This window comes from Aegilops tauschii, chromosome 4 (assembly GCF_002575655.3).
Source record: "Aegilops tauschii subsp. strangulata cultivar AL8/78 chromosome 4, Aet v6.0, whole genome shotgun sequence".
Taxonomy (NCBI): domain Eukaryota; kingdom Viridiplantae; phylum Streptophyta; class Magnoliopsida; order Poales; family Poaceae; genus Aegilops; species Aegilops tauschii.
This window is the reverse complement of record NC_053038.3, coordinates 87,842,548-87,914,636: the sequence shown is the minus strand read 5'-3', so window position 1 is coordinate 87,914,636 and position 72,089 is coordinate 87,842,548. Positions and strand designations below refer to the sequence as shown.

General features: G+C 49.0%; 1 protein-coding gene across 1 annotated transcript; it reads right to left on the bottom strand.

Moving 5' to 3' along the window:
• Positions 1-56,731: 56,731 nt before the first annotated feature.
• LOC141021678 (uncharacterized) lies at positions 56,732-57,405 on the bottom strand. Its single transcript, XM_073497530.1, has 2 exons — positions 57,295-57,405; positions 56,732-57,238 (listed from the first exon to the last, which is right to left on the bottom strand). Exons 1-2 carry the CDS (start codon positions 57,403-57,405, stop codon positions 56,732-56,734), a joined length of 618 nt encoding a protein of 205 aa, XP_073353631.1.
• Between the last annotated feature and the right edge of the window lie 14,684 nt (positions 57,406-72,089).

Sequence of the window (72,089 nt, the reverse complement as noted above, 5' to 3'; positions counted from 1 at the left end):
GAGCGTAGCCCCCGTGCCCAGCCCCCTCGTGCGGCTCTCCCGAGGGGAGGCGTTGTGGTGAGGCTGGGCGCTGAGCTCTGGGCTCCCTGAGGTTGGTACGGCCGTGGGGCCGCCCTTAGTTGTTTATCACCAGCGCGGAGCATAGTGCTTCCGCTTGTGCACGGGCATAGCCGCTCCTCGGCAGTGTCGACAGCCAGCGCGGAGCATGGTGCTTCCACTTGGGCGTGGGATGGGGGCCCCCTCCGGGAGGAGCCCCCGGGGCGTGTACAGCCCCGCCCTGACACGTGGCTTGCACGTCAGGGCTGCGAGGTGTATCTGGGCACTCGTGAGCCAGCGCGGGACTCACGAGGCCCTACCTCAAGGCGGGTTGTGCCTGGTCCTTAGTCTTGGTGACTGTATGTTCCTGCAAGGCGGTTAGATGCAAGAACTCTACGTCCTCATGTCCCGGCCCTCGAGCGAGCTCAGTCGCCGCTGGTATGCTAGGTCGTGATGCCGTGGGCAAGGCCAGGGGTGAGGGCTGGAGAGCCAGTAAGAGCCCCTGAGTCGCGATGCTCAGGAGCCCCCCTTTTAATGCGCAAGCGAATTGCATAGGATGAACAAACCCGTGGTGGGCGGCGATCGAGCGGGCGATAGCCATGGGCAAGCTAAGCATGGAGAGCAATTCAACTTGGATAAATGCGGGAAGATACATGCCACTGGGTCTGGCCCGACCGGCTTGGGGATGATGCAGCCCGAGGGGCGCCCCCAGCAAGGTAAGCTAAAGACATAAGTAAAAGGGATACATGCCACAGGGACGGACCCATGCGGCCTGGGAATAATGCAGCCCGAGGGGCGCTCCCAACTAAACGAGTTTGGATGATGTCACCTAGTTCTGTAGACGAAGTAGAGTTGGTGCAGCTGAAGGCGTGCGTTGAAGAAATGACCCCTCATGAGCCGCCGGAGCCTTGAGCCTCGGGAGGCTCTGGGGGCTCGGGAGGTTCCCTGAAGACCGTCTCCATCTCCTCCAGAACAGCGTGGTACCTGGCCTCCTGAGCCGCCAGGACACGCCGCATGTTGCGCTGATAGGCCGATGCCACGCTCGGTAAGCCAAAGGGCATACGGACGTAGCTGTGCGGCGGGCCCTCGCAGCGGCCCACACGCGAAGGCCAGAAACGCTCCTGAGATGCGGCCCTGTTGATCCCTGGGACATCGACGCAGACACGCAGCCCGACATCCTCGCCTGGATGGGGAGCCGCGCCCTGTGAGCGGCGGTCGCCGCGCATGGCTCTTGCGTCTTGCAGTTCCTGTGTGGTCTTGGTGATGAACTCCTGGGTGGTGGGCGCTCCTTGTCCCGTGCTCTCCTGAGGGACACGTGCCGCGAAGCACGCTTCCAAGTGGTGCCCAAGCGCCTCCCTCGTGAGGTTGGCAAGGTCAGAGGCCCTCCAGAAGAGAGCCCCCGAGCCCTACCCGAGGAGGGCGCCAGGCGCGCTTTCCTATGCGATGGAGGGAGGCGCCCCTGGAGCGGGCGCTGATCCTGACGAGGCTCCTGCCGCGATGCCATCCTCCTGAGGTCCTGCGCGGCGCGGCTGCTTCTTCTTGGGATGGCTTCCGGGGGGCCTTCACTTCTACTGTCGGGGTCGTTGATTGCTGCGGCTTGAAAGGCGTGCTCGAGGGAGCACACCGCATCCCTCTCTTCACACGGGACCGTGATGATTCCTCCGCTTCCTGGCATCTTGAGAACGTTGTAGCCGTGATGAGTGACTGCCATGAACTTGGCCAGGGCTGGATACCCGAGGATGGCATTGTACGGCAGGCGGATGTGCGCGACGTCGAAGTTGATGAGCTCGGTGCGGTAGTTCTTGCGCTCCCCGAAGGTGACAGGCAGGAGGACCTGCCCTATCGGTGTGGTGGAACCGTCGGTCACTCCTGAGAAAGGCTTGGTGGGCTGGAGCTGTTCATATGGCACTTGGAGGTTGTCAAACGTGTCGACGGACAGGACGTTGAGCCCTGCGCCGCCGTCAATGAGGGTCTTGGTAACCTGCACATTGCTGATGACTGGGGAACACAGCATTGGGAGGGCGCCAGCGGTGGCTACGCACTTGAGCTGATCTGCCGAGTTGAAAGTGATGGCGCATTGGGACCACTTGAGCGGGCACGTGACCTCGAGCTTGGGGAGCACCGCATTCACCTTGCGAGCGAACTGTTTGAAGATGCGCTGAGAGGCTGGGGCCTGGGCGCCGCCCAAGATGCAAGCGATCGCACGCGGCTCCTGGAAGCCCCCAGCTCCCTCGTCCTGGTGGTGGTCGTCGTTCCTTCTTGGTGGCGGCAACGGGGGAAGACCGGTGTTGCCCTGGGGGCGATCCTCATGAGGCGGGTCCCTCCAGGCGCCCTTGCGAGGTTGGTCCTGCCAGCGGGCCACGATCGTCCCAGCGTCCGCCTCCACGTCCTCCTCCGCGGCCGTAGCCCCGGTCGCTGCGCTCGGGGCGTCGACCGAAGCGTCCTTCTCGTATGGCTCTAAGCTCTTGACAGTCGCTGGTGTTGTGGGTGTTCTGGTTGTGGAAGGCGCAGAAGGGCCGGCTGTTCTTGGAAGACTCGGGCTGATCTCTGCCCCGCTTGGTGTCGGGCTCTGCTGCGAGCACCACCGCCTCCTTGCGCTTCACGTCCTTGGCCTTGGCCTTCTTCTCCTCCGCTCCTGCAGCTGGCAGCTCGAGGAGAGAAAGGCGCCCCTCCTCAGCTCTTGCGCACTTGGTCGCCAGGTTGAACAACTTCTGAGATGTGCAAAGCTCCTTGTGGATGGCGGGCTCTTCCTTCATCTTGACGTCACGGACGCCGTCGGAAAACGCGGAGATGATGGCTTCGTCTGTGACCTTGGGGATCTTGAGGCGGGTGTTGTTGAAGCGCTGGATGTACTTCTGGAGGGTCTCTCCTGGTTGTTGCTTGATGCGGCGCAGATCACCCGCGGCCGGCGGGCGGTCGCGAGTGCCCTGGAAGTTGGCGACGAAGCGGTCACGCATCTCGTTCCAAGAGGAGATCGAGCCGTGCTGCAGGTTGAAGAGCCAGGAGCGAGCCCCATCCTTGAGAGCCATGGGAAACTAGTTCGCCATGGCCTTTTCGTCGCCATTGGCCGCTTCGATGCTCAGCTCATAGAGCTGCAGGAACTCCGCGGGGTCGGCGGTACCGTCGTAGCGAGGAGGCAGATCTGGCTTGAACTTGCCTAGCCAGGCGACGCAACGCAGCTCGGGGGTGAAGGCGCGGAAGCCAGCCGTGGTTGCCCGGGCCCGCTTTTGAGGTGGAGCTTGGTCTTGACGAGGTCCGCGTTGCGCCGCTGCGGGCGGTGCGCGGTCTTGACGAGGTGGCGCAGGGAGCGCAGGTGCAGCTTCTCGCGGCCGCGGAATTTCTTGGCAGATTCTCTCTTCGCGCGCGGGCACCGGGCATGGTGGATCACACCACGGGGGCGCACGCCTTGATGCCAAGGCACCGTCTTGGGGCAGAGGTGGTGGAGGCACACCATGAGCCTCGTCGCCCATGGCTGGTTGAGGGGGAGGCAGAGAGAGGGACGGTGCCGGAGAGCCCCCTGCGGCGCGGACGAGCTCGGCGACGCGGTCGAGCCACTCCTCATAGAGGTCGTCGACGGGGCGGTAGCGCAGGAGTTCGTTCACCGCGAAGAGCGTGGCCCGCGCCTCCATGGGAGCGCGGCGCGCATGAGACGAAGAACCGGCAGGGGTCAGCAATGGAGTGGCGGTGCGGCCGTCCTACCGTACCGAAGGATGCAGCGAGGACACCTGCTGCTCGTTCCCTGCCGGGCCGGTGGCAGCGTTGGCGGTGGGAGACGGAGAACGACGAGGTGGCCTGCCGACGGGAGCCGTCTGAGCGACGCAGGCGGCGAGGGCTGCCCGACGCTCAGCCCGACCACGGCAAGCGTCCGCCATGGAGACGACGGAGCGACGGAGCGACGAACTGATGGAAGGGAAGCTACGGCGCACCCCTACCTGGCGCGCCAAATGTCGGATGTAGGGTTCTGGCAAACCCTTAAGGTTTGAACACTGGGGTGCGCGCGAAGTCTTTCCCTCCTACCGATCAACGCCCTAGCTCGCTAAGATCTCGCGGACGAACTCGCAACGCAGAAAGACACGAGGTTTATACTGGTTCGGGCCACCGTTGTGGTGTAATACCCTACTCCAGTGTGGTGGTGGTGGATTGCCTCTAGGGCTGATGATGAACAGTACAAGGGAAGAACAACCTCCTGAGGTTGAGGTGTTCTTGTGGGTAGGCTCTCGATCGAGTTGGATCAAGCTAAGATGAGATGCCTCTACTATGGTGGCTAGCTCTACTTATATAGGCCCTGGTCCTCTTCCCAAATATCGAGCGGGAAGGGAGCCAACAACGGCGGGCAAATTTGAAGGGGGGCAGCTAGTACAAGCTATCCTGACCAAAGCGGTCTTCGCCTGCGAAAAGCTCTGGTGGTGACGCCGTCTTGGGCTCCACGATGACCTCCGTCTCGCCGTCCTCCTGGTCTTGGTCTCGTTGCACCAATATAGCAACCTTTGCCTGATGCCTCGATACTCTTCGCCTGCGCTGGCCTCCTTAGCACCAAAGAGGAAATAAGGACGCTGCGCGCGCTGGCGTCCGCCTGGTGTCGTTCGTCATGGCTCACGTCACGAGAGCCTCGTGAGGTTTGTCCTGCCTTGATGTCTCCGCTCCTCGTGAGCCTGCCTGGCTAGGCCATTCCAAAGGAGGTCTTGCGTCGTCCGCCTCGCGAGGCTTGGACCCTCGCGACGGTCTTGGATGCCTTGTTGATGAAGATGGGCCATACGGCCTGCTGGCTTAGCCACGCTGTGGGCCGCAGGAAGGCAAGTCTGGGGACCCCCGTTCCCAGAACACCGACAGGGGCCTGGTCGCTTCCTCCCCTGAATCTCGTCGCGTCCAGTCACTGGTGGAGATGAGAGCGTGGTGGTCAGATCCGGTGTGGGTGGAGCACCACCTACCCAGGGCACAGGACAGGGGCCGGTCTTGGCGAAGCGGGACCGAGGCACGCCGGCCGGATCTCGCCGGGTCCGACGCCGGGCTACATGAGATGAGGGCGGTGGGTGCAGAGGGGCGGTGGTCGCGATGGTATGGGCTAGCGGCGGGGAACGTCAATGATTGGAGGTGGTGGAGGGCCATGGTGGTGGCGACAGGGCGAGGGGCCAGAGGTGGTGTGGCGGCAGGGGCCGAAGGTGGTGCAGTGGCAGAGCGGGAGGTGGTGCCGCGGCAGAGGAAGGTGATGCGGTGGCGCGGGGTAGGATCCGGGGGCGACATGGCGTCGCGCGTCCAATCTGGCAGCGGTGATGTAGGTAGTTGGATAGGGTGGGGTGGTGGGAGCGGTAGGTTGCAGGGGCTGCGGGAGAGGTGGAGGTTGGGGGTGGAGCGGGAGGGATGTGGGAGAAAGGTGGGGGTTGACCGGGAGAAGGTGGGTTAAGTGGGGGAGGTTGCTCGTTTTTGTTTTGCGAGAGGAGTTTGGTCTGTGGGTTTTTGAAGTGCTAAACTGTTAGTAGAATAAGCTAGTGTTAGTAGAATAAGACTCTTAAGGGGTGTTATCATAATATACCCACCCACATATAAGAGAGAAAAGGCATACTCGGATGTAGATATTCATAAACTATTATTGTTGACATTACCCTTGAGGTAAATGGTCGGAAGGCGAAACCATAAGCCCCTATCTTTCTTTATGTCCGATTGAAACTTTGATCTCATTATGATAACACCCTTTAAGAGTCTTATTCTACTAATAGTAACATTATGATAACACGCCTTGTAAAATAAGAGAGAAAAGGCATACTCAGATGTAGATACTCATAAACTATTATTGTTGACATTACCCTTGAGGTAAAAGGTTGGAAGGCGAAACCATAAGCCCCTATCTTTCTTTATGTCCGATTGAAACTTTGATCTCATAAGTATCATGTGAGTGTTAGCAATTATGAAAGACTAAATGATAGTTGAGTATGCGAACTTGCTGAAAAGCTCTTACATTGACTCTTTCCTATGTTATGATAAATTGCAATTGCTCCAATGACTGAGATAATAGTTTGTTAGTTTCCAATAAAGTTCTTGTTCCATACTTTACCTTATGAATGAATTGTTACTTTGGCATAAAAAATGATATGACAAAATATGTTGCTGTTCTAAGGATGATCATGATGCCTTCATGTCCGTATTTTATCTTTATCGGCACCTTTATCTCTAAACATGTGGACATGATTATCGATTTCGGCTTCCGCTTGAGGACAAGCGAGGTCTAAGCTTGGGGGAGTTGATACGTCCATTTTGCATCATGCTTTTATATTGATATTTATTCCATTATGCTCTGTTATTACAAATTATGGTACAATACTTATGCCTTTTCTCTCTTATTTTACAAGGTTTACACAAAGTGGGAGAATGCCAACAGCTATAATTCTGGACCAGAAAGGAGCAAATCTGAGAGACCTATTCTGCGCAACTCCAAAATTCCTGAAAATTTACGGAGAATTATTTTGGAATATATAAAAAATATTGGGCAAAGAAAATACCAGAGGGGACCTACCAGGTGGCCACAAGCCTGGGGGGCATGCCCTACCCCCCTGGGCGTGCCCCTAGGGCTTGTGGGCCCCCTGGCAGGTCTCTGGTGCCCATCTTCTGCTATATGGAGGGTTTTGACCTGGAAAAAAAATCAGAAGAAAGCTTTCGGGACGAAGCGCCACCGTCTCGAGGCGGAACCTGGGCAGAAGCAATCTAGGGCTCCGGCGGAGCTGTTCTGCCAGGGAAACTTCCCTCCGGGAGGGGGAAATCGAAGCCATCTTCGTCACCAACGATCCTCTCACCGAGAGGGGGTCAATATCCATCAAAATCTTCACCAGCACCATCTCCTCTCAAACCCTAGTTCATCTCTTGTATCCGATCTGTGTCTCGAAACCTCAGATTGGTACCTGTGGGTTGCTAGTAGTGTTGATTGCTCCTTGTAGTTGATGCTAGTTGGTTTATTCGGTGGAAGATCGTATGTTCAGATCCTTGATGATATTTATTACCCCTCTGATTATGAACACGAATATGCTTTGTGAGTAGTTACGTTTGTTCCTGAGGACATGGGAGAAGTCTTGTTATAAGTAAGCATGTGAATTTTGTATTCGTTCGATATTTTGATGAGATGTATGTTGTCTTTCCTCTAGTGGTGTTATGTGAAAGTTGACTACATGACACTTCACCATGATTTGGTCCTAGGGGAAGGCATTGGGAAGTAATAAGTAGATGATGGGTTTCTAGAGTGACAGAAGCTTAAACCCTAGTTTATGAGTTGCTTCATAAGGTGCTGATTTGGATCCACATGTTTCATGCTATGGTTAGATTCTTAATTCTTCTTTCGTAGTTGCGGATGCTTGTGAGAGGGGTTCATCATAAGTGAGAGGCTTGTTCAAGTAAGGACATCACCCAAGCATCGGTCCACCCACATATCAAATTATCAAAGTAACGAACGCAAATCATATGAGCATGATGAAAACTAGCTTAACAATAATTCCCATGTGTCCTCGGGAGCGCTTTGCTTTATATAAGAGTTTGTCCAGGCTTGTCCTTTGCTACAAAAAGGATTGGGCCACCTTGCTGCACCTTAGTTACACTTGTTACTGTTGGGAGTCATTGCATGGAAAAGAAAAAAAAATCTACGCACACGCAATGATATATCCATGGAGATGCATAGCAACAAGGGGAAGAGTGTGTCTACGTACCCTCGTAGACCGTAAGAGGAAGCTTTTCTCTACGTGGTAGATGTAGTCGAACCTTTTTCGTGCTTCAACCGATCAAGTACCGAACGCACGACACCTCCGTGTTCTGCACACGTTCAGCTCGGTGACGTCCCTCGCCTTCTTGATCCAGCAAGACATCGAGGTAGTAGATGACTTCCGTCAGCACAACGGTGTGGTGACGGTGATGGTGATGGTGAAGTGATCCTCGCAGGGCTTTGCCTAAGCACTACGAAAATATGACTAGGGGTGTAAACGATGGAGGGGGGCGCCGCACATGGCTAAACAATTGTCTGGTGTGTGCTAGGGCGCCCCCACATATATATAGGTGGGAGGGAGAGGGGAGGCTGCCAGGAGGCGCCCAAGTAGGCCGAATCCTACTTGGGGTCTCCCCTTGGCCGTGCCCCCCTCCTGCCATATTTGCCGGAGGGAGAAGGAAAGAGGAGGGAGGAGGGAAGGAAGGGGGGCCGAATCCCTACCTTTCCTTTCCCTTCCCCTTCCCCTCTTTCCTTCTCCTCCTGGTTCGGCCCATATGGGGGCGCACCAGCCCCTTGTGGCTGGTGAATTTCCCCTCTTGGCCCATAAGGCCCATATCTTTTGTCGGGGGTGCCCGGAACCCCTTTCGGTGACCCAATATGTACCCGGTACCCTCCGGAACACGTCCGGTGTCCGAATACCATCGTCCTATATATCAATCTTTACCTCTCCACCATTTCGAGACTCCTTGTCATGTCCGTGATCTCATCCCGGACTCCGAACAACATTCGGTCACCAAATCACATAACTCATATAATACTATATCATCATCGAACGTTAAGCGTGCGGACCCTACGGGTTCGAGAACTATGTAGACATGACCGACACACCTCTCCAGTAAAAAACCAATAGCGGAACCTGGAGGCCCATATTGGCTCCTACATATTCTACGAAGATCTTTATCGGTCGAAGCGTTATGACAACATACGTAATTCCCTTTGTCCATCGTTATGTTACTTGCCCGAGATTCGATCGTCGGCATCTTCATACCTAGTTCAATCTCGTTACCGGCAAGGCTCTTTACTCGTTCCGTAATACATCACGTTATGACTAACTCCTTAGTCGTTTGCTTGCAAGCTTATGATGTGTATTATCGAGAGGGCCCAGAGATACCTCTCCGATACTCGGAGTGACAAATCCTAATCTCGATCTATGCCAACTCAACAAACTCCTTCGGAGATACCTGTAGAGCATGTTTACGATCACTCAGTTACATTGTGACTTTGATAGCACACGAGGCATTCCTCCGGTATCCGGGAGTTGCATAATCTCATAGTCGAAGGAATGTGTATTTGACATGAATAAAGCAATAGCAATAAAACTTAACGATCATTATGCTAAGCTAATGGATGGGTCTTGTCCATCACATCATTCTCCTAATGATGTGATCCCGTTATCAAATGACAAATCATGTCCATGGTTAGGAAACCTTAACCATCTTTGATCAATGAGCTAGTCTAGTAGAGGCTCACTAGGGACATGTTGTTGGTTTATGTATTCACACATGTATTAAGGTTTCCGATCAATACAATTCTAGCATGAATAATAAACCTCTATCATGAATAAGGAAATATAAAATAACAACTTTATTATTGCCTCTAGGTCATATTTCCTTCAGTTACTTGTTACCCGTTACGAATTATCTTATCACGAAACTATCTGTTACCGATAATTTCAGTGCTTGCAGAGAATACCTTGCTGAAAACTGCTTGTCATTTCCTTCCGCTCCTCGTTGGGTTCGACACTCATATTATCGAAAGGACTACGATAGATCCCCTGTACTTGTGGGTCATCAGTAATTTTTTAAGAAATTCTCTCATTGTCGTGGTGGGCGCATGACAGATGCCAAAGGATGGCTAAAGAGAGGGACATGCTCGAGGGCACTGGTGGGCTCTAGAGGCGAGGTCGGGATGAGCGAGCGAGGGACGCAAGGCATACCCAGGTTCGGGGCTCTCCGGAGAGATAACACCCCTAGTCCTGCTGAGTGTGGTTTATATGTAGATGCTACAAGCTTGCTCCTAGAGCTGTTTTGAGGAGGAAGGAAGACAGGCCAAATCATAGGCTGCTCCTTCTCCTTATGTGTGTGTTCTACTGATGTCTGATCCTCCCCCTTACACGGAGGCTTCCCGGGGGGTTTTATAGGTCAACCCCCAGGGTCACAATGGTAAAGTTACATGGCCATGGGGTCGTGATGTCAGCGTCTGGGAAGCCGGCGCTGGGGCCCGCCGGGTACCTGGGTACGCCAGGTTCTCCGGGCGCGGACCCTATGCACCAGAGGGCACTGTTCTCCATCTTGTCATGCATCACGGAGTGGTTGTGCTGGCTCGGCTACAGTGGCGCATCGCCTGGTCGCTGTCGGCTTGCGTTAGCAGGACGGGGGATGCACTGTAGCCACGCCGGCCCTGGTCAGCGGGGTAGGTGGGCCACTGTTGCCTTTCTCATCTCTTCATGGGAACTTGTTCTGTCGTATGCCCTGGATGGGACGAGAGCTGACCTGCGGCCGGGTTGACGGGCGCACTATGATGGCGCTTACTTGTCGATGAAGTCTTGACTTGCTGGGACCGGTCGGCATGCGCCAACGAGCTTGGCCGGGTTGCGGGACTTTGCTGGGTTGCAGGTCGTGGCCGGGTTGTGAAACCCGGCCAAGGACAAGACGGATTGAGGGGCGTTGCTAGCCCTGATGATTTTGAAAAGGATCCAGGTTCCGTTGCCTTCCCGGGGTTCATCCCCCGACAGTAGTCCACGAAGCTGTGAAGGCTCGCCGGCTTCAAGCAGGGGGGCCTTCCCAGTGTCAACCCCTGAGAAGGCGGCTAATGTTGGTGGCGCTTGCGACCGCCAGGCCCGGCAACACCCACTGTGTGCCAGCTTTCGGAAGCCGGATCGCGGCACCCCGGCCTAGGCGGGAAACCGAGGAGTCCGCCGAATCTTGAAGGGGAAGAGACGCGCATCCCGCAACCCGATGCAGGCGCCACATGGCGGACAGTAGATGAGGAGGCACTGCCAGGCCACATGCGTGGGACATAACAGCGGGCTGGGGCCCTCCACTTCGCGCCCTCGGCCCCCGCTCGGGGATTTAAGTGGCGCCCGCGGACGGTTGCCCTTCTCAATGCAGTTAATTCGCGCGCGTATCGTTCCCACACAATGCGGGGACGCGGAAAAGGTGGGCGCAACCGATCCCACATCCCCACGTTCTTGCCGCGGTTATAAATCGGGGGGAGGGGCGGCGGAAATCATTCACGCACGCGCCCCCTACCTCCTTCTTCCTTCGCCCTCGCTTCCGAGCCCATCACAAGCCGTAGCGTCCTGCCGCTCACGAGCAACGCACTGCCGCCGCTCTGTAGATCCTAGCAGCCACCCAAACTCTCCGCCTAGTCGACGCGCCTCACTTCCCCCGCCACACTCATCGGGAGACCCTAGGGATTGTGGGAGGGGTCGGAGGTCACTGCAGAAGATCTCCAGTATCTGCGTGATACGCGGCAGTTACCACCGGCGACGGAGGTGGCCGTGCGCCTGCCGGGCGGCGAGCTAGCGCCGCGGCCGGAGGGGACCGAGCGCGTGGTCTTCTTCTCCCACTTCAAGCGTGGGTTCAGCCTCCCTTCGAGTGACTTCTTCCGCTCGTTCTTGGATTTCTTTGGGCTCCAGCCGCATCACTTGGGGGCGAACGCGGTGCTGCAACTTTCTGGGTTCGTCACCATGTGTGAGGGCTACCTGGGCGTTGAGCCCAACATCGACCTCTGGGTCCGCTTCTTCTTCTTGAAGTAGCAGGGGGCAGCGGCCGGCGTGATGTCAGCCTATGGGGCTGCCATCGGCTCGACTCGGCCGCACAGGGTGTGCCCCAAGAAGCCGATGGAGGATTCTGCCAAGAAGTGGCAGAATTCTTTCTTCTACGTCCGCAACCTCGGCGCGGAGCGCATAAACCTGCCACCTTTCGTCGACGTGACGCCGCACGCCAAGACCAACTAGACCTACCACCCTAGGAACCCGACACAGGAGGTGCTGAACCTGAGCAGCCGGGTCACAGAGATGATGACGCGCAAGGAGCTCACTAGGACGGACCTCATCGCCGCCTTCATTGCGCGTCGGGTGCTGCCGCTGCAATGCCGGACGCACATCATCGGCCAGATGACTGGCCTCTAGGATCCCAACTGGATGTGATCCCAGCGGCTGACGTAGGAGTAGATCGCAAGTCGGGTGAACGACGTCTCGAAGGCCGGGATGCCGGAGGAGTGGCATTTCGGGAAGGCGCCCTACTGCCAAGGGAACCCGGCACCGGCAGTGAGTCCTTGGTCTCCGTACTTTGATATGTGCCATCTCTTTCTTCGTCCTGATGCGACAAGGGAGGTGCTGCTGAAAGCCATCCGTCATTCGTATGACGGAACGACGACACAGGCGGCGGCTGCCCAGCGAGCTGGCTCGGAGGAGGCGGGATCTTTCACCGAGAACCCGGAGGCGGCTGATGCCGAAGCCTGCGAGGAGCACCGTGCGGGTAAGTTCCCAGTGCTTTTGCGAGACTGGCCGGGTGATGACGAGGAGACTTTGACGCACGTTGGTGGTGCAGTACCGCTGAGGGGAGGGGCGGCGCCACCGACCCCCCAGGCGACCGAAGAAGACGGCCGAGGCCGTGTCGTCCCGCGTGCCGACAGCGGCGAGCCGGCCACATGGGAAGGACGACGCGGTGCCGAAGCCGGCCGCTAAGCGCATGGCGGAGAACCCGGCCGCAGGCACCAAGCCGACCGCCAAGAAGAGGCGCCGCGCCATCCCGGTGGTGCCGCTAAGGCAGGCCATCCCGACGGTGCTCAAGTATGTTTCTTTGCTGACTTCGGCGTGCTGCCTAGTCGTTCTTTTCTTATGCTTTCTTTGGTGTAATCCAAGACGCCGCTGGAGTTGGTGTTGGCGGCGACGGAAGCCGCGTCCGAGGGTGGCTTCTCGTTCCGGAGGACCCGGAGCAGCACCATCGATCTTCCCGAGAGCTCGGCCGAGGAGGACCTTGGCCTGGACCCGGAGGACACAGAGCGCTGCACCTGGCGGGACCGGAACAAGGCCTGGAGGCGGAGGAGGCGGCCGTCAGGGACGCGGAGGAGGCTTCAGCCCGGGCGTAGGCGAGGGCCGCTGGGGCAAGCGGGCAAGGCACTGCGTGATATGTCTCCGTCGTATCTATAATTTTGATTGTTTCATGCCAATATTATACAACTTTTACATACTTTTGGCGACTTTTCATATGATTTATTGGACTAACCTATTGATCCAGTGCCCAGTGCCAGTTCTTGTTTTTTGTATCGCAGAATATCCATATCAAACGAAGTCCAAATGAAATAAAATTTCACGGAGAATTATTTTGGAATATATGTGATTTTTGGGAGTTGGAATCACCGCAAACAAAGGCCCACACAGGGCACAAGACACCAGCGCACCACCCCTGAGCCAGGCGCGTGGTGGTGCGTTGTGCTCACCTGCCACGTCGGTTGGAGCTCTACTTCAGGCACAAGGAAGCTTATATCCGGAAGAAAATCGTGTTAAAATCCCAGCCCAATCGGAGTTACGGATCTCCGGGATATAAGAAATGGTTTTCGGCCAGATTTGGGGAACGTGAAACAGAAGAGAACAGAGAGGGAGATCCAATCTCGGAGGGGCTCCCGCCCCTCCACCGCCATAGGAGACCATGGACCAGAGGGGGAATTCTCCTCCCCATCTAGGGGGAGGCCAAGGAAGAAGAAGAAGTAGGGGGGCTCTCTCCCCCTCGCTTCCGGTGGCGCCGGAGTGCCGCCGGGGCAACGATCGGGACGGCGATCTACATCAACAATCTTGTTACCGTCAACACCAACTTTCTCCCCCTCTATAAAGCAGTGTAACACCCCTTCTCCCCGTTGTAATCTCTACTTAAACATGGTGCTCAACTCCATATATTATTTCCCAATGATCTATGGTTATCCTATGATGTTTGAGTAGATCCGTTTTGTCCTGTGGGTTAATCGTGATCTTGGTTGGTATGATTGTATATTTTATTTATGGTGCTATCCTATGCTGCCCTCCGTTCTCGCGCAAACATGAGGGGGCCCCGCTGTAGGGTGTTGCAATATGTTCATGGTTCGCTTATGGTGGGTTGCTGGAGTGACAGAAGCTTAAACCCGAGTAGGTGGGCTATGGCGTATGGGAGTAAAGAGGACTTGATACTTAATGCTATGGTTGGGTTTCACGACCTTAATGATCTTTAGTAGTTGTGGATGCTTGCTAGGGGTCCAATCATAAGTGCATATGATCCAAGTAGAGAAAGTATGTTAGTTCATGCCTCTCCCTCATATAAAATTGCAAGAATGATTACCGGTACTTATCGATTGCCTAAGGACAAATAACTTTCTTGTTGACACAAACCATTTTACTAAACACCTAACTTTTATTATCTTGCAAAGTACTTCTAGTTTTATTCTTGCAAAGTAGTTCTAGCATCACTCCTACAAACTAGTTTCATACTTGTTTTCGGTAAAGCAAACGTCAAGTGTGCGTAGAGTTGTATCGGTGGTCGATAGAACTTGAGGGAATATTTGTTCTGCCTTTAGCTCCTCGTTGGGTTCGACACTCTTATTTATCGAAGAAGTCTAGAAACAATCCCCTATACTTGTGGGTTATCAAGACCTTTTTTTGGCGCCATTGCCGGGGAGTTATAGGGTGGGGTGAATATTCTCGTATGTGCTTGTTTGCTTTATCACTAAGTAGTTTTTATTTTCTGTTCTAAGTTGTTCTCCATCTTTAGTTATGGATATGGAACACGAAACACCAAAAAAAAGTTGTACTTGCTACTCATTGAGATAGGGAACGTCCTAAAACCCTCGATGCTCGTTATGTAAAAGATATTATGCACTACTTTGATAATCCTGAGAAAAACCCATTCAACTATATAATGGGAGTAATGTTGGATCAACGTGAATACTTTAGGGATTATCGCTTGACACAAAAAGGGAAACTTTTATGGGATCAAATTTATATGTTGCATTGGTATGCTCGGGATTTATGCTTGAGATATGATTTTACTTGTTGCTCTAGGATGAATGCTCCACACCTTCCCTTTTCATGCAAATTTAATGATGATGAAACCTTGGCTTCTTATGCTAGAGGTATATATGATTACTATGATTTGGAAAGAATAGAAGAATTTGTTGCTTTTAAGGGTGCTTACGAAATTGAATATTTGTTTGAAAAGTATGAAGCTTTTGATGATGATGTTTATAGACCTGAAAATTTTGCCATCCTTAAATATTGATATGATAATTATAAATATAATTCCGATATGGATGAATTTATTGAGAAAATCTCCTCTGTCCAAGAAGAGACTAATATTTTGTAGGAGTCTATGGAAGAAGAAATTGATGAATCTGTGAGCTCATTGGATGAAAAAGATGACGAGGAGAGCGAAGAACAAAAGGAGGAAGAGCGGATTAGCTACCCGTGCCCACCTTCTAATGAGAGTAACTCTCCAACTCATACATTGTTTAATCTCCCTTCATGCTTACCGAACGATGAATGCTATGATAATTGCTATGATCCCGTTGATTCATTTGAAATATCCCTTTTTGATGAACTTGATGCTTGCTATGATTGTGGCCAAGATGCCAATATGAATTATGCTTATGGAGATGAACTTGCTATAGTTCCTTATGTTAAGAATGAAATTGTTGCTATTGCACCCACACATGATAGTCCTATTATCTTTTTGAATTCTCCAAACTACACTATATCGGAGAAGTTTGCTCTTATTAAGGATTATGTTGATGGGTTGCATTTTGCTACTACACATGATGATTTTGATGAATATAATATGCATGTGCTTGCTGCTCCTACTTGCAATTATTATGAGAGAGGAACTATGTCTCCACCTCTCTATGTTTCCAACACGATAAAATTGCAAGAAACTGCTTATGCTATGTATTGGCCTTTACTTGATGTGCATGAATTGTTCTTGTATGACATGCCGATGCATAGGAAGAGAGTTAGACTTCATCATTGCATGATATATGTCGCTTTGTGCCCACTACTAAATGCTAAATCATTGTTGATTCAAATTGGTTTTGATATACCTTGGGATCCGGGTGGATCCATTACTTGAGCACTTTATGCCTAGCTTAATGGCTTTAAAGAAAGCGCTGCTAGGGAGACAACCTGGAAGTTTTAGAGAGTCATTTATTTCTGTTGAGTGCTTTTATATAGTTTAAAAACAAAAAAAATATAGGGGGAACCTTAAAACTTCACAAAAAGAAAAGCGAAACTGAGAGAGATGAGCATTGTGAAAGTGGGGGACGTCCTTGAACTTTGTTCATGCTCACGGAAACTTTGTGAATCTTAATTACATAAACTTTTCAACAAAAATAATTATCCCCTTGTACAATTCCATTGTATTATAAAAATAATGTGCCAAGGTTTTCCTTTAGGATGTTTAGATTGCTTGTTGGTTTGTCCGGTGCAAAACAGAAACTTTAGCTGTAGTGCGTGATTTTACATTTTTTACTAGAATGTCAAACGGTTCTGAAACCTTTTGTACTGTCTTTATATACAAAATGTTTGTTTTTCCTAATTTTTTCAGAATTTGGAGAGTTACAGAAGTATGGTGGAAGTTCGAATCTTTACAGACTGTCCTGTTTTCACATATTGCTGTTATAGCTTCATTATTTGCGTATGTTCGAAATCTTGTTGAAGCCTCCTTGACTTGGGGGCATAGAATTGTGATAGCATATAGTGGGTAATGTTTGTTTATAATTATACAATAATTTTACAGCAGTACATGATGGGATTTCATTGCCATATTCACTCACCCCGCCACTAAAAGTTCGGTTAAGTTTTGTGTGGATGAAGTGTTCAAAGATCGAGGAGGTCTCGATGTGAGGAGAAGGAGGAGAGGCAAGAGATCAAGCTTGGGGATTCCCAAGGCACCCCAAGTAAATATTCAAGGTGACTCAAGCGTCTAAGCTTGGGATGCCCCGGAAGGCATCCCATCTTTCTTCAACAAGTATCGGTATGTTTTCATTCTCGTTTCGTTTGCGTGATATGTGCAAACCCTGGAGCGTCTTTTGCTTTTAATTTTCATTTTTCTTTTATGCACCATGCTGGTATGAGATAGTCCATGGTTTATTTGTAGAATGCTCATTGCACTTCACTTATATCTCTTGAGTATGGCCTTGTAGAATGCTTCATGTGCTTCACTTATATCATTTGAAGTTTGGATTGCCTGTTTCTCTTCACATAGAAAACCGTTATAAGAATGCTCTTTCGCTTCACTTATATCTATTTAGAGAGTCAACAGGAATTGGTCATTTGCATGGTTAGTTATAAAATCCTACATAAAACTTATGGATCACTGAATATGATATGTTTGATTCCTTGCAATAGTTTTGCAATATAGAGATGGTAATATGTCGGAGGTACTAGTAAATGGTTGAGTTTAGTAGGAATATTGGTGTTAAGGTTTGTGATTCCCGAAGCATGCACATATAGTCTCTCGCTATGCTATGAAGTTGGAGCATGATTTATTCGTTATGCTATGAAGTGGGAGCATGATTTATTATTGATTGTCCTCCTTATGAGTGGCGGTCGGGGACGAGCGATGGTATTTTCCTACCAATCTATCCCCTAGGGGCATGCGTAGTAGTACTTTGCTTCGAGGGCTAATAAAATTTTGCAATAAGTATATGAGTTCTTTATGACTAATGTGAGTCCACGGATTATACGCACTCTTACCTTTCCGCAATTTGCTAGCCTCTACGGTACCATGCATTGCCCTTTCTCACCTCGAGAGTCGGTGCAAACTTCGCAGGTGCATCCAAACCCCGTGATATGATACGCTCTATCACACATAAGCCTTATTATATCTTCCTCAAAACAGCCACCATAGCTACCTATTATGGCTTTTCCATGGCCATTCCGAGATATATTGCCATGCAACTTCCACCGTTTCCATTTGATCACGTGAGCATTCATTGTCATATATATTGCTTTGCATGATCATATAGTTGACATAGTAGTTGTGGCTCAGCCACCATTCATCATTTTTCATACATGTTACGCTAGATCATTGCACATCCTGGTACATTGCCAGAGGCATTCATATAGTCATATATTGTCATAGGTATCGAGTTGTAATTTTTATTTCTTTCGAGTTATAAGTAAATAGAAGTGTGATGATCATCATTATTCATTTTTAGAGTAATGCCCCAGTGAGGAAAGGATGATGGAGACTATGATTCCACCACAAGTCGAGATGAGACTCCGGACAATGAGAGAAAAAGAAAAAGAAAAAAAGAAGAAGAAAAAGAAAAGAAAGAAAAAAGAAAAAAAGAAGAAAAAAGAAAAAAAGAAAAAAAATAAACAAAGAGAGAAGGGGCATTGTTAGTATCCTTTACCACACTTGTGCTTCAAAGTAGCACCATGTTTTTCATATGGAGAGTTGATGTCGCTTGAAGCTACGTCGGTATTTCCCCAAAGAGGAAGGGATGATGCAACACAACAGCGGTAAGTATTTCCCTCAAAAATGAAACCAAGGTTATCAAACCAGTAGGAGAACCAAGCAACACAACGTAAACAGCCCCTGCACACAAATAACAACACCTCGCAACCCGACGTGTTAAAGGGGTTGTCAATCCCTTTCGGGGTACGGCGCCAGAAATTGCGTGTTGACGGGAGAAAGTTGTAATAGATTGAAATAATAGATCATAAATAAAATAAAGTGCAGCAAAGTATTTTTGTATTTTTGGTTTAATAGAACTGAATAAAAAGAGCAAATAAAATAGATCGCAAAGCAAATATATGAGAAAGAAGACCCAGGGGCTGTAGATTTCTCTAGTGGCTTCTCTCGAGAAAGATAGCAAACGATGGGTAAACAAATTACTGTTGGGCAATTGATAGAACTTCAAATAATTATGACGATATCCAGGCAATGATCATTACATAGGCATCACGTCCAATATTAGTAGACCGACTCCTGCTTGCATCTACTACTATTACTCCACACATCGACCGCTATCTAGCGTGCATCTAGTGTATTAAGTTCATGGAAAAACGGAGTAATGCAATAAGAACGATGACATGATGTAGACAAGATCCGTTTATCTATGGCGGTGGATATAGATCCCGTCTTTTTATCCTTAGTAGCAACAATACATACGTGTCGGTTCCCTTTCTGTCATTGGGATAAATTACCGTAAGATCGAACCCACTACCGGGCACCTCTTCCCATTGCAAGATAAATAGATCAAGTTGGCCAAACAAAACCCAAATATCGGAGAAGAAATACGAGGCTATAAGAGATCAAAGAAACTCAAATAACTTTCATGGATATAAAAAGATATGACTGATCATAAACTCGAAGTTCATCAGATCCCAACAAACACACCGCAAAAGAGTTACATCATATGGATTTCCAAGATACCATTGTATTGAGAATTTAGCGAGAGAGAGAAAGCCATGTAGCTACTAACTATGGACCCAAAGGTCTACAAAGAACTACTCACGCATCGTCGGAGAGGCACCAATGGAGGTGGTGAACCCCATCCGAGGTGTCTAGATTGGATTTGGTGTTTCTGGACTCTGCGGCGGCTGGATGAATATTTCGTTGACGCTTCTCGGGTTATGGTATTTTTGGGGTATTTATAGAGCAAAGAGGCAGTTAGGGGGGCACCCGAGGTAGGCACAACCCACTAGGGCGTGCCTGGGCCTCCTAGCGTGCCCTGGTGGGTTGTGCCCCCTCGAGGCACCCCGTTGGTGCAACCAGGACCCATTGCCTCCCTTCTGGCCCATAAAAAACCATCATGGAGTTTCGTGGCATTTGGACTCCATTTGTTATTGATTTCCTGCGATGTAAAAAACATGGAAAAAACAGCAACTGGCACTTGGCACTATGTCAATAGGAAGTACCAAAAAATGATATAAAATGACTATAAAATGATTATAAAACATCAAAGATTGATAATAAAACAACATGGAACAATCAAAAATTATAGATACGTTGGAGACGTATCAGCATCCCCAAGCTTAACTCCTACTCGTCCTCGAGTAGGTATGTGATAAAAACAGAATTTTTGATGTGGAGTGTTGTTCATCATGTCATATAATATTCTTTTCTTTATAGCATGGACATTTGGACTTTTATGCGATTCAAACCAATAGTCTAGCTTTGACATAATAATTTAGATACTCAAGCATATCAACAAGCAGCCATGTCTTTCAAAATTAATGCTAAAACAAGTTATCCCTAGCCCATCATGCTCAAACTTTGATCCATTCATGAAACACACTCGAATATTAACTACACCTAATACTTAAGCAGGATCATATTGCCTCCTAGTTGGTGCTTTTTGTAAGAGAAGATGGAGACTAAAAATAAAAATAAAAATTGCATAAAGTAAAAGAAAGGCCCTTCGCAGAGGGAAGTAGGGAATTGTAGAGGTGCCAGAGCTCAAAGCGAAAAAATTAGAGATAAAAACATTTTGAGAGGTGTATCCATCCCATCAATGAAAATGACTCAGAGTTCCGAACACTTTCCATGCTAGATATGCCATAGGCGGTTCCAAACAGAAAATAAAGTTTATTTCTTTTTCCACCATACTTTCACTTTCCATGGCTAACCGTATCCATGAGTGCCCTCCATACCAACACTTTCCAACGAATTTATTATTTGACAACATAAAGTAAATTCATTTTTGTATTTTGGGACTGGGCATCCCTAAAACCTTTGCCTTACTCTCGTGCAATGACAAGTGAATAAACACTCATCGTGAGAATAACACATCCAGCATGGAAAATATTAGCCACCCGTTACCGTTCCGCGAGCGAAACAAACACACAAAAGAGAAGTTTATTTTGAAAATTAGAGATGGCACATGCAAATTTGCTTAGAACGGCAAAAGAATAGCGCATATAGGTAGATATAGTGGACTCATGTGGCAAAACTGGTTTAAAGGATTTTGGATGCACAAGTAGAGGTCATACTTAGTGCAAAATGAAGGCTAGCAAAAAGATTGAGAAGCGACCAACCAAGAAACGAATAATCTCATAAGCAAGCATTAAGCATAATTGATAACCCACAAGTATAGGGGATCAATTGTAGCCTCTTTTGATAAGTAAGAGTGTCGAACCCAATGAGGAGCTAAAGGTAGAACAAATATTCCCTCAAGTTCTATCAACCACCGATACAACTCTACGCACACTTAACGTTCGCTTTACCTAGAACACGTATGAAACTAGAAGTACTTTGTAGGTGTTTTTGGATAGGTTTGTAAGATAATAAAGCGCACGTACATAAAAACTAGGGGCTGTTTAGGTAAAGAAGCAATAAAGTTAGTATAGCGAGTGTGGAAAAGTGGTGGTAGGAGTTGCAAAATTGTCCCTAAGCAATTGACTACTTTACAAGACCAATAGCAAGTTTTATGTGGGAGTGGCCACTGCTAGCATGTCATCCCTGATTTGGAATTCTATGAACTTATGATTGGAACTATTAGCAAGCATCCGCAACTACTAACGTTCATTAAGGTAAAACCCAACCATAGCATTAAGATATATTGGTCCCCTTCAATCCCGTATGCATCAATTTCTATGCTAGGTTGAAGCTTCTGTCACTCTTGCCCTCCAATACATAGTCCTATCAACATACAACTAACCCTATGGTGTGATCCACGCACGCGCTCATATGATGGGCACCAAAGGACAGCAACATAACCACAAGCAAATTAAACCAATCATAGCAATTCACCAATCACCGACGGGACAACGAAAATCTACTCAGACATCATAGGATGGCAACACATCATTGGATAATAATATGAAGCATAAAGCACCATGTTCAAGTAGAGGGTACAGCGGGTTGCGGGAGAGTGGACCACTATTGATAGATGGGGGAAGGTGATGAAGATGTTGGTGAAGATGACAGAGGTGTTGGTGTAGATCGCCGTCACACGATGATGGCCCCGGCGGCGTTCCGGCTCCACCGGGAGAGAGGGGGAGAGGGCCCCCTCCTTCTTCTTCTTCTTCTTCTTCCTTGACCTTCTCCCTAGATGGGAGAAGGGTTTCCCCTCTGGTCCTTGGATTCCATGGCATGGGTGGGGCGAGAGCCCCTCCGAGATTGGATCTGTCTCTCTTTGTTTCTGCGTTCCTTGATTCTGGCCTTTAACCGTTTCTTATATTCCCACAGATCCGTAACTCCGATTGGGTTGAAATTTGGACACGATTTTTATCCGAATATTTGCTTTCTTGCGGCGAAAGAAGGGCACCAACCGCCTTACGGAGTGGCCACAAGGGCCCAGGGCGCGCCTGACCCCCGGGGCGCGCCCCTCACCCTCGTGGGCCCCTCGGGCATCGTCTCGCGTTGATTCTTCTTCCCAAAAATCACATATATTCCAAAAAAATCTCTGTCAGTTTTTATCCCGTTTGGACTCCATTTGATATTGGTTTTCTGCGAAACAAAAAACATGCAACAAACAGGAACTGGCACTGGGCACTGGATCAATATGTTAGTCCCAAAAATAGTATAAAAAGTTGCCAAAAGTATGTAAAAGTTGTAGAATATTGGCATGGAACAATCAAAAAGTATAGATACGACGGAGACGTATCAGCATCCCCAAGCTTAATTCATGCTCGTCCTCGAGTAGGTAAATGATAAAAAAGATAATTTTTTATGTGGAATGCTACCTAGCATAATCTTGATCATGTAATCTAATCAAGGCATGAATATTAAGACACGAGTGATTTAAAGAAATAGTCTATCATTTGGCATTAAGACAATAATACTTCAAGCATAATAATAAAGCAATCATGTCTTTTCAAAACAACATGGCCAAAGAAAGTTATCCCTACAAAATCATATGGTCTGGCAATGCTCCATCTTCACCACACAAAATATTCAAATCATGCACAACCCCGATGACAAGCCAATCAATTGTTTCATACTTTTGACGTTCTCAAACCTTTTCAACTTTCACGCAATACATGAGCGTGAGCCATGGATATAGCACTATAGGTGGAATAGAATATGATGGTGGAGGTTGTGTGGAGAAGACAAAAAGGAGAAAGTCTCACATCGATGCGGCTAATCAACGCGCTATGGAGATGCCCATCAATTGATGTCAATGTGAGGAGTAGGGATTGCCATGCAACAGATGCACTAGAGCTATAAGTGTAGGAAAGCTCACACTGAAAACTAAGTGGGTGTGCATCCTACTTGCTTGCTCATGAAGACCTAGGGCATTTTAGGAAGCCCATCGTTGGAATATACAAGCCAAGTTCTATAATGAAAATTCCCACTAGTATATGAAAGTGATAACTCAAGAGGCTCTCTATATGAAGAACATGGTGCTAGTCTGAAGCACCAGTGTGGTAAAAGGATAGTAACATTGTCCCTTCTCTCTTTTCTCTCTTTTTCCCTTTTTTCTATTTTTGGTGGGCTTCTTTGGCCCACTTTTTTTATTTTGGCTTCTTTGGCCTTTCTTTTTTTTAAACCTCACATGGGACAATGTTCTAATAATGATGATCATCACACTTTTATTTACTTACAACTCAATATTAGAACTCGATGTCTAGAACAAAGTATGAGAAAAAGGGTTTCCCCCCGCTTTATATTATAAAGCATACCACCAAGCATCCAAAGTCACAAAGTCAATTACAATAAGTCATAGAATCATGCTGGGGGCACAGCAAGACAAGCCCCAAATAAAGCTAAAAGGAGACTCTAATCCAGCTCGGGAGGAGGAGGTGGTGGCGGTGGAGGAGGAGCAAAAGACGCTGCCGAGGCACGAAGACCCGCCATGATGTTGTCGATGATGCCTCAGTCGCTCCGCTTACTAAGCGGTCTCCAGAGCTGCAAGAAGCCACACATTTTGTAGATCACATCAGTCACGCGAGACGGAATCACTCGTTCGATGACTGATTTATTGCGGGTACACCAAAGGGACCAGGCAAGGGTACCTAGCGCGACCCAAATAGGGGCACGCCTAGACCCGGGGAGCCTAAAGACCTCCCCAAACAAATCTGGGAGGTTGTCATGGCACCACGTGCCCCCAGCCACCTCCCGGAAGCAACTCCATAAGAACTGAGCTGCCGGGCACCGGAAGAAGATGTGGTTGCAATCTTCCGGTACCAGACAAATGGGGCAGAGACCATCCGCCGGTCCATGACGCTTACGGACCTCAGTGCCTAAGGGGAGGCGTCCTCTAACCCATTGCCATAAGAATATACGGATCTTCAGGGGGAGTTTGATTTCCCAAAGCACCGCGAGCTCCACTGGACCAGGAGTGGGAACAATCGCCTGGTAAAGAGATCTAGTCGAAAATCTACCGCTTGGCTCGAGGTGCCAAGAAAGCGCATCCGGCTCCAGGGAGGGGGAGTGTAGGGCAACACACTCAAGTAACTCCTCCCATTGCGCGATTTCAACCACCCCGAAGGTGCGGCGGAAGGCAATCGCGCCTAGATTCACTAGGGTCGCGGCCACGGAGATCTGTGGGCGTACACAGATAGAGAATAGCGCAAAAAACGATCTGCAAAGGGGGGGGAACCCGCCCATCTGTCCAGCCAAAATAGGGTGGCAGCACTAGAGCCTATCTGGATGGAGGTCCCAATGCGCAGGACCGGTAACAGAGGGATCGGCAATTGCCAGAATTGGGAACCTCCAGACCTAGATGCAAACGCAAGCGGTTGCCCGCGAAGGTACTTCCCATGGATAATCTGAAGCCACAGGCCACCCTCCTCAGTCTGGATCCGCCAAAGCCATTTGGACAGGAGGGCGATATTCATTTTCTTAGAGGAAATAACCCCCAAGCCTCACTGGTCCTTCGGTTTACAGATCTCGGACCACTTGACCATGTGGTACTTCTGTTTATTGTTCTCGCCCGCCAAAAAGAATCGGGAGAGTAGTTTGGTAACTTCATGATGGAGGGATTCGTGTAGACTATAGAATCCCATGATATACATCAATAAGCTAATAAGGGAGGAGTTCATTAGAATCACTCGAGCGGCTTTGGAAAGCCATCTCCCTTGCCAAGGCTCCATTCTAGGTTGGAGCTTGGCGATTATTGGACGGAAGTCCTTCTCCTGGAGCCATGCGTCACTGAGGGGCATGCCAAGATAGGTCATCGGGAAGGACCCCAAGCGGCAGTTCAAACGGTTAGCAATCCGCTGGGCCTTCCCTTGAGAATATCCCAAGACCATTACCTCGCTCTTGGCAAAGTTTATCTTGAGGCCCGACATTTCCTGGAAGCAGAGGAGGAGGAATTTGTGATTCTGAATATCTTCGTCGGACCCTTCCACCATCATAATGGTGTCATCCGCATATTGGAGGTGGGTCAAACCCCCATGGGCCACCAAATGGGGGCAAATCCCCCTGATGTGACCCGCGCGCTTGGCCAAGTCCAGAATCGAGGCGAGCGCATCAACCACAAGGTTAAAGAGAAATGAGGAGATCGGGTCTCCCTGTCGGACCCCTTGGCCAGCCAAGAAGTAAGGTCCAACCTCCCCATTAATGTTTATAGCCGTACGGCCACTCGTAACTAACTACATCACCCGGGCCACCCAGTGAGGGTCGAAGCCACGCTTCAGCAACACTTCCCGAAGGAAGGACCAATGAACGGTATCATAGGTTTTATGGAAATCGATCTTGAAGAACACCGCACGGAGGTGTTTGCTCTTAACCTCATGGATAATCTCATGGAGGGCAAGGATCTCATCCAAGATATATCTCCCTTTCGTGAAGGCCGACTGGTTCGGATGATGAATCCGGGGAGCAATAAGGGCCGCCCTAGTGGTGTACCCTTTCGCGAGGATCCCAAATATCACATTGAGCACTGTGATATATCGGAATTGTCTAATGTCCGCCGCACCCGGTACCTTGGGAATCAAGGAAATAATCCCGTAGTTATGTCGGGACATGTCAAGGGTTCCCCTAGAAAATTCGCTGAAAAGATCAAGGATGATATCCTTAACCATCGGCCAGAAAGACTGAAAAAACCGGATCGGCAAGCCATCGGGGCCTAGGGCCGAGGCCGGGTTCATAGCTTTGACAAAAGTCTCAACTCCCGCAGCATCGAAGGGGGCAAGTAGGGTCACATTTTCCTCGGGGGAAATCTGTTGGTCGCGCGACCAGATGTGGTCGGCAAGGGCGACACCATTTCGCGGCCGCCCCTGAAATAGTGACTTCTAAAAGTCGTCAACTAGCAAGCGGATAGCCTGGGGGTCCTGAAACAACTGTCCACCCTCCCAAAGGAGGGGGATGGAACAACGTCGCCTACGGCCATTGGCGATAGCCTGGAAGTAAGCCGTGTTGGCATCCCCAAATAGCACCCAGTTAATGGAGCCGCTTGGTGCCAAAACTCTTCCTCCTTGGAGTAAATCTCCATGAGGGAATACTCCAAATTATATCTATGCATCCATTTCTCAGCGGAGATCCCTGCGATATCTGCACAGTGGTCAAGAGGCCGAATCTCCTCGAGGAGGGAGGCCTTCTGAATCCGAAGATCTCTCCCAATGTTCGCCCCCATCCCTTCATAAACTGTCGGGATCGTTTGGACAAATGATGCCACTCATCGAGGATCGACATCTGCCTATGGGGCTCAGCGCGAGCTGAGACCCAGTGGGTCTGGACGGCTTCCATAAAGCCTGGTTGCCGGAGCCAGAAATTCTCGAAACGGAACCGCGGGGGAGGGCGCGGTCGTTCATCCGTAGAAGCTAAGAGGAGAGGAACGTGGTCCGACCCAATACGGGTAATAGCCTGGAGAGATGCCAAAGGGAACCGGAGTTCCCAATCGGGGGAGACAAACACCCGATCAAGCACACTAAGAGTCGGGGAAACCTGTCTATTAGTCTAGGTAAATCTCGCCCGACCTTGTGTAGCTCAAGGAGACCCAGATCCGCAACCCAGTCATTGAAACGACGCATCTCTGCCAAGTCCATCCGAGAGTTATTCTTCTCCTCGGCGGACCGAAGGAGGTTGAAGTCGCCTCCAACCACGACCGGGAGGGTCGCGGAAGAGATCTTGGCATGAAGTTCCGCCAAGAAAGCGGCGGACCGACTGTGATCGGCCGGGCCATAGACCACGATGATCTCCCATTTGAAGTTCACGTCGCGTTCCTAGACTTCCATACTAACAAAGTGGGCTCCACGGTCCATGGAGACCACCTCAAAGGTGGCATCCTTCACACCTAAAAGGATGCCACCGGAGTGACCTCTCACCCCACTAGATGGCAACCAGTGCCAGGCAAAGAGATGTCTACTGAGACGCTCAAGTTCTACAAGAGAGAACTCAGTGCGCATTGTCTCTTGGATCGCCACTACATCTATGGCTTCGTCACGCATGTATTCTATGAGCTGCCTGCGGTGGCCATCATGGCCGAAGCCCCGCAAGTTCCAAAATAGAGCGTGCATGATCACTCGCCTAACGGGTCCTCCCTGGACCCAACTATGGAGGCAGCACTAAGGGCACGGCGTAACTGAGCAGTACGAGATCGAGTCCGGCCACAAACCTCGCCTGGGTCGGCCTCAGAGAGGACCCGACCTCGGGGACGGCGAGGTGGAGGGGTGGGGGCCTCCGCAACTTCTGCTGCCTCACGAGCCCTAGTGGCTGCGAGGTGGCCCTCCAGCATCTCTTTGGCCCGGAGGGACGCAAGCTGCTCAAGGACCGGTCTCTTCTCGCCACGGAAAACAATAGTTGAATCAGCCGCTACCTTGGCAAGGTGACCAAGAGGAACCCCAGCAAGAGCGGAGAAGGACGCATCACAGATATCATCGGAATCAGAACAAGGGGCCTGGGAATCGGACGGACCTGTGTCAAGGTTGCGGATGGTGGCGCGTCGCGAAGCCTTCTCCACCGTGTTCGGGGAGGCCCCGGACAGTCCCGTCGCCGCCCCAAGCCTGGCACTCTTCCGGGCAGACGACACCGGGGCAGAGGCCGAATGAGGGCTGCCCCGGGACCTGGGAGGCCTGGAGGGAGACGGAGGAAGCGGGACCATGGAGACCTCCGGAGGCGTTGGCGCCGAGAGGTCCTCCCGGCCTGGCGCCGGAGACACCAGCCGCGGGAAGGAAGGAGGGCGAACCTCCATGCTGCTCCGACTGACCTCGCTCCCCTCCTCCTCAGATACGGACAACGGAGGGAGGAAGGGGGAGGGAGGGTGGCGCCAGGAGGGAGGGTGGCGGCCTCGTCGAGCATGGCCGCGATGGCCGCAATGTCCTCAGACTCGTCCCCAAGGTCGGCGTCGAAGGGGCCCTGACCCACGCTGTGAGTGGTCGAGGGTGAGAGGATCCAGCGGGAGGAATGTCATCCCTAGAGTCAGTCGAGTTGTCGTCGGAGGCCTCAAAACAGGGAGAGTCGCGACGAGGCTCACGGGGGGAGCCCTGAGCATCAGCGCCCCCACCTGAACCTGGCGCGGCGCCATCTCCCGCCTCTGGGTTGAGGGGATCAGAGGGAGTCTCACCCTCAACGGAAATGAGCAGGTCGTAGCCAACGTCGTTGAAGAACATCCGGATCATCGTCTTGAGCTTGGAAGGATCAGGGGACTTGATCTGCATCCGCACAGCAGGGCCCTTGGGCAGGGAGGCGCTGTCGACCGCCACGAACTTGCCCAACAGGCGGGACAAGCCGCGGAGGACACCCTCGTCGCGAGCCGGCATGGGAAGCCCGCGAATCTGCACCCACACCGTGGATAGGGTGGCCACCGCCAGAGGGTCCACCGACGGGATCGAGATGCGGACTGAGAGCTGGTTGAGGGCGAGCGTGAGTCTGGCGCTGTGGGTGCCGTAGCGGAGGCTGACCGGGTCCGGAAAGACCATCGTGAACTCCCGGTCCGAGATCGGGGTCACCTCCCAATCCCAGTCGGGTTGAACAGGTGGCAAAGCTCCTCAGAGATGATGGCCAGGGAAGCAGTCCGGCCATCCAGGACCGAGATGAGAGCGGTCATGGGCGGGGTGGCCCAGGACTTAGGAAGGTCCATCTGGAAGAAGCCCAAATCATGGGCGGGGTGGCCCGAACAACCCAAGTGTCCCAGGGGGCTGGTGCACCGGGCAGAGGGCAGCAGGGTGATCTGTCCTCTTGCATAGGTAGCAAGCTGGTGCCTTAGGGCAATCTCCCTGACAGTGCCCGGCCACCACACAGTTGAAGCAAGTGGCCGCGGCCACGGTGGAGGGAAGGGCCGCCACCACCGGAGGGTTGGTAACGGAGGAGGCTGGGCCACCCGGCTGAGGGTGGTTGCCTCGCTTCTTCTTCTTCGCGAACGCCCCCCGACCATTGCGGCTGTTGTTGGGGTTGGGGCCGGTCGGAGGGTATTGGGCTTGGCGGCGCGGCGGGTCATAACGACGCGGTGGGGACACCAGAGCACGATCAGACCGCGGCGGGGGGAGGAGCGGTGGTCACGGTCACGTCCGCGGCCCCGCCACTCCACCGGAGACCGGCCACGACCACGCTCAGTGTACCAGTCACCGCTGCCAGCGGGGGACGGACCTTTGGAGCAGAGGAGATCCTCCCTCAGCTCCACCTCCCGGCGGGAGCCCTCCGGCGAGGCCCTGCGCGGCTCCAGGGGAGGCAGCGGGTCCCGAGCAGCTGCCCGACGCTTGGGGCGGGGCGCGCCATCGCCCGACTCCCTGACCATGGTGAGCAGGGACGCACGTGAGATGGGGGCATTGGAGGGGCCGGCACCGGGAGGGGAAGGAGCACACGCGCGCAGTGTAGGGGGGAGCCCGACGGCGGCGCGGGGAGGAGTAGCAGGGGGGCGGCGGGGGGAGGATGTGGGCGCCGGCTCAGAGGCCAACCCTAAAGAGGGCGAGAGCCCGCATGTCGGCTAGGCCTGGGCCAAGGCCTGCGAGGGGGGAGAGAGTAGCCCACAGGCCCGAGGGAGAGAGGCAGGCCGCGAAGGGCCAGATGGTTCCCCCGCCCCAGCCGGCCCAATAGGCCTGGGACGGCCCATCCCATCTAGCGCGGAGGGAGGGGAAGGAACTAGGGTTCCTCTCGCCCGAGTCACCGCCGCAGCGGGGAGTCTGGCCGGAGCCGCCGTGGAGGACACAGGGGACGGATGGAACGCATGAAACACAAAGGTCTGGGGAACCACACCGTCCGATGCTGGCGAGGAGCGATACGGGGCGCAGATGCCGGGGTTCGACGTCGACGAAGAACGGCGCCATGAGACCGCAGCAAGGCCGACATCCGCCCTTCCGGCCACCCCCCCAAGCTCGGGTCGGGCCCCACTGCCGCGTCGGCCGGCCTCTCGGCGCGCAGCCGGCGACTGTGGGGAAGGTGGTGATCGGCGGGTGCTAGGCCGCACCGGCAAGGGAAGGGGGAGGAGGGGAGGCAAGGACGGCGGGAGCGACAGCCCCAACTCCGGTGCGGCAACCTTCGCGAGCCGGTGACCAAACCGGCGAGCCCGACGAGGCCGGCGAGCCGCCGCAGCTGCGGCCTCGGCCATGTCCTCCTCGGCCGCCCAGTCGGCCCAGCAAGACCGACCCAGAGAGGACGCAGCGGGGGGAGGGCAGGGAGAGGGGGCGCCGGGAGGGGGAGGAGCGGCGAGCGGGGGGAGTGTGGGCGAGGCGGGAGGACGGCGCCGACCAGGGAGAACGGCGAGGACGGGCCCACCTCAGTGGCGGGCGCGGGTGCCGCCGCAGTCGCCCTCAGGGTCGCCATCGGTCGCTCGGGCCTCTTACATCCGCTTCCAGTTTTTATTGATTTTTACCGTCGCATCGCATCAATCAACCTAGAACAAAGTATGACTCTATATGAATGTCTCCGGCGGTGTACCGAGATGTGCAATGATCTAGCGTAGCAATGACATCAAAAAACAGACAAGCCATGAAAACATCATGCTAGCTATCTTACGATCATGCAAAGCAATATGAAAATAAATGCTCAAGTCATGTGTATGATGATTATGGAAGTTGCATGGCAATATATCTCGGAATGGCTATGGAAATGCCATGATAGGTAGGTATGGTGGGTGTTTTGAGGAAGATATAAGGAAGCTTATGTGTGATAGAGCATATCTTATCACGGGGTTTGGATCCACCGGCGAAGTTTGCACCAACTCACGAGGTGAGAAAGGGCAATGCATGGTACCGAAGAGGCTAGCAATGATGGAAAGGTGAGAGTGCGTATAATCCATGGACTCAACATTAGTCATAATGAACTCACATACTTATTGCAAAAATCTATTATTCATTGAAACAAAGTACTACGGGCACGCTCCTAGGGGGATAGATTGGTAGGAAAAGACCATCGCTCGTCCCCGACCGCCACCCATAAGGAAGACAATCAATAAATGCCTCATGCTCCAACTTCGTTACATAACGGTTCACCATATGTGCACGCTACGGGAATCACAAACTTCAACACAACTATTTCTACAATCCACAACTACCCACTAGCATGACTCTAATATCACCATCTTTATATCACAAAACTATTTCAAGGAATCAAACATATCATATTCAGTGATCTACAAGTTTTATGTAGGATTTTATGACTAACCATGTGAATGACCAATTCCTGTCATCTCTCTAAATAGATATAAGTGAAGCAAGAGAGTTTAATTCTTTCTACAAAAGATATGTCCATGCTCTAACAAATATAAGTGAAGCAAAAGAGCATTCTACAAATGGCGGTTTTCTATGTGTAGGGAAACAGGCAATCCATACTTCAAATGATATAAGCGAAGCACATGAAGCATTCTATAAAGCCATACTCAAAAGATATAAGTGAAGTGCAATGAGCATTCTATAAATCAACCAAAGACTATCTCATACCAGCATGGTGCATAAAAGAAAAGTGAAAACTAAATGCAAAAGACGCTCCAAGATTTGCACATATCACATGAACGAAACGAAACGGAAAACATACCGATTCTTGTTGAAGAAAGATGGGATGCCTTCCGAGGCATCCCCAAGCTTAGACGCTTGAGTATCCTTGAATATTTACTTGGGGTGCCTTGGGCATCCCCAAGCTTGAGCTCTTGCCTCTCCTCCTTCTCCTCATATCGAGACCTCCTCGATCTTTGATCACTTCATCCACACAAAACTCAACAGAAAGCTCGGTAAGATCCGTTAGTATAATAAAGCAAATCACTACTCTAAGTACTGTTGCAAACCAATTCATATTTTGTTTTTGCATTGTAGATACTGTAATATAACTTTTCCATGGCTTAATCCACTGATAGAAATCAATAGTTTCATCAAAACAAGCAAACTATGCATGAAAAACAGAATCTGTCTTAAACAGGACAGTCTGTAGTAATATGAACATTCACCATACTTATGTTGCTCCAACAATTCTGAAAAAACTAGGAAAAATAAAAAATTTGTATAGAAAGACAGTGCAAAAAGTTTCAGAACCGGTTGACGTTCCAGTAAGAAATGTAAAATCGCGCACTACAGCCAAAGTTTATGTTTTGCACCGCACAAACCAACAAGCAATCTAATCATCCTAAAGGCAAACCTTGGCACATTATTTTTATAATACAATGGAATTGTACAAGGGGGTAATTATTTTTGTTGAAAAGTTTCTGTAATCAAGATTCACAAAGTTTCCATTGAGCAGGAACAAAGTTCAAGGAGCTCCCTCACTTCAACAATGCTTCTCTCTGTCACTTCACTTTCCTTTTTGAAAAGTTTTGGGTTCCCCTCTATATTTTTTTGTTTTTAAACTTTATAAAAGAACTCAACATAAATAAATGACTCTCTAAAACTTCCGGGTTGTCTTCCTGGCAGCACTTACTTTAAAGCCATTAAGCTAGGCATATAGTGCTCAAGTAATGGATCCACCCGGATCCCAAGGTATATCAAAGCCAATTTTAATTAACAATGATTTGTAATTTAGTAGTGAGCACAAATTAACATATATCATGTAATGACGAAGTCTAACTCTCTTCCTATGCATCGGCATGTCATAAAAGAACAATTCATGCACACAAAGTAAAGGCCAATACATAGCATAAGTAGTTTCTTGCAATTTTATCGTGTGGGAAACATAGAGAGGTGGAGATATAGTTCCTCTCTCATAATAATTGCAAGTAGGAGCAGCAAGCACATGCATATTATATCTATCAAAATCATCATGTGTAGTAGTAAAACGCAACCCATCAATATAATCCTTAATAAGGGCAAACTTCTCCGATATAGTGTAGTCGGGAGAATTCAAAAAGATAATAGGACTATCATGCGTGGGTGCAATAGCAACAATTTCATGTTTAACATAAGGAACTATAGCAAGTTCATCTCCATCAGCATAATTCATATTGGCATATTGGCCACAAGCATAGCAAGCATCATCAAAAAGGGATATTTCAAAAGAATCAACGGGATCATAACTATCATCATAGCATTCATCCTTCGGTAAATTCGAAGGGAAATTAAACAATGTATGGGATACAGAGTTACTCTCATTAGATGGTGGGAACGGGTGATCAATCCGCTCTTCCTCCATTTTTTCTTCGCTCTCCTCCTCATCTTTTTCATCCAATGAGCTCACAATGTCATTAATTTCTTTTTCCATAGACTCCTGCAAAATATTAGTCTCTTCTTGGATAGCGGAGGAGTCGTCAATATATGGTTTAACATAGGCATTAGAAGCATAATTATCATAACAATATTTAAGTATGGCAAAATTTTCAAATTTGTAAAGAGTAGCATCATACGTTTCAATCAAAGAAGCAATTTCATAAGCACCCTTAAAAGCAACAAATTCTTCAATTTGTTGAACATCATAGTAATTATAAACACCCTTAGTATACGAAGATACGATTCCATTATCACTAAACCCACATTGGTAAGGAAGGTGTTTCTTAGGGTCTTTAGAACAACAAGTACAATCATATATTTCACATAAATTCCAAGCATAGCACTGCAAACGATGAATTTGATCCAGTAAAAGTTTCCCTTTTTCAGATATGCGGTGTCGCACATAACAAGCATGCTCATCTAAAGATTTGCCCTCAACTAAGCTAGTTGGGGTTTCAGCACGAGCACATAGGGATCGAAGATGATCCAAGTAAAAAGCTTCAGGAGTATGATAGATTTTGAGTGGTTCTTCAACCCTTGGTGTAGTAGGTACAACTAATTTTTTGGTAGTTTGCGTTTCCTACCCATAACTAAAGATAGAAAACAAGAGCACAAAATAAAAACTACTTAGTGATAAAGCAAATAAGCACACACGAGAATATTCACCCCACGCTATAACTCCCTAGCAATGGCGCCAGAAAAAGGTCTTGATAACCCACAAGTATAGGGGATCAATTGGAGCCTCTTTCGATAAGTAAGAGTGTCGAACCCAATGAGGAGCTAAAGGTAGAACAAATATTCCTTCAAGTTTTATCGACCACCGATACAACTCTATGCACACTTAACGTTCACTTTACCTAGAACAAGTATAAACTAGAAGTACTTTGTAGGTTTTTTTGGATAGGTTTGCAAGATAATAAAGAGCACGTAAATAAAAACTAGGGGATGTTTAGGTAAAGAAGCAATAAAGTTAGTATAGCGAGTGTGGAAAAGTGGTGGCAGGAGTTGCGAAATTGTCCCTAAGCAATTGACTACTTTACTAGACCGGTAGCAAGTTCTATGTGGGAAAGGCCACTGCTAGTATGTCATCCCTGACTTGGAATTCTATGCACTTATGATTGGAACTATTAGCAAGCATCCGCAACTACTAACATTCATTAAGGTAAAACCCAACCATAGCACTAAGATATATTGGTCCCTTCAATCCCGTATGCATCAATTTCTATGCTAGGTTGAAGCTTCTGTCACTCTTGCCCTCCAATACATAGTCCTAACAACATACAACTAACTCTATGGTGTGATCCACGCTCGCGCTCATATGATGGGCACCAAAGGACAGCAACATAACCACAAGCAAATTAAACCAATCATAGCAATTCACCAATCACCGATGGGACAACGAAAATCTACTCAGACATCATAGGATGGCAACACATCATTGGATAATAATATGAAGCATAAAGCACCATGTTCAAGTAGAGGGTACAGCGGGTTGCGGGAGAGTGGACCGCTATAGATAGATGGGGGAAGGTGATGAAGATGTTGGTGAAGATGACAGAGGTGTTGGTGTAGATCACCGTCACACGATGATGGCCCCGGCGGTGTTCTGGCACCACCGAGAGAGAGGGGGAGAGGGCCCCCCTCCTTCTTCTTCTTCCTTGACCTTCTCCCTAGATGGGAGAAGGGTTTCCCATCTGGTCCTTGGCTTCCTTGGCTTCCTTGGTTTCCCATCATGTGACGAATAAAAATATAGCCTTGAGTAAAATACCAATAGTTGTTGGAAGAAAGCGGGGATGCCACTCGGGGACATCCCCAAGCTTAGTTGGTTGCTCATTCTTGGATAACCCAAAACTTGAAAACTTCAATCACACAAAACTCAACAAAACCTTCGTGAGATCCGTTAGTATAAGAAAGCAAACTACTAATATAAGTGCTGTATCAAACCAATTCATATTTTGTTTTTGTATTATATCTAATGTATTCCAACTTTTCTATGGAAAAAACTCATCAAAGAAAACCATAGAACCATCCAAATAAGCACACAAGACAAAGAAAACAGAATCTGTCAAAACAGAACAGTCTATAGTAATCTGACTTTAGCGAATACTTATGTAACTCCAAAAATTCTACCAAATTAGGACGACCAGGGTAATTTGTATATTAATCTTCTGCAAAACGAATCAGAGCAAAAGCTCTTTTCTGTGATTTATGAAAGTTATTTTTGTGAGCGCAAAGTTTCTGTCTTTTTTAGCAAGATCAAACAACTATCACCCAAGAAGATCCCAGGCTTTACTTGGCACAAACACTAATTAAAACATAAAAAACACAATCATACCAGCGGCATAATTGTGCTAACACTCAAGAACAGAAAGCAAAAAGCAAAAATAAATTTTATTCATTGGGTTGCCTCCCAACAAGCGCTATAGTTTTACGCCCTTAGCTATGCGTAAGGCAAGGATCTAAGTTTTGTCATCTTTGTTCTTCTTAATTTTCTTAGAGGTGTTTTCATCATGGAGTTTTGTAAACACAACATAAAACATATTATCCATGGAAAATTTAGCATTCCTTAGTTGGTTTTCATCATAACCCCTTTCATTTCCCGCAACAATCCAAGAGTAGTGTTGATTAACATTATTAAAAACTTGTTGGATTATTTCCAGAACGGGGACCTCCTTTTTAAGATTCTCATCAAAGATCTTATTATCCCAAAGCAAATGCCTTAGTGCATAGTCACTATTGTAAAGAATTTCATCTATCACAGGTTTTTCACGATTCATACCATAAAAGTCAAAGATTTCCCTAGCTTCCCGAATTATGTAGTCAAACTCGTTCATAAGAACGAGAGTGTCCAAATTTTTGGCTCTAGGATTCTTTATTTCGGGAAGCTCAAAAAACAATCTTTGCAAAGTAGGATGAGTGCGGATAAATTTACTTTCAAGTTTCAGAACTAGTGTTGAAATAGCATCCGCATAAGATCTAGTAGTTTTAAGTATAGGAGCATCATCAAGACTTAGATTTCCAACACAATTGAAAAATTCTTGGATACACTCTTTTCCCGTAACGTTCCCTTGCCCCAAGATACAAGTTTTAGCATCCAGATTGCCTGTACGTCCAATCTTAGGAGTCAGGCCATCATCTGTTGGTGCTATACCGAAATCACTCATGATTGCAAGCAAAGAATAGATCTGACGAGAAAATGGCAAACGGAAAAAGAGAGGCGAATAAAACGGCAATTTTTTGTGAAGTGGGGGGGGGGGGAGGAAAACGGGAGGCAAATGGCGAATAATGTGAATGGCAAGGAGATGAGATTTGTGATTAGGCACCTGGTTATGTTGAAGATCCTCCCCGGCAACGGCGCCAGAAATTCCTTTTGATGTCGCTTGAAGCTACGTCGGTATTTCCCCAAAGAGGAAGGGATGATGCAGCACAGTGGCGGTAGGTATTTTCCTCAGAAATGAAACCAAGGTTATTGAACCAGTAGGAGAACCAAACAACACAACGTAAACAGCCCCTGCACACAAATAACAACACCTCGCAACCCGACGTGTTAAAGGGGTTGTCAATCCCTTTTGGGGCACGATGCCAGAAATTGCATGTTGATGGGAGAAAGTTGTAATACATTGAAATAATAGATCGTACATAAAATAAAGCGCAGCAAAGTATTTTTTATTTTTGGTTTAATAGAACTGAATAAAAAGAGCAAATAAAATAGATCGCAAAGCAAATATATGAGAAAGAAGACCCGGGGGCCGTAGATTTCACTAGTGGCTTCTCTCGAGAAAGATAGCAAACGGTGGGTAAACAAATTACTGTTGGGCAATTGATAGAACTTCAAATAATTATGATGATATCCAAGCAATGATCATTACATAGGCATCACGTCCAAGATTAGTAGACCGACTCCTTCCTGCATCTACTACTATTACTCCACACATCGACTGGTATCTAGCATGCATCTAGTGTATTAAGTTCATGGAAAAACGGAGTAATGCAATAAGAACAATGACATGATGTAGACAAGATCCGTTTATCTATGGCGGTAGATATATATCCCGTCTTTTTATCCTTAGTAGCAACAATACATACGTGTTGGTTCCCTTTCTGTCACTGGGATCAAGCACCGTAAGATCGAACCCACTACCGGGCACCTCTTCCCATTGCAAGATAAATAGATCAAGTTGGCCAAACAAAACCCAAATATCGGAGAAGAAATACGAGGCTATAAGAGATCATGCATATAAGAGATCAAAGAAACTCAAATAACTTTCATGGATATAAAAAGATATGACTGATCATATACTCGAAGTTCATCGGATTCCAACAAACACACCGCAAAAGAGTTACATCATATGGATCTCCAAGAGACCATTGTATTGGGAATTCAGGGAGAGAGAGAAAGCCATCTAGCTACTAACTATGGACCCGAAGGTCTACAAAGAACTACTCACGCATCATCGGAGAGGCACCAATGGAGGTGGTGAACACCATCCGAGATGGTGCCTAGATTGGATCTGGTAGTTCTGGACTCTGCGGCGGCTGGATGAATATTTCGTCGACACTTCTAGAGTTCTGGTATTTTTGGGGTATTTATAGAGCAAAGAGGCGGTCCGGGGGGGCACCCGAGGTGGCACAACCCACTAGGGCGCGCCTGGGCCTCCTGGCGCGCCCTGATGGGTTGTGCCCCCCTCGGGGCACCCTCCCAGGTGCAACCAGGGCCCATTGCCTTCCTTCTGGCCCATAAAAAATCATCGTGGAGTTTCGTGGCATTTGGACTCCGTTTGATATTGATTTCCTGCCATGTGAAAAACATGGAAAAACAACAACTGGCACTTGGCACTATGTCAATAGGTTCGTACAAAAAATGATATAAAATTACTATAAAATGATTATAAAACATCCAAGATTGATAATAAAACAACATGGAACAATAAAAATTGTAGATACGTTGGAGACGTATCAAGAGTCTCCTATGTTGTCACTTTCATATACTAGTGGGAATTTTTCATTATAGGATTAGATGCACACCCACTTTGTTTTCATATTGAGCTTTCATACACTTATAGATCTTAGTGCATTCGTTGCATGGCAATCCCTACTCCTCACGTTGATATCAATCGATGGGCCTCTCCATAGCCCGTTGGTTAGCCACGTCAATGTGAGACTTTCTTACTTTTTTGTCTTCTCTATATTTACCCCTATCATCATACTCTACACCACCAGTAGTGCTATATCCATGTCTTGCGCTCATGTATTGCGTGAGGGTTGAAAAAGCTGAAGTGCATTAAAAGTATGAACCAATTGCTCGGCTTGTCATCGGGGTTGTGCATGATAAATACTTTGTGTTAAGAAGACAGAGCATGACAAGACTATATGATTTTGTAGGGATAGCTTTCTTTAGTGTTGATATTTTGAAAGACATGATTGTTTGTTGGGATGCCTGAGTATTGATGTCTTTATGTCAAATTATAGACTATTGCTTTGAATCACTTATGTCTTAATATTCATGCCATGATTAGATATATGATCAAGTTTATGCTAGGTAGCATTCCACATAAAAAAATATCTTTTTTATCATTTACCTGCTCGAGGACGAGCAGGAATTAAGCTTGGGGATGCTGATACGTCTCCGTCATATCTATAATTTTTGATTGTTTCATGCCAATATTATACAACTTTTATATACTTTTGGCAACTTTTTATATGATTTATTGGACTAACCTATTGATCCAGTGCCCAGTGCCAGTTCCTGTTTTTTGCATGTTTTTTGTATCGTAGAAAATCCATATCAAACTAAGTCCAAATGCAATAAAATTTCATGGATAATTATTTTGGAATATATGTGATTTTAGGGAGTTAGAATCACCACAAACGGAGGCCCACACAGGGCACAAGACACCAGCGCACCACCGTTGAGCCAGGCGTGCGGTGGTGGGTTGTGCTCACCTCGTACGTCGGTTGGAGCTCTACTTCGGGCGCAAGGAAGCTTATATCCGGAAAAAACCGTGTTAAAATCTCAGCGCAATTGGAGTTACGGATCTCTGGGAATATAAGAAACGGTTTTCGACCAGATCTGGGGAACGCAAAACAGAAGAGAATAGAGAGGGAGATCCAATCTCGGAGGGGCTCCCTCCCCTCCTCCGCCATAGGAGACCATGGACCAGAGGGGGAATTCTCCTCCCCATCTAGGGGGAGGCCCAGGAATAAGAAGTAGGGGGACTCTCTCCCCCTCGCTTCCGGTGGCACCGGAGTGCCGCCGGGGCAACGATCGGGACGGCGATCTACATCAACAATCTTGCTACCGTCAACACCAACTTTCTCCCCCTCTATGCAGCAGTGTAACACCCCTTCTCCCCGCTGTAATCTCTACTTAAACATGGTGCTCAACTCCATATATTATTTCCCAATGATCTATGGTTATCCTATGATGTTTGAGTAGATCCGTTTTATCCTGTGGGTTAATCATGATCTTGCTTGGTATGATTGTATATTTTATTTATGGTGCTATCCTATGGTGCCCTCCATTCTCGCGCAAACGTGAGGGGCCCCGCTGTAGGGTGCTGCAATATGTTCATGGTTCTCTTATGGTGGGTTGCGAGAGTGACAGAAGCTTAAACCCGAGTAGGTGCGCTATGGCGTATGGGAGTAAAGAGGACTTGATATTTAATGCTATGGTTGAGTTTCACGACCTTAATGATCTTTAGTACATGCGGATGCTTGCTAGGGGTCCAATCATAAGTGCATATGATCCAAGTAGAGGAAGTATGTTAGCTCATGCCTCTCCCTCATATAAAATTGCAAGAATGATTACGGTACTTGTTATCGATTACCTAAGGACAAATAACTTTATTTTTGACACAAACCCTTTTACTAAACACCTAACTTTTATTATCTTGCAAAGTACTTCTAGTTTTATTCTTGCAAAGTAGTTCTAGCATCACTCCTACAAACTAGTTTCATACTTTTTTTTGGTAAAGCAAACGTCAAGTGTGCGTAGAGTTGTATCGGTGGTCGATAGAACTTGAGGGAATATTTGTTCTGCCTTTAGCTCCTCGTTGGGTTCGACACTCTTATTTATCGAAGAAGGCTAGAAACGATCTGCTATACTTGTGGGTTATCACCGTGGAGCAGGCCTGGCCGGAGATGCCGACGGGCATGGAGCCTGCGGAAACGCTCGTCGTGCTACCGACGGAGGAGGGGCGCGACCCGGACAGCCGGGTGGAGATGGCGGTGGACGACCGGGAGGTCATGGAGATTTACGATGACACCCCACCCCGGAACGACGTGGTCGAGCGGGTGGAGGTTGGAGGGGGCCGCCCTGGAAAGGGCGCCGCAGGCGACGCCGGACGGAGCACCGCAGGGGACGCTGGACCGCAGAGTCGAGGCCAGCCGACGAGGAGACGACGGGTGGTGAGCATGCCTTGGTGATCAGGCAGCCGCAAGCGGCGCTGGGCGGTCGTCCCGCTGGTGGGTCGCAGCAGGTTCGGGCCGGGTCCAGCCGAGCCGTCTTTGGGCGCTGACGCAGGAGGAGGCATCGATGGACGTCGTGCGTCGGCATCTTCGCGGGCGTGCGGACCGGGTTCAGGCCTTCGCCCAAGCCAAGATGGAGCGGGCACAGGAGCTGGAGCGCTTCGTGATCGTGAGTCTTTTTCCTTTGGTTTTTCTCTTGTAGCCGGCTAGTGGGGAGGCGCCAGCGCACCCATTGGGTGTAGGACCCGAGGTTCGAGACAACTACATAGTAGTTGGGTCGAATCTTAAAGAGTCTCTTGTGCTAATCCTTGTTTTTCTGCAGCACCTAGATGCCCTCTGAGTCGGCATCTACAACCGGCTTCTGGAGAAGCATCAGCAGATCACAGCGCAGCTTACCGCCAAGGAGGAGGTGCTCTGCCTTGCTAAAGGTACGCCTTGCATGCTCTTTGTGGGCGCACGCTAGCGCACCCACTGGGTTTAGCCCCCGAGATTTGGGCCAACTACATAGTAGTTGGGTCAAATCTTAAAGTGTCATGCCTTTCCTTCCGTCCTCTTGATTTTGGATCATTGCCTCATAGCCATTGTAGCCGAGGTGCTGGTCCTGTGAACCCGGCTTGCCAAATCCGGCCAGCAGCACGATCTGGCAGTCGCCGACGCCGGCCGGCTCCATGCCGAGGTGTGGAAGTTGAGGGCGGAAGCCGCTAAGGTGGCAGAGGCCCAGCGGGCGCTCGCCGAAGCCGGCCAGCAGCGTGACTAGCTGGTCGGTGACAAGAGCCAACTCCAGGCTGAGGTGGAGCGCCTGAATATGGAGGTTGCTAAGATGGCGAAGGCCCACTAGGCGGAGCTCCTCCGCCTCCGGGAAGTGCATGAGAAGATGCCACCGCCAAGGCTGACAAGCCGAAGGCGGCCGTCGACAAGTGCGCCGAGCTGGAGAAGGCGCTTGAGGCGCGTGATCGTGCTGGGGACTTGGAGCGGCACAGTTTGTTGTGTAAAGCGCAGCACCTATATGAGGCCTTCGCCAGTAAGTGTTTCTTTGTTGGTTTAGCCGGGTTGCGAGACGGCTGAGTTTTTTCATTGCTAACTGTCTTGCTTCTCTTCTTGACAGAGCACTTCCCGGAGATGCAGGGGACAGCGATGGAGGCCGTGCTTGCTCACCAGTCGACCTAGGCAGACGCGGGTGCCGGGCTTGACCCGAACGCCTGGAATTTCTCAGAGATCATGCACGCAGTAGAAGCCCGCCTGCAGGCCCTGGATGAGCAGATGACGAGGCTCTCCGAGGCCGGGTTGGGCATGGCGGCGGCCCTCTGGCCGGGCGTGGTCGTGCCCAACTCCTTCACGCGGCTGGCGTGCTGGCTAGAAGCCAGACCGGCCCGGCTTCATGCGTGGCGTGTTTCCGCCGCTCGTGCCGGCACTGACTTGGCGCTGAGGTTTGTCATGTGTTGGTATCCGGGCCTGAACCTAGACCAGCTGGCGACCCAGCGAGCCGGCACGGAGCCCCAACTAAAGGCGGAGGCGGGCCGGATCGCCGCACGGGCTGAAAGTGCGTTATATCGACTAGAGGGGGTGAATAGGCGATTTTTATGAATTCTTCACTGAGGAATTTGCCAGTGAGGAAATTCCTTGGTGAAGAACTACTTGCAGCGGAATAAGTACTCAAAAGTATGCATAGCAGAACACAAGCATGGTCATCATGATGAAATGAAGACAAGCACAGAGTACAGAAGCGTAAACACAGGATAGCACAGGATGAAGACAAACAGACTGAAGAAATTGAACGGAGGAAATTGAGAAAGTCTTCGGTCAAAGTCTTCAAACACAGATATGAACAAGTGCACAACACAGTTATGAGGAAATGAAAGAGTTGAGGAAATAGAACCAGTAAGCTTGGTGAAGACAATGATTTGGTAGACCAGTTCCAACTGCTGTCTCAGTTGTACGTCTGGTTGGAGCGGCTAGGTATTTAAACCTGAGGACACACAGTCCTCACCGTATTCTCCTTGAGCTAAGGTCACACAGACCTTGCGCAATCACTCGTGGTAAGTCTTCAGGTGACTTCCAAACCTTCACAAACTCGGTCACTCGGCGATCCACAATTCCTCTTGGATGCTCTAGACCATGACGCCTAACCATCTAGAAGAAGCACAGTCTTCAAAGGTAACAAGCGTCGGATCCACGCAGGATCAATCTCTTCAGTGATGCTCAATCACTTTGGGTTTCTAGGTGTTTGGGTTTGGGTTTTCCTCACTTGATGATTTTCGCTCAAAGTCCTCGGAGGATGGGATGCTCTCAAATGACAAATGTCAGTTTCTCTTAGAGCAGCCAACCAGCTAGTGGTTGTAGGGGCGGCTATTTATAGCCTAGGGAGTAGCCCGTCATGATAAGACATAAATGCCCTTCAATGATATGACCGTTAGTTGGGTAGATATTTTGGGACAGCTGGCGCATAGCACAGCAACGGTCGGAAATTTGAGTATCAAATTCCTCAGGGCTATCATGTTCCTCACTGTGTAGGCAATCCGCACTGGCGAATTCCTAACTCCTCAGTCAAAACAAATTCCTCAGAGACCAAAAGAACTTAGTCTCTGTCACTGAAGAATATGACTGGACTGTATGAGATTTCCAATGGCTTCACTCGAAGGGATTGGTAGGTGTAGGATTTTGAGTTGAGCATCACATGGAAATTTTTCCTTAGTATTTCCTCGACCCCCTTTAGTAGTACGGTGTTTCCTATGACTCAAGAAAGAGAAAATGAAACTATGAAAACAAAAGTCTTCACGCTTCATGTTCCTCAAACGAATACCAAGTCTTCAAGGTCACACCAATTTCTTCACTTTCAAAGTCTTCAGAAATTCAAAGTCTTCAGTCGAAGAACTTCATTTTTAGGGGTCGACTTTCTCTGTAAATATCAAACTCCTCATAGACTTATAGACCTGTGTACACTCATAAACACATTAGTCCCTTAACCTATAAGTCTTCAATACACCAAAATCACTACGGGGCACTTGATGCACTTACAATCTCCCCCTTTTTTGTGATTGATGACAATATAGGTTTAAGTTTTCAATGGGGATAAACATATGAAGTGTAAATACTGATATTGAGGAATTTGATTGCAAGATATAGAAGAACTCCCCCTGAAGATGTGCATAGTGAGGAATTTGCTTTTGAAGCAATGCACACTTGAAGAGTTGAATCATGGAGATCCCCCCCTATATCTTGTAATTCATACACGCATTTGACATAATATATGAAGAATTTGAAATGCATGATGAAATATGGTGACTGATGTAATTCAGCATGCGTGCAATAACATTAACGAGGAATAAGCATGCAGAAGAAACAACAAAAGTATCAGGCCACCATAGAGTTTTAAGTTTACAACTCGATCCAACAAAGTCATCAGAAGAACGAGAGTTGTAACTTAGAAAAAAACGCCCATATAAGATAGACCCGCTTGAAGACTAACTCAAATTTCTCCCCCTTTGTCATCGAATGACCAAAAGGTTCGAAAATGAGGACTAACGCCCCTGAAAAATATCAAGTTGATGAAGGAGCGTCAGCGTTGTTGGGGTCATTTGTTGTAGTAGGGCCTGCCGCAGTGTCGTCCAAGTCTTCATGTTCATCAGTGTCACGTGATGAAGAATAGGAGCTGGCCACCAAGGAAGGAACCTTGACCTTCTTGTACTTCTTCGGAGGAGTTGCAGCCCAGTCCAAATCTTCCTTGAGACCCATTTTCTTCAGATCTTCTGCGCTATAAATGTGCGACAGAACAGCCCAGGTGCGGTTGAGGGTTTCATGAAGGTAGTAGTGGTTTTTCTTCACTGCATTGTGGGTAGCAGTCATGTTGTGAAGAATTGAACCAAACTGACGCTTGACCCATTTGTGATTACGGTCAACCTTCTGGTGAAGACTGAGGAGAAGCTCACGGTCAGTCATCACCTTGGGAGCTGTGCCTTGAGGATTTGGCTTGGTTGCGTTGGCGGCAGAGTCATGGGTGGCAGAGTCATCATTAGTGGAGTAGGATGCAGCCTTGCGAAATTGACCATCCAATGGACGAATGCCTTCATCAATGACAGTCGTATCCTTGACCTTTTCATCAGCTGGGGAAAATGTCCGTTTGAGGACTTCAATCGGGGGCAAGTAGCTGCAATGGTTCAGTGTATCAGCTTTATTGTTGAGTGAATACCTTGTTCTGATGAATCTCATAATCCACGGAGCATAAGGCTTCAACTCAAACGGTGACATTGTGACATTGGCCAGAGTCCTCATGAAGAAATCATGGAAGTTGACAGGAACGCCATGAATGATATTGAAAAGCAGATTCTTCATGATGCCAATGACTTCTTCTTCATTCGAGTCGTGGCCGCTGATTAGGAAATGAGCTCGTCGATTTCTTCATCTTCTTCGGTGCTGAAGAATCTGAAGGAGCTGATGCTTTCCTTTTCTTCACTGATGCACGCTCTGCAGCCTTGGTATTCTTCACATCTGATGCAGATGGAAGGATTGGAGTTGGAGTAGGCGCAGGAGGAGCAGAGGAATGTGGTTGATTTTCTTCAGGCACAATTGATGCAGTTGCCCTGACTTCTCCATTTTCTTCAGGCGCACCACTAGTGGATGCCCTGGCAATTTCATCAGCGGCTGGAATGCAGTCATCAGCCCTGGAATTCACATTTTCTTCAGCAACCTAATTGTCATCAGCGGTGCTGGCATGTTCTTCAGTGGGCTGAGCAGATGCTTCAGCCTGAGGAATTTCTTGTTACGATGGGGCTGCAACATTGGAGGTGAACATCTTTGTCAGTTTAACAAACCTGACCTTGGCTCCTTTCCAATCAGCATAGTAAGCATTGAAATCATCGCTGAGGGTTTTGATCTCAGACTGGATCTTCACAAGTTCATCAGTTGTCATAGAGACAACGTTGTTCTTCAGGAATTTCTCCTTCCTGTACTGTGCTTTCTTGAGCTGCCTGGCCTTCTCAAATTTCCATTTTTCTTCTTGGATGAAGGCAGTCAGCATATGACTTTGACCAGGAGTCAGCTTGAAGTCAGGAATAGGAGTGTTTGGGTCCTTGTGCCAGAGATCAATGTAATCAAGGATCAACTTTGGATCCAGAAGCAGAGGCACATTTGTGCCCTTGGCTCTAGCGGCCCTGACTTGCCTATCTCTGATGATTTCAGCAAGTTCTTCATCATCAGCTTCGTCTTCTTCAGACGGCACTTGGAAGGCGACCTGCTTCTTGTGAGGACTTGGGCGAGAGCCTCGTCCAACAGTGGTCTTTGTCTTCAGCAGAGAGGGTCCTGTTGAAGAATTTGGTGCAGCCGAGGAACTGGCTGAAGCTCCTGAGGCAATAGAGATGCTTGTAGTCCTTTGGCACGTGGCAAGATGCACAGGTGCTGAGGATTTGGTCGGAGCAGCTAAGGACTTTGGAGGGGCAGGAGCAGCGTGAGGAATTTGCCGTGAGGACATTGACGGTGAAGCACTTGGCTTACGCGCAGGCTTCTTTGCCATGGATTTCTTCGGCTTGACGGCAGAGGCCTCAGCAGAGGCAGCAGCAGCAGCAGAGTCCTCGTTAAATTTCCTCACTGCATCTTTTGCTTGTTTGGCCAACTTGGCCTGGCGCTTGGCCCATTCTTCAGGATAATCTTCACCATGCTTGAGGCTGGTGAGGTCAGCTTCTTGGCCAGGTGCCAACGGAGGTCTTGAGCAGGGAGGATTGAGTGCGAATTTCTTCATGTACTTGGGAGTCACATATCTGTACTCCCTCCACTCTCCTGCCCATCTCCTCTCTATCTTCTGAATGCACACCTTGCGCTGATTTTTATCTTCCTCAGGGGGTGCGCAGTACCCAGCATAGATGTCCTCAGGGATTTCAAAAGCAGTGTTGACCTCAGGCCTCTTTCCTCCTTTCTGTGGCTTCTTACCGTCAGCCATTTTCTTCAGATGAGGAATTTGAACAATGGAATTCTCTGAAGAACTATGCAACTTTTCTTCAAGGAACGCTGCAAATGAGTTAAGTTGATGAGAACCTAGTGATTCAGCAGCGGACATGAGTACCTGTGAACAGAGTATAGTTGCGAGGAATTTGGAGAGGTCATATGCGTTCTCAGAAGGTTTTTCAAAAAGAACAAGTTTGAGGAATTTGACCAGGCGAGTCTTGAAGAATTTCACTAAGCGTTCTTAGTCTTAGGTTCTAGAGTTGTACAGATCAGAAATCCACACAATTGAGGAATGTTGAAGAGAAATTATAGCTTAGAGAAATGAATCAAGATCAGATGACATGTGAGGTGTTTAGTGTGTGAAGAATTTGAAGAATAAACACCTTTTGAAGATTTTGTAGAAATCATTTGAATCAAGGAGGGCGGTAAAAGTAACTTTTAATTACCCTGAACGAAGAACACGACGAACTGTGAGGTGGAGAAGTGAAGTTCGTCTGTGCAGATCTTCCACGCCCTAACTCGGCGGAGGAAGACGGCTACAGCGGCGGCGGAGTGAAGATTTCCGCGGCCGGCGCAAGTACGGCGGCGACGAGGTCGAGGCAGTGAAGCTCTTCCTCACCGGCGACAATGAAGTAGCGGCAACGCTAGGGTTTGAGAAGCTCGAGCTGGAGAGAGGTCGAGCCGAGTAAAGGAAGTGAGGAAGGGAAGAGGGGGTATTTATAGCCACGGTGAAAAACTGTTCGCCCGAAGATTTTGGACGAACGTGCCCCTGACCCTTCTCATTCGCTTGACATGTGTCACCCACGTACTGAGAAGTGGAGATCGTGTTAGATCGTGGGTGAATAGATAAGTATTTTGTGGGATGCGGAACGGTTTGAGCGGCAAAGCCAAAAATTTGGATAAGATAAGTTAAAAGTTCAGTTCGCAAATTCTTAACCTGACAAGGACACAGTGAAGATTTTGAACGAGTTTCAAATAGAACGCACATGAAGAATTTGTGAATAGATTGGGTTGAGTATAGCATAGAGGGGGAAGGGTCCGATCACATTCACTTAGCAGAAAAACACAACTTGAAGAATTAGCCATAAGTGAATGCTGCAGAGGACATAAACTCATATATATATATATATATATATATATATATATATATATATATATATATATATATATATAGCCAATGAAGAAAAACGACGAAAACAGTGAAGACAATGCAAAGTTGAAGAAAATGAACAACTGAGGAATTTCACTGAGGAAAAACTCAAATTGAAGATTTTCAACTTTTGGTGGTGGCGTGACCCACTGTATAAGAATGATGATTTCAGACACCGCGTACAATTGTCATAGGGTTCTGAGAATCAAATTCTTCGTTAATTTCTTCACACTTAGAGTGTTATTCTTCATTGATTGAAGAAAAACGTTTCTTCATGTGTTGCACATCTAAGTCATCAATTTTACATAAGTGTTAGGATGAGTGTCCTTTTCAAAGAACATTTGAAGATTCTAGGATATTTAGCTCACACCGCAACTTGCTAATCTCTTCTCATCCAAGGTCTTAGTGAAGATATCGGCTAGCTGTTCTTCAGTCTTCACATGCTCAATAGAAATGTCGCCCTTCAACACATGATCGCGAAGAAAATGATGACGAATCTGAATGTGCTTTGTCTTCGAGTGCTGAACTGGGTTGTGAGCAATCTTGATGGCACTCTCATTGTCACAGAAGAGAGGCACATTCTTCACGTTGACGCCATAGTCCTTGAGAGTTTGCTTCATCCACAGCAATTGAGCACAGCAAGAACCAGCAGCAATGTACTCAGCTTCAGCAGTAGACAGTGATACGCAGTTTTGTTTCTTCGAGGACCAACAGACCAAAGATCGTCCGAGGAAATGACATGTACCAGATGTTGACTTGCGGTCCACACGATCACCAGCATAGTCAGAGTCAGAATATCCAATGAGATCAAAAGCCGAGCCCTTGGGGTACCATAATCCGAGTGTTGGTGTGTGAGCTAGATATCGAAGAATATGTTTCACAGCCTTATGGTGTGATTCCTTCGGTGTAGCTTGAAATTGGGCACACATGCAAACACTAAGCATAATATCTGGCCTAGATGCACATAAATACAATAAAGAACCAATCATGGAGCGGTATACCTTTTGATCGAAGTCAATACCATTTTCATTAGTGCATAGATGGCCATTTGTGGGCATCGGAATTTTGACGCCTTTGCAATCTTGCATGCCGAATTTCCTCAGTACATCCTTGAGGTATTTCTCCTGAGATATGAATATGCCATTGCGCTGTTGACGAATTTGAAGACCTAAGAACAATTTCAATTCTCCCATAATAGACATTTGATATTCTTCACTCATCATATAGGCAAATTCATCACTATAACGTTGGTCAGTACAGCCAAAGGTAATATCATCAACATATATTTGGCACACAAACAATTCACCATCATAAGATTTAGTGAAAAGAGTAGGGTTGAGTGAACCGGGTTTGAAGCCTTTCTTCATGAGGAATTCCTTCAAAGTATCGTACCATGGCCGAGGCGCCTGCTTGAGGCCATAGAGGGCCTTATTGAGTCTGAAGACTTTGTCAGGATGCTTTGGATCTTCAAAACCTAGGGGTTGAGCAACATACACTTCTTCCTCAAGCTTACCATTGAGGAATGCACTTTTCACATCCATTTGATATAAAGTGATATCATGATGGTTAGCATAAACAAGTAATATGCGAATAGCTTCAAGTCTGGCAACAGGTGCAAAAGTTTCATCGAAATCAATTCCTTCAACCTGTGTGTAGCCTTGAGCTACAAGCCGTGCCTTATTCCTCACCACAAGGCCATTTTCATCTTGCTTGTTGCAGTAGATCCACTTTGTGCCAATGATATTGTGCTTGCTAGGATCTGGACGTTTAACCAGTTCCCAGACGTTGTTGAGTTCGAACTGATGTAATTCTTCTTGCATGGCCTGAATCCACTCGGGCTCCAGAAATGCTTCATCTACCTTAGTGGGCTCTGTGATAGAGACAAAGGCATTGTGCCCACAAAAGTTAGATAAATGTGAAGTTTTTGAGCATGTGAGAGGACCTGGTGCTTCAATGTCATCGATGATCTTTTCAACTTGCACTTCTTTTGCAACGCGAGGATGAGTAGGTTGTCGTCGAGGAATTTGATCAGCATTTTCTTCAGCACCATTTTCTTTAGCATTTTCTTCAGGTGCATTAGCTCGACGTTCTTCACGTTTTGGAATGAATTCTTCAGCAGATTCTTCGGTAGGAATGACATCCTCAGTAGCCTTGAACTTGATAGTTTCCTCAGGTGCTGGTTCATCTATCACGGAGGGTAGGTGCTCTCTTTGCGAGCCATTAGTTTCATCGAACCGCACATCTACAGTTTCAACAACCTTGTGAAGAACGTTGTTGAAGACTCTGTAGGTGTGCGAGTCCTTTCCGTAACCAAGCATAAAACCTTCATGTGCTTTCGGTGCAAATTTAGCATTGTGATGAGGATCTCTAATCCAACATCTAGCACCGAAGACTTTGAAATAACTCACATTGGGTTTCTTGTCAGTGAGGAGTTCATAGGCAGTCTTCTTGAAGAATTTGTGAAGATATACCCTGTTGATGATGTGGCACGCAGTATAAATTGCCTCAATCCAGAAGTGACGAGGTGTCTTGTACTCATCAAGCATAGTGTGTGCCATCTCAACGAGAGTTATGTTCTTGCGCTCCACGACGCCATTCTGCTGAGGAGTGTAAGGAGCAGATAACTCATGAGTAATACCAAGTTCATCAAGATAGTCATCAAGACCAGAATTCTTGAACTCAGTTCCATTGTCACTTCTGATGTGCTTGATCTTCACACCAAAGTTGGTTGAAGCCCTCGAGGAAAAACATTTGAAGACTTCCTGCACTTCATGTTTGTAAGTGACAATATGTACCCATGTGTAACGAGAGTAATCATCAACAATAACAAAGCCATAGAGAGATGCGTCACTTGTGACTGCTGAGTAATGGTTAGGACTGAAGAGATCCGTATGAAGCAATTCAAATGGTCGAGTAGTGGTCATGATAGTCTTCGCTGGATGCTTAGCCTTGGTCATCTTTCCAGCTTCACAGGCTCCGCATAAGTGATCCTTGAGGAATTTGACATTCTCAATGCCAATGACGTGCTTCTTCTTCGCAAGCATGTGCAAATTCCTCATGCCTGCATGACCAAGTCGTTGATGCCATAGCCAGCCTTCTGAAGCTTTTGCAAGTAGGCACACGGCTGGTTGCGGTCCTGTAGAGAAATCAACAATATACAAGTCTCCTCTCCTAAAGCCTTCGAAGACTTTGGAATTGTCAGCTTCCATAACCACAACACAACGATACTTGCCAAAGACAACAACCATATCAAGATCACAAAGCATTGAGACAGACATGAGGTTGTATCCTAAGGACTCGACAAGCATGACTTTGTCCATGTGTCGATCCTTTGTGATCGCAACCTTACCTAGACCCAATACCTGACTTTTGCCTTTGTCAGCGAAGATGATATGCTTCAGATGCGATGGTGATAAGGGAGCATCCATCAATAGATTCTTGTCACCAGTCATGTGGTTTGTACATCCACTATCGAGGACCCACTCAGTGGCTTTGGGTTGATCATCCTGCAGATGAATTAGTGCAGCTTACGAACTTCATATACTTCATCAGTGAAGAATATGACATCACAATTCATCAGACCAATTTCATCAAGCAATGCAACAGTTAAAACAATATGAGGACGTGAGAAATGAAAGTTCATTTCTTCATGATTAGCATGCGTCCTTTCAGGCACTTTTCAGGTCTCCAGGAAATTCTTCAGACGTTTAAGTACGTCTGGAGACCTGGCCCTGCATAAAAGATTAGTTCTTTTTCTTCACCACCCACATCAGAAGGGGTGGCAAAGAGTTCATCACTCTGCGAGCTCCATACGAGAAAGGTGGCATAGAAGCCAATCCATTTCGTTTCACATAAGAGGAGTTAGGGTAAGCATATGAATAAGCAGAGAAATTCTTCGAAGACTTATGAACATAATGATTAGAAGAATAATGCTCATATTCATAGCCCTTAGCTCTTCCCTGCGAAACAGAGTTGTTAGCATGATGATGTTCATATGAGGACTTTGATCCTTTTGAGGAATATGATCCACGTGAGGAATTCGATCCGTATGAGGACTTGGATCCAGATGAAGAATTTGGTCCATATGAAGAATTTGATCTGGGGTTCCTATTCTTCACAGGTGGTGTCATAAGGACATTCACCTGAAGACTTTCAAGGCACCTTTTGGGAACCCAGATTTTCTTCATAGGAGAACCGTTCCTGCAGTTAGTGCCAACATATCTAGCAAATACTTCACCATTCTGATTTTTAAACAGTTTATAGTTGGAGTCAAATGACTCATCAGAAAAATGAGAAGATTCACATGTAAAGCCAGATAAATTAGATGGATCAACTGGAGGTCCCTTTGCAGCAACCCATGAGGTTTTGGGGTACTGCTCAGGCTTCCAATATGTACCATCAGCATTGAGTTTCCTCTCAAAGGCAATACCCTCTTTCCTAGGGTTCCTGTTGAGGATCTGCTTTTTAAGCACATCACAAAGAGTCTGATGCCCTTTGAGGCTTTTGTACATGCATGTCATGTTCAATTTCTTCAGCCCTGCATCGTCAGTGATATAGCAATGTCCTCAGATGAGGAATTAGTGATAGCAGACACAGTTGAAGAATTTGTAGCATTAGAAGCATTTGAACATTCAGGTGAAGAATTAGCAAATTCACGTTCAATGCATTTCAAACATGGAGGAACAAATTCTTCCTGAGCAGCGCTGATTTGTTGAGCAAGTAATGAATCGCGCTCCTTCCGAAGATCTTCATAACTCACTCTTAGCTTCTCAAGATCTTGCTTTCTTTGAAGAAATTCATAAGAAAGCTTCTCATGATCAGACAAGAGAGTGTTATGATGACCTTGAAGGTTGTCAAACCTAGTCTGAGGTCTCTGAAGATTTTCAGTCAAGGTTTTAGTGCGATCCATTTCTTCACCCAACATATCATCACTTTTTTCTAACATGTTTTGAACCTTTTCAAAAGCCCTTTGTTGTTTCACAGCAATCTTAGCAAGTTTAGAATAGCTGGGCTTAAGGTTTTCATCAGATTCATTCTCACTTGATTCAGAGGAGGTATATTTGAGTACCTTGGCACCCTTTGCCATGAAACAATAGGTGGGAGCGTAGTCATCATTGCCTTCATCAGCCTTGTTGGTGAGGTCATTTTCTTCAGTGTTGAAGATAGACTTGCTGACGAATGCAGTAGCGAGGGCTAGGCTCGCCACACCGGATTCGGAATCCTCAGATGCCTCCTCTTCCTCATTTTCTTCTGATTCAGCCTCAGAGTCCATTTCCTTGCCAATGAATGCCCGAGCCTTCTTGGAGCTGCTCTTCTTGTGAGATGAAGACTTTGAGGATTTTGATGATGAAGATTTTGAGGATTTCTTCTTTTTCTTCACATCATCAGAACTGTAATCCTTGTATTTCTTCTTCTTTGATTCCTTTTCCCACTGAGGACAATCTTGAATGTAGTGTCCGAGTTTCTTGCATTTGTGACAAAGCCTCTTCTTGTAGTCACTGGATGAGGAATCATTGCTCCTTGAGGGTCTTCCAAAGCGACCACGTCTTGAGAACTTCTGGAATTTCTTCATGAGCAGTGCTAGATCATGGCTCAGTTCTTCAGGATCACCAAGACTGCTGTCAGAGTCTTCATCTTCAGACTCAGAAACTGCCTTGGCCTTCAGTGCACGTGATCTGCCATAGCTCGAACCATAGAGATCTCTCTTTTCAGCAAGCTGGAACTCATGAGTATTTAGCCTCTCGAGGATATCAACGGGATCAAGTGACTTGTAATCAGCACGTTCTTGTATCATCAATGCCAGAGTATCAAATAAGGAATCAAGCGATCTCAACAATTTCTTCACCACCTCATGGTCGGTGATGTCAGTGGCACCAAGCGCTTGAAGCTCATTTGAGATGTCAGTGAGACGATCGAAGGTTTGTTGAACATTTTCATTGTCGAGTCTTTTGAAGCGGTTGAAGAGATTGCGAAGAACATCAACTCGAGAGTCACGCTGAGTTGAGACTCCTTCATTTACTTTGGACAACCTATCCCAGATAAGCTTAGCAGTTTCCAAAGCACTCACTCTTCCATACTGTCCTTTGCTCAGATGGCCACATATGATATTCTTCGCTTGAGAATCGATTTGCTTGAATCTCTTCACATCGGTAGCGTTCAGTGAGGGTGAGACAGAGGGAACACCATTTTCCACAACATACCAGAGATCGTTATCAATTGCCTCAAGATGCATTCGCATCTTGTTCTTCCAGTAGGGGTAGTTCGTCCCATCGAAGGTAGGACACCCAGCAGAGACATTGATCATACCTGCGGTCGACATAACTAAAACTCCAGGCGGTTAAACCAAAATCACACAGAACAAGGGAGTACCTTGCTCTGATACCAATTGAAAGTGCGTTATATCGACTAGAGGGGGGTGAATAGGCGATTTTTATGAATTCTTCACTGAGGAATTTGCCAGTGAGGAAATTCCTTGGCGAAGAACTACTTGTAGCAGAATAAGTACTCAAAAGTATGCATAGCAGAACACAAGCATGGTCATCATGATGAAATGAAGACAAGCACAGAGTACAGAAGCGTAAACACAGGATAGCACAGGATGAAGACAAACAGACTGAAGAAATTGAACTGAGGAAATTGAGAAAGTCTTCACTCAAAGTCTTCAAACACATATATGAACAAGTGCACAACAGAGTTATGAGGAAATGAAAGAGTTGAGGAAATAGAACCAGTAAGCTTGGTGAAGACAATGATTTGGTAGACCAGTTCCAACTGTTGTCTTAGTTGTACGTCCGGTTGGAGCGGCTAGGTATTTAAACCTGAGGACACACAGTCCCGGACACACAGTCCTCACCGTATTCTCCTTGAGCTAAGGTCACACAGACCTCGCCCAATCACTCGTGGTAAGTCTTCAGGTGACTTCCGAACCTTCACAAACTCGGTCACTCGGCGATCCATAATTCCTCTTGGATGCTCTAGACCATGACGCCTAACCGTCTGGAAGAAGCACAGTCTTCAAAGGTAACAAGCGTCGGATCCATGCAGGATCAATCTCTTCAGTGATGCTCAATCACTTTGGGTTTGTAGGTGTTTGGGTTTGGGTTTTCCTCACTTGATGATTTTCGCTCAAAGTCCTCGGAGGATGGGATGCTCTCAAATGACAAATGTCAGTTTCTCTCGGAGCAGCCAACCAGCTAGTGGTTGTAGGGGGCGGCTATTTATAGCCTAGGGAGCAACCCGTCATGATAAGACATAAATGCCCTTCAATGATATGACCGTTAATTGGGTAGATATTTTGGGACAGCTGGCGCATAGCACAGCAACGGTCGGAAATTTGAGTATCAAATTCCTCAGGGCTATCATGTTCCTCACTGTGTAGGCAATCTGCACTGGCGAATTCCTAACTCCTCAGTCAGAACAAATTCCTCAGAGACCAGAAGAACTTAGTCTCTGTCACTGAAGAATATGACTGGACAGTATGAGATTTCCAATGGCTTCACTCAAAGGGATTGGTAGGTGTGGGATTTTGAGTTGAGCATCACATGGAAATTTTTCCTTAGTATTTCCTCGACCCCCTTTAACAGTACGGTGTTTCCTATGACTCAAGAAAGAGAAAATGAAACTACGAAAACAAAAGTCTTCACGCTTCATGTTACTCAAACGAATACCAAGTCTTCAAGGTCACACCAATTTCTTCACTTTCAAAGTCTTCAGAAAGTCTTCAGAAATTCAAAGTCTTCAGTCGAAGAACTTCATTTTTAGGGGTCGACTTTCTCTGTAAATATCAAATTCCTCATAGACTTATAGACCTGTGTACACTCATAAACACATTAGTCCCTTAACCTATAAGTCTTCAATACACCAAAATCAGTACGGGGCACTAGATGCACTTACACGGGCCAGCTACCTGGCCTCCTTTGCATTGCATGACGAGTTCCAGGTAGAGCGGACCGAAGACGGCGGGGTGGTGCTGCCCGACAACTTCGGCTTGGTGCTTGACGATCTATCAGGCATCTCCGAGGAGTCGGGCGCCTATGCGGACGATGAGGCCGGGTTGGACGATACCGGCGCCTCGGTGAACTCGGAGGCCACCGTGGAGGAGTCGGCAGTTGTGCAACCCGGCGCGGGAACCACCTGAAGCCACACTATTTTAACTTTCTTGCATTTTTGTTAAGTGGCAGGTCCACCCGCCCACTGGGGTGTATTGGTGAATGTAATGAACTCTGGCCTTGGGCCCATATTTCTACAATGTAAATATTTTCGCAAGTGTTTACGCCTTTGTTCTTTGTTCTCTAAGCTTTTTCTTGCTTGTTCTTTCTTTGGGCCTCTCCCCCACGAGTACAACAGCCGGGTTCCGGTCTGTGAGAAGGAGTTCGGCCTTTGGAAAGAACGCGCAGTACTTAGGCCTTTCGAACATTGAGCACCAGCGAAACATCCACTGGGCTGGCCGGCAGCAGCCGGCGAAGCTGGTCGTGCGTCAACTTAGTGCGACGAGACTGGATTGACCAATTTGGCAGTTCCACCTTAGCGACTTTCGGCGTGCTGACGCTTTGGCCCATTGTTTTTGCCAGTCAACAGCCGAAGCCGGACTGTAGCTTGGGGCGAAGTGGGGGTCCTCGGCAACTCGGACACGCTGGGATGCACTAAGGAGGACGGCGGGTTGCGGTCAAGCCGGCTAGCCCCCGAGCCGGACGGACCGACCTGGCGGCGGAGGCCGGAAGATCGCAATGGATGTGCATGACATGATAGCTTAATAGGAAAACCTAGCCCCAGAGTGTCGTTCGGGGGTCCCATTGTCTTTCATTAAATTTCAAAAGGAAGCGATACGTACGTGCAAACAGCTAACTGTAAAACGGGCGGAGGAGCTCTGCATTCCAGGGCCAGCTTGTTTCTTCGCCGGCAGTGTCTCTCTTGCGTTTGTTCAGCTTGCATGCATCGATGAGGTAGTAGGCGTTGCGGTCACACATGGCTTTGCTGACGATGAAGGGGCCCTCCCATAGGGAGACCAACTTGTGCTGGCCGGCTTGCTGCTGGGCAAGCCGAGGACGAGGTCTCCCTCGCGGAACGCGAGGGGCTTGATCTTTTTGGTGTGGTAATGCCTCAGGCCTTGCTGATAGATGGCGGATCGGCTAAGGGCCAAGAGGTGTGCTTCTTCGAGTAGGTCAACGCCGTCTTCGCGGGCTTCCTTGGCTTGGGCTTCTCTGTACATTACGACTCGTGGTGAGTCGAACTCGATGTTGGTCGGAATGACAGCTGCTGCTGCGTAGATGAGGAAGAACGGGATGAACCCGGTCAACCAGTTTGGCGTTGTCTGGAGACTCCGGAGGACGGCCGGCAGCTCGTTAAGCCAGCTGCCGGTTGAGTGGATGAGGGTCTCGACGATTTGCTTCTTGATGCCGGACAGGATGAGCTCGTTGGCTCGCTCGACCTGGCCGTTGGATTGGGATGAGCGATGGAGGCCATGTCAAGCCGAATGCCGGAGACTAAGCAGTATTGCGCCAGAGCGCCTTTGGCAAAGTTGGTGCCGTTGTCCGTGATGATGCGGTGCGAGATGCCGTAGCGCAGCGCGATGTCTTTGACGAACCGGACGGCCATTGGCCCGTCCAGCTTTTTGATCGGTCATGCTTCGATCCACTTAGTGAACTTGTCGACCGCCACCAGCAGGTGCGTCATGCCGCCCCGAGCGGTCTTGAAACCATGTCGAGCCCCCAGACCGCGAAGGGCCAGGTGATCGGGATGGTTTACAGGGCTGAAGCCGGCTGGTGGCTACGCTTGCTGAAGCGTTGGTAACCCTCACACTTGAGGACGAGCGACTCGGCATCCTTGAGGTCCGTGGGCCAGTAGAAACCATGGCGGACAGCCTTGGCCACCAGGGACCTGGAGGCGGCATCGTGCTCGCACTCGCCGTAATGTATGTCGAGGAGGATCTCTATGCCCTTGTCCTACTCGACGCAACGCTGGAACACGCATATCGCACTGCATTTGATGAGCTTGTTGTTGATGATGTTGTAGGCGGACGCCCGGCGTTTCACTTGCCGGCCCTCGGTCTCGTCCATAGGGAGTGCTCCACTCTTCAAGAAGGCCAGGATTGGCTGGGCCCATGACGGAGCCGTCACCATGGTGAAGACGGCCACCAAGACGGGTTCCGGGGCGGCAGCCCCCGGGTTAGGGACGGCGACAGCCGGGCTGAGCACTGCAGCCCCCGGGCCGGGATCAACAATCCCCGAGCCAGGATCCGCAGCCCCTGGGACTGGACGGCAGCCCCTGAGCTCGGGCTAGCAGCCCCCGGGTCCGGGTTGGGGAGTGGCGCTGCAGGGTCGTCCGAGATGAAGATGAACTCGGAATCCGGAGACGGCTTGACGGACGGCTTGCGCAAGTGCTCGAGGGAGACGCCGGATGGTATGGCCTACTGGGATGAGCCAATCTTGGCTAGCGTGTCGGCGGCTTCGTTCTCCGCACGTGGGACATGAAGGAACTCACAACCGTTGAAGGTGTCGGAGAGCTGCTGGACCAGGAAGCGATAGCTGGCCATGTTGGCATCCCGGGAGTCCCACTCGCCAGAACACTGCTGCACCACCAGATCCGAGTCGCCATAGCATAGGATGCGCTGGACGCCGAGTTCCTTGGCAAGCCAGAGGCCGTGCATAAGGGATTCGTACTTGGCGACATTGTTGGAAGCGACAAAGTGGATCTGGAGTGCGTACCGCAGCCGGTCGCCCTTCGGGGAGGACAGCACGATGCCGGCTCCCAAGCCGGAACGCATCTTGGAGCCGTCAAAGTGCATGCGCCAATGCATGGAATCCGGCGGCGACGATAGGTATTGGGTCTCCGTCCAGTCAACGAGAAAGTCGGCCAGGGCCTGGGACTTGATCGTGGTGCGGGGCTCGTAGAGGATGGTGTGGCCAACCAGCTCGATGGCCCATTTGGCAACCCAGCCAGAGGCATCCCGAGAACCCATGATCTCACTGATGGGGACCGTGCTGACCACGGTGATGACATGCTCTTAAAAGTAGTGCTTCAGCTTCTTGGCGGTAAAGTACACGCCGTAACACATCTTCTGGTAGTGCGGTAGTTCTGCTTGGAGGCGGAAAGCACCTCGCTCAGGTAGTAGACTGGGCGCTGGATGGGCTAGATCTTGCCCTTCTCTGGTCGCTCGACCACCAGCACCATGCTGACCGACCGCGAGGTGGCAGCAATGTATAGCAACAGCGGCTCCTTATCAGCCGGCGCGGCCAGGACGAGTGCGGTGGAGAGCATGCGCTTGAGATCCCGGAACGCTTCATCTTCCTAGTCATTCCATTCTAATGATGACGTCTTCTTCATCAACTGAAATAGGGGCAAGGCCCTCTTGCCCAGCCGGCTAAGAAACCGGTTGACCGAGGCCAACCAGCCGGTGAACTTTTGGACATCGCGCAACTGGGTTGGCTTGTGCATGCGCTCGATGGCCTTGATCTTCTCCGAGTTTGCCTCAGTGCCGTGCTCCGAGACGAGGAAGCCGAGCGGCTTCCCAACCGACACGGCGAAGACGCACTTCTCCGGGTCAAGGAGCGTGAGGTGCTGCTTGGTCTTCACCGTGATGTTGTCCACGTAGACGTGGATGTTGCGGTTGAGTTGCGTCAGCAGGCATTTTTGCATGCAGCGCTGGAAGGTGGCGCCGGCATTCTTTAGGACGAATGACATGGTGATGTAGCAGTTGTTGGAAATATGCCCTAGAGGCAATAATAAATTGGTTATTATTATATTTCCTTATTCATGATAATCGTTTATTATCCATGCTAGAATTGTATTGATAGGAAACTCAGATACATGTGTGGATACATAGACAACACCATGTCCCTAGTAAGCCTCTAGTTGACTAGCTCGTTGATCAATAGATGGTTACGGTTTCCTGACCATGGACATTGGATGTCGTTGATAACGGGATCACATCATTAGGAGAATGATGTGATGGACAAGACCCAATCCTAAGCATAGCATAAAAGATCGTGTAGTTTCGTTTGCTAGAGCTTTTCCAATGTCAAGTATCTTTTCCTTAGACCATGAGATCGTGCAACTCCCGGATACCGTAGGGGTGCTTTGGGTGTGCCAAACGTCACAACGTAACTGGGTGACTATAAAGGTGCACTACGGGTATCTCCGAAAGTGTCTGTTGGGTTGGCACGAATCGAGACTGGGATTTGTCACTCCGTGTGACGGAGAGGTATCTCTGGGCCCACTCGGTAATGCATCATCATAATGAGCTCAATGTGACAAAGGCGTTAGTCACGGGATCATGCATTGCGGTACGAGTAAAGAGACTTGCCGGTAATGAGATTGAACAAGGTATTGGGATACCGACGATCGAATCTCGGGCAAGTAACATACCGATTGACAAAGGGAATTGCATACGGATTGATTGAATCCTCGACACCGTGGTTCATCCGATGAGATCATCATGGAACATGTGGGAGCCAACATGGGTATCCAGATCCCGCTGTTGGTTATTGACCGGAGAGGCGTCTCGGTCATGTCTGCATGTCTCCCGAACCCGTAGGGTCTACACACTTAAGGTCCGGTGACACTAGGGTTGTAGAGATATATGTATGCGGAAACCCGAAAGTTGTTCGGAGTCCCGGGTGAGATCCCGGACGTCACGAGAGGTTCCGGAATGGTCCGGAGGTGAAGAATTATATATAGGAAGTCAAGTTTCGGCCACCGGGAAAGTTTCGGGGGTTACCGGTATTGTACCGGGACCACCGGAAGGGTCCCGGGGGTCCACCGGGTGGGGCCACCTGTCCCGGAGGGCCCCGTGGGCTGAAAGTGGAAGGGAACCAGCCCTTAGTGGGCTGGGGCGCCCCCCTTGGGCCTCCCCCCATGCGCCTAGGGTTGGGAACCCTAGGGGGGAGCTTCCCCCTTGCCTTGGGGGGCAAGGCACCCCTTTCCACCCCTTGGCCGCCGCCCCCCAACCCTAGATGGGTTTTGGCCGGCCCCCCCTCCCAAGGGGGCCTATATAAAGGGGGGGAGGGAGGGCAGGAACCTACAGCCTTGGGCGCCTCCCTCTCCCCCTGCAACACCTCTCTCTCTCTCTCGCAGAAGCTTGGCGAAGCCCTGCCGGAGAACCGCTACATCCACCACCACGCCGTCGTGCTGTTGGATCTCCATCAACCTCTCCTTCCCCCTTGCTGGATCAAGAAGGAGGAGACGTCGCTGCACCGTACGTGTGTTGAACGCGGAGGTGCCGTCCGTTCGGCACTCGGTCATCGGTGATTTGGATCACGGCGAGTACGACTCCGTCATCCACGTTCATTGGAACGCTTCCGCTCGCGATCTACAAGGGTATGTAGATGCACTCCCTTCCCCTCGTTGCTAGTATACTCCATAGATGCATCTTGGTGAACGTAGGAAAATTTTAAATTATGCTACGATTCCCAACAGTGGTATCAGAGCCAGGTCTATGCGTAGTTACTATGCACGAGTAGAACACAAAGTAGTTGTGGGCGTTGAGTTTGCCAATTCTTCTTGCCGCTACTAGTCTTTTCTTGTTTCGGCGGCATTGTAGGATGAAGCGGCCCGGACCGACCTTACACGTACACTTACGTGAGACAGGTTCCACCGACTGACATGCACTAGTTGCATAAGGTGGCTAGCGGGTGTCTGTCTCTCCTACTTTAGTCGGAACGGATTCGATGAAAAGGGTCCTTATGAAGGGTAAATAGAAATTGGCAAATCACGTTGTGGTCATACGTAGGTAAGAAACGTTCTTGCTAGAAACCTACAAACCACGTAAAAACTTGCAACAACAATTAGAGGACGTCTAACTTGTTTTTGCAGCAAGTGCTATGTGATGTGATATGGCCAGAAGATGTGATGAATGATATATGTGATGTATGAGATTAATCATATTCTTGTAATAGGAATCACGACTTGCATGTCGATGAGTATGACAACCGGCAGGAGCCATAGGAGTTGTCTTTATTATTTTGCATGACCTGCGTGTCATTGAATAACGCCATGTAAATTACTTTACTTTGTTGCTAAACGCGTTAGCCATAGAAGTAGAAGTAATCGTTGGCGTGACGACTTCATGAAGACACAATGATGGAGATCATGATGATGGAGATCATGGTGTCATGCCGGTGACGAAGATGATCATGGTGCCCCGAAGATGGAGATCAAAGGAGCATGATGATATTGGCCATATCATGTCACTATTTGATTGCATGTGATGTTTATCATGTTTTTGCATCTTATTTGCTTAGAACGACGGTAGTAAGTAAGATGACCCCTTATAATAATTTCAAGAAAGTGTTCACCCTAACTGTGCACCATTGCGAAGGTTCGTTGTTTCGAAGCACCACGTGATGATCGGGTGTGATAGATTCTAACGTTCGAATACAATGGGTGTTGACGAGCCTAGCATGTACAGACATGGCCTCGGAACACACGCAATACACTTAGGTTGACTTGACGACCTAGCATGTACAGACATGGCCTCGGAACACGGAGGACCGAAAGGTCGAGCATGAGTCGTATAGAAGATACGATCAACATGGAGATGTTCACCGATCTTGACTAGTCCGTCTCACGTGATGATCGGACATGGCCTAGTTAAACTCGGATCATGTTTCACTTAGATGACTAGAGGGATGTCTATCTGAGTGGGACTTCATAATCAGATGAACTTCATTATCATGAACATAGTCAAAAAGGTATTTGCAAATTATGTCATAACTTGCGCTTTAGTTCTACTGGTTAAGATATGTTCCTAGAGAAAATTTAGTTGAAAGTTGGTAGTAGCAATTATGCGGACTGGGTCCGTAAACTGAGGATTGTCCTCATTGCTGCACAGAAGGCTTATGTCCTTAATGCACCGCTCGGTGTGTTGAACCTCAGCGTCGTCTGTAGATGTTACGAAACATCTGACATACACGTTTTGATGACTACGTGATAGTTCAGTGCGGTTTAGAATTGTGGCACCAAAGACGTTTTTGAAACGTCGCAGAACATGTGAGATGTTCCGAAGACTGAAATTGGGATTTCAGACTAGTGCCCACGTCAAGAGGTATGAGACCTCTGACAAGTTTCTTAAGCCTGCAAACTAAGGGAGAAAAGCTCAATCGTTGAGCGTGTGCTCAGATTGTCTGAGTGCCACAATCGCTTGAATCAAGTGGGAGTTAATCTCCCAGATGAGATAGTGATAGTTCTCCATAGTCACTGCCACCAAGCTAGTAGAGCTTCGTGATGAACTATAACATATCAAGGATAGTTATGATGATCCTTGAGCTATTCGCGATGTTTGACACCGCGAGAGTAGAAATCAAGAAGGAGCATCAATTGTTGATGGTTAGTAAAACCACTAGTTTAAGAAGGGCAAGGGCAAAAGGGATACTTCATGAAACAGCAAGTCATTTGCTGCTCTAGTGAAGAATCCCAAGGTTGAACCCAAACCCGAGACTAAGTGCTTCTGTAATGAGAGGAACGGTCACTGAAGCAGTACTACCCTAGATACTTGGTAGATGAGAAGGCAGGCAAGGTCGACAGAAGTATATTGGATATACGTTATATGAATGTGTACTTTACTAGTACTCCTAGCAGCACCAGGGTATTAGATACCGGTTCGGTTGCTAAGTGTTAGTAACTCGAAATAAAAGCTGCAGAATAAATGGAGACTAGCTAAAGGTGAGATGACGATATGTGTTGGAAGTGTTTCCAAGGTTGATGTGATCAAGCATCGCATGCTCCCTCTACCATCGAGATTTGGTGTTTGCGTTGAACATGATTGGATTATGTTTACCGCAAAACGGTTATTCATTTAAGGAGAATAATGGTTACTCTGTTTAATTGAATAATACCTTCAATGGTCTTGCACCTAAAATGAATCTCGATCGTAGTAATACACATGTTCATGCCAAAAGATATAAGATAGTAATGATAGTACCACAAACTTGTGGCACTGCCACTTGAGTCATATTGGTGTAGAACGCATGAAGAAGCTCCATGTAGGTGGATCTTTGGACTCACTCGGTTTTGAAAAGATTGAGACATGCGAACCATGTCTATTGGTATATATGCATGAAGAAACTCCATACAGATGGATCGTTTGGACTCACTTGATTATGAATCACTTGAGACATGCAAATCATACCACATGGGCAAAATGACTGAAAGTCCTCGTTTTCAGTAAGATGGAACAAGAGAGCAACTTGTTGGAAGTAACACATTTGATGTGTGCAGTCCAATGAGTGCTGACGCACGCAGTGGATATCGTTATGTTCTTATTTCACATATGATTTGAGTAGATGCTGAGAATATTTACTTGATGAAACACAAGTCTGAATTATTGAAAGGTTCAAGTAATTTCAGAGTGAAGTTGAAGATCGTAGTGACAAGAGGATAAAAATGTCTGTGATATGATCATAGAGATGAGTATGTGAGATACGAGTTTGGCACACAATTAAGAAATTGTGGAAATTGTTTCACGACTAATACCGCCTGGAACACCATAGTGTGATGGTGTGTCCGAACATCATAACTGCACCCTATTGGATATGGTGCATACCATGACGTTTCTTATCAAATTACCACTATTGTTTATGGGTTAGGCATTAGAGACAACCGCATTCACTTTAAAAGGGGCACCACGCAATTCCGTTGAGACGACACCGTTTATAGAAACCTAAGTTGTCGTTTCTTAAAAGTTTGGGGCTGCGATGCTTATGTGAAAAAGTTTCAGGCTGATAAGCTCGAACCCAAAGCGGATAAATGCATCTTCATAGAATACCCAAAAACAGTTGGGTATACCTCCTATTTCAGATCTGGAAGCAAAAGTAATTGCTTCTAGAAACGAGTCCTTTCTCGAGGAAAAGTTTCTCTCGAAAGAATTGAGTGGGAGGATGGTGGAGACTTGATAAGGTTATTGAACCGACGCTTCAACTAGTGTGTAGCAGGGCACAGAAAGTTGTTCCTGTGGCACCTACACCAATTGAAGTGGAAGCTTATGATAGTGATCATGAAACTTCGGATCAAGTCACTACCAAACCTCGTAGGACGACGAGGATGCGCACTACTTCAGAGTAATGCGTGATCCTGTCTTGGAAGTCATGTTGCTAGACAACAATGAACCTACGAGCTATGGAGAAGCGATGGTGGGCCCATATTCCGACGAATGGCTCGAGGCCATGAAATCCGAGATAGAATCCATGTATCAGAACAAAGCATGGACTTTGGTGAACTTGCCCGATGGTCGGCAAGCCATTGAGATAAATGGATCTTTAAGAAGAAGACGGACATGGACGGTAATGTTACCGTCTATGAAGCTCGACTTGTGGCAAAGAGTATTTTCACAAGTTCAAGGAGTTGACTACGATGAGTTTTTCTCATCCGTAGCGATGCTTAGGTCCGTCGGAATCATGTTAGCATTAGCTACATTTATGAAATCTGGCAGATGGATGCCAAAAAACAAGTTTCCTTACCAGTTTTCGTAAGGAAAGGTTGTATGTGATACAATCAGAAAGGTTTTGTCGATCCTAAGGATGCTAAAAGGTATGCTAGCTCCAGCGATCCTTCCATGGATTAGAGCAAGCATCTCGGAGTCAGAATATATGCTTTGATGGAGTGATCAAAGTTTTTGGGTTTATACAAAGTTTGTTAGAAACTTGTATTTACAATAAAGTGAGTGGGAGCGCTACAACATTTCTGATAAGTATATGTGAATGACATATTGTTGATCCGAAATGATGTAAAATTTCTGGAAAGCATAAAGGGTTGTTTGAAAGGAGTTTTTTCAAAGGAAGACCTGGATAAAGCTGCTTACATATTGGGCATCAAGATCCATAGAGATAGATCAAGACGCCTGATGATACTTTCAAAAGACAGCACACCTTGACATGATTTTGAAAGAGTTCAAAATAGATCAGCAAAGAAGGAGTTCTTGGCTGTGTTACAAGGTGTGAGTATTGAGTGAGACTCAAGACCTGACCATAGCAGAAGATAGAGAAAGGACGAAGGTCGTCCCCTATCCTTTAGACGTATGCTCTATAGTATGCTATGCTGTGTACCGCACATGTAGTGTGCCTTGCCATGAGTTGGTCAAGAGGGTACAATGGTGATCCGGAAAGGATCTCATGACAGCGGTCGAACTTATCCTTAGTACCTAGTGGATTAAGGAATTTTCTCGATTATGGAGGTGGAAAGGAGTTCGTCGTAAAGGGTTACGTCGATGCGAACTTTGACACTAATCCGGATGACTCTGAGTAGTAAACCGGATTCGTATAGTAGAGCAGTTATTTGAAATGGCTCCAAATAGCGCGTGGTAGCATCCACAAGATGACATAGATATTTGTAAAGCACACGGTTCTGAAAGGTTCAGACCCGTTGACTAATAACCTCTCTCACAAGCATAACATGACCAAACCAGAACACATTGAGTGATAATCACATAGTTATGTGAACTAGATTGTTGACTCTAGTAAACTCTTTAGATGTTGTTCACATGGTGATGTGACCAGTGAGTGTTAATCACATGGTGATGTGAACTAGATTATTGACTCTAGTGCAAGTGGGAGACTGTTGGAAATATGCCCTAGAGGCAATAATAAATTGGTTATTATTATATTTCCTTATTCATGATAATCGTTTATTATCCATGCTAGAATTGTATTGATAGGAAACTCATATACATGTGTGGATACATAGACAACACCATGTCCCTAGTAAGCCTCTAGTTGACTAGCTCGTTGATCAATAGATGGTTACGGTTTCCTGACCATGGACATTGGATGTCGTTGATAACGGGATCACATCATTAGGAGAATGATGTGATGGACAAGACCCAATCCTAAGCATAGCATAAAAGATCGTGTAGTTTCGTTTGCTAGAGCTTTTCCAATGTCAAGTATCTTTTCCTTAGACCATGAGATCGTGCAACTCCCGGATACCGTAGGAGTGCTTTGGGTGTGCCAAACGTCACAACGTAACTGGGTGACTATAAAGGTGCACTACGGGTATCTCCGAAAGTGTCTGTTGGGTTGGCACGGATCGAGACTGGGATTTGTCACTCCGTGTGACGGAGAGGTATCTCTGGGCCCACTCGGTAATGCATCATCATAATGAGCTCAATGTGACTAAGGCGTTAGTCACGGGATCATGCATTGCGGTACGAGTAAAGAGACTTGCCGGTAACGAGATTGAACAAGGTATTGGGATACCGACGATCGAATCTCGGGCAAGTAACATACCGATTGACAAAGGGAATTGCATACGGATTGATTGAATCCTCGACACCGTGGTTCATCCGATGAGATCATCGTGGAACATGTGGGAGCCAACATGGGTATCCAGATCCCGCTGTTGGTTATTGACCGGAGAGGCGTCTCGGTCATGTCTGCATGTCTCCCGAACCCGTAGGGTCTACACACTTAAGGTCCGGTGACGCTAGGGTTGTAGAGATATATGTATGCGGAAACCCGAAAGTTGTTCGGAGTCCCGGATGAGATCCCGGACGTCACGAGAGGTTCCGGAATGGTCCGGAGGTGAAGAATTATATATAGGAAGTCAAGTTTCGGCCACCGGGAAAGTTTCGGGGGTTACCGGTATTGTACCGGGACCACCGGAAGGGTCCCGGGGGTCCACCGGGTGGGGCCACCTGTCCCGGAGGGCCCCGTGGGCTGAAAGTGGAAGGGAACCAGCCCTTAGTGGACTGGGGAGCCCCCCTTGGGCCTCCCCCCATGCGCCTAGGGTTGGGAACCCTAGGGGGGAGCTTCCCCCTTGCCTTGGGGGGCAAGGCACCCCTTTCCACCCCTTGGCCGCCGCCCCCAACCCTAGATGGGTTTTGGCCGCCCCCCCTCCCAAGGGGGCCTATATAAAGGGGGGAGGGAGGGCAGGAACCTACAGCCTTGGGCGCCTCCCTCTCCCCCTGCAACACCTCTCTCTCTCGCAGAAGCTTGGCGAAGCCCTGCCGGAGAACCGCTACATCCACCACCACGCCGTCGTGCTGTTGGATCTCCATCAACCTCTCCTCCCCCCTTGATGGATCAAGAAGGAGGAGACGTCGCTGCACCGTACGTGTGTTGAACGCGGAGGTGCCGTCCGTTCGGCACTCGGTCATCGGTGATTTGGATCACGGCGAGTACGACTCCGTCATCCACGTTCATTGGAACGCTTCCGCTCGCAATCTACAAGGGTATGTAGATGCACTCCCTTCCCCTCGTTGCTAGTATACTCCATAGATGCATCTTGGTGAACGTAGTAAAATTTTAAATTATGCTACGATTCCCAACAGCAGTATGCCTCGAAGGGCGTAATGAAGGACGTCTTCAGGGCATCGGCCGGGTCCAGGTTGATCTGATGATAGCCAGAGTAAGCATCCAGGAAGGACAGGAGCTCACAACCGGGGATGGAGTCGATCACTTGATCTATCTGCGGGAGAGCAGAAGGATCCTTGGGGTAGGCCTTGTTCAGGCTGGTGTAGTCTATGCACATGCGCCAGGTGTTATTCTTCTTCAGGACAAGGACCGGGTTGGCCAGCCACTCGGGGTGAAACACTTCCATGATGAAGCCGGCCGCGAGTAGCTTGGCGATCTCTTCACCGATGGTTCTCCTCTTCTCTTCTAAAAAGCGATGTAAGGGTTGACAGACAGGCTTGGCGTCCTTGTGGATGTGTAGTTTGTGCTCGGCGTACTTCCTCAGAATTCCTGGCATGTCCTTTGGGGACCATGCAAATATATCCCAATTCTCATGGAGGAAGTCCAAGAGCTCGCCTTCCTATTTGCTGTCGAAGCGGGTGCCCATGACGACGTACTTGCTGCAGCTAGGGTCCTTCGGGTTCAGCTTGACCTTTTTGGTCTCCTTGGATGGTTGGAATGAGGCCTCGCCAGCCGGCTCCTTAGCCGAAACTGGCACAGCTGGCTGCTCGCTGGCTAGTGCAACGATCCGATCGAGCTGGCGCCGCTCCTCAGCTATGACCAGTGACTCGGCCAATCTGGCGCCTGCTTGAGCGCACTCCAGGGATTTTCTGTAGTCAACGACGACGGTGATGAGGCCCTTGGGACCCGGCATCTTCATCTTTAGGTAGGCGTAGTGGGGGACCTCCATGAATTTGGCGAGCGCAGGCCGGCCCAGCAGCACGTGGTATGCACTGGACAGGTCCACGACCTCGAACCAGATAGGCTCGCGCCGGAAATGATCGCTCATGCCGAACAGGACATCAAGCCAGATCTGGCCGATGGGGAGCAGGAGAGGCCTGGCACGATGCAATGGAACACCGTCCGGCATGGCTCCAGGTCTTTGGCCTCGAGGCCGAGCTTGGTCATGGTGTCGCGGTAGAGGATGTTGATGTTGCTACCGCCATCAATGAGGACTCGTGAGAACTTGCAAGTGCACTTGGTAGCGACTATGGTGGGGTTGAGGACAAGGGCGTAGCCACCCAGGTTTGGCATGACGGCCGGGTGGTCTTCCTGGGTCCAGCTGATCGGGCGTTCCAACCAGTGCATGTACTCCGGCACGGCGGGGACGACAGTGTTCATCTCCTGTCGGAGGAGGTGCTCGCTACGCTTGTCGTCTCCAAGGCTGGTAAAGACGACGTAGCTCGCGTTCTGGTTGGGGTAGACTTCATCACGCATCGCGCCGTTTGCCGGGGGGCAGGGGAGGAGGCGGCGGAGGCGGCTGCCCTGCACCCGGAGCCGGAGCTAGAGGCGGCGGGATGTTGCCCCTCATGATGCGCTTGGTGATGGCGCACTGCCGAAGTATGTGCGTGGACGGCCTTGCGCCGCTGTGGTGCTTGCATGGGGCATCGAGAATCTCTTCAAAACTCATGGCGGGTTGCCATGCCGTATTGCCGGCCGGTTCGGCCGCGGGCGCCTGCTCGGTGGCAGCGATGAGGCGGTTGTCATAGCGGGGGGGCTGCTGGTCAGCCTTGCACTTGTTGTTCTGCTGGTTGTTCTGCTGGCGGCTGCTCTCGCCGGCCGGCTTGGGGGTGGTGCCGGCATCACCTTGCCGGCCGCATATAACACCACCTGGATCTTCATGGCAAAGTCAGCATAGGCGTACTTGTCTGCGATGACCATGAGCGCGGCCATGGTGGTTGGCTCGGAGCGTAGGAGCTTGTGCTTGAGGAGGGTGCCATCCCGGCAGCCGCTCATGAAGTATTGAATGGCTTGTACCTCATGGATGCCCTCGCAGCTATTTCGGAGCTCGGTCCAGCGTGCGAGGTACTCACGGCCGGTTTTGGTCGGCCCCTGCACGCACATGGCAAGCTGACTGGGACTGTCAGGACGCTTGTAGGTGGCGGTGAAGTTGCGCACGAAGGCTTGCTCGAAGTCAACCCACGCATTGATATTGCCAGTCGGCCGACCCTTGGAGCATGAGCGGGGCGGTTGCCGCCCGCGGTGCCGATGGCGGTGGTGTAGTTGATGAGCCAGTCTTCCAGCTTGACAGTCCCGTTGTACTTGGGGGTGTCACTGGGCAGCGTGCACCCTTTGTGGAAGGGCTCATCCCGGATGCGCGCACCAAAACTAGCCGACCCGACGGCGTTGTCTTCCTCGAGCTCGAGGAAGAGGGCGAGCTGCTCGATGCGGTGGCGAGCATCGGTATCGTCGATGGCGCGCGGGCCCAGCCGACTTGCGACCGGGCCACGGGGAACCGGGTTGGCAGAAGCCGGACGGGCGCGTTGGCCAGATCACGCGGGAAGGTCTAGTTAGTGCCGGTCTTCTAGAGCCGGCTCATTGCGCAGGTCCTTTCCGGCCGTCGGGGCGCGAATGCGCCGGGTTCGGGTGCGGCTGGAATGACTTTCGCTGGGGGGCGGGGAGGACGCCGTGTTCGGCTGCTCGGGGTCTTTGGTGCGGCGCGAGACAGTTCCCGCGAGACGGTCGAGGCGGTCTTGCTGCGTGTTCGCAACGCCGAGAAGCTCGTTGACGCGCCGCAGGCGCTCCTGCAGCTCCTCGCCCTGCAGGTGCTCCAGGCCGACAGCGTCCGCCTGCGCGGCGTGCATGTTCTTGACGGGGATGTCGTAGACGGGCGGGATGACGCCCAGCGCACGACCGATGGCGGCGCCACGGTTCCGCACCTCGGCAACCCGGCTAGGCTCAGCAGCGGCCAGCGTGAAGCCATACGCGGCGTTGCACTCCCGCTGGATGGACTCCAACCGGTGCTGCATGGCGGCGAGCGTCTCAGCCTCGTCCAACAGGCGCTTGCGCCCTCCTCAAGCCGGGCCAGGGCCTGGGCAGCGTTGGTGGCGTTGACGTCTGTTGCGATGGGAACGCTGAGCTTCTGCATCGTGGCGCGGAGCAGGTCGGGCATGCTGGCGCGCTCCGCTGCGGCCCTCAGCAGCGGCCTTCTTCGCGCCGCTAGACGAAGTGGAGCCGGAGTCAGTGGCGAGCACCTCCACCGGGATGCAGAGATCCGCCACCCCGGCAGAGATGTCGTCGCCGAGGGAGACAGGCGAGTCAGTGACGTCGAGCACCCCGCTGGGGTACTCATCGGCCGCAGACGTGTTGGAGATGCACAGCGCGCCGAAGGAGGCGGTGAGGCCAGCCACTGGCGCGCCGGGCGCGGGGAAAGCGCAGTGAGAGATGTGCTCACTGAAGTCGATGAAGGGCCCCGTCTGGAACATGTCTCCGGCCGGGACCTCGAGCTGCCCCACGGTGGGCGCCAATTGTCATGGTGGGGGCACGATAGATGCCAAAGGATGGCTAAAGAGAGGGACAAGCTTGATACATCTCCAACGTATCTACTTTTTCTCACGCTTTTCCTCTTGTTTTGGACTCTAATTTGCATGATTTGAATGAAACCCGGACTGACGCTATTTTTAGCAGAACTACCATGGTACTGTTTTTCTGCAGAAATAAAAGTTCTCGAAATGGAACGAAACATTGTGAGGATTTTTTATATCAATAATAAGAATTTCTGGAGCCAAGACCTGCCGGAGAGGGGCACCTGGGTGGGCACAACCCACCAGGGCGCGCCCCCCTCTCCTGGCGCGCCCAGGTGGGTTGTACCCACCTGGTGGCCCCACAGACCTCAACCCTAACACTATAAATTCATATTTTCGGAGAGAAAAAACAGGGAGAAAGAATTATTGTGATCCACGAGACGGAGCCGCCGCCAAGCCCTGTCCTTCCTCGGGAGGGCAGAGCTGGTGTCCGTTTGGGGCTCCGGAGAGGGGATCATCGTTCTTTGTCATCACCAACCCTTCTCCATCGCCAATTCCATCATGCTCCCCACTGGGAGTGAGTAATTCCTTCGTAGGCTTGCTGGTCGGTGAGGAGTTGGATGAGATTCATCATGTAATCGAATTAGTTTTGTTA

Excerpts from the sequence above, each read along its gene's own strand:
- LOC141021678 (XM_073497530.1), bottom strand. The coding sequence starts at position 57,405 with ATGGCCGTCCGGTTCGTCAAAGACATCGCGCTGCGCTACGGCATCTCG. Across the intron at positions 57,239-57,294 it reads CTCTGGCGCAATACTGCTTA|GTCGAGCGAGCCAACGAGCT; the intron begins GTCTCCGGCATT and ends TCCAACGGCCAG.